General features: G+C 49.3%; 1 protein-coding gene across 1 annotated transcript; it reads right to left on the reverse strand.

The window, feature by feature from the left end:
• Positions 1-8107: 8107 nt before the first annotated feature.
• On the reverse strand, positions 8108-41502 carry SDHB (succinate dehydrogenase complex iron sulfur subunit B). Its single transcript, XM_063942102.1, has 8 exons — positions 41335-41502; positions 26127-26266; positions 25886-25971; positions 25669-25805; positions 25271-25387; positions 13204-13305; positions 9421-9543; positions 8108-8804 (listed from the first exon to the last, which is right to left on the reverse strand). The coding sequence occupies exons 1-8, from the start codon at positions 41398-41400 to the stop codon at positions 8727-8729; spliced, it is 849 nt and encodes a 282-aa protein (XP_063798172.1). The 5' UTR covers positions 41401-41502; the 3' UTR covers positions 8108-8726.
• Between the last annotated feature and the right edge of the window lie 30587 nt (positions 41503-72089).

Raw genomic sequence — 72089 nt, forward strand, 5'->3', positions numbered from 1 at the left:
CTCACTAACCGCACCGGGTCCATTCTCTGTACACACGTACATCGCAGTGTATCCTATTACACGTCACCCTGCCCTCACTAACCGCACCGGATCCATTCTCTGTACAGACATACATCGCAGTGTATCCTATTACACGTCACCCAGCCCTCACTAACCGCACCGGATCCATTCTCTGTACACACGTACATTGCAGTGTATCCTATTACATGTCACCCCGCCCTCACTAACCGCACCGGGTCCATTCTCTGTACACACGTACATTGCAGTGTATCCTATCACACGTCACCCCGCCCTCACTAACCGCACCAGATCTATTCTCTGTACACACGTATATCGCAGTGTATCCTATCACACGTCACCCCGCCCTCACTAACCGCACCGGGTCCATTCTCTGTACACACGTACATCGCAGTGTATCCTATTACACGTCACCCCGCCCTCACTAACCGCACCGGGTCCATTCTCCCTACACACCTACATTGCAGTGTATCCTATTACACGTCACCCTGACCTTACTAATATATATTTTCGTGTATTGGACAGATTATTCACTCTTGCAAGATCTAATGATCATTACTATTATATCTACTTACTATAAATGGAGGTTAGTGGATGTCTCAGCTCCAATGTCGGGATTACAGCTTATGCAGTCAGCCTGGTAATAAATTTTCATTGGTCTTAGATTGTAAGCTCTGGTGAGCAATGTCCATCACCCATTGGTTCCTACTGTGTATTTAATAATGTTGTCAACACTCGATTGATTTTCTCATAAAGGTGGATTTACATAAAAGATATTAAATTACGATTGTTAGCTGCCTTGAGCAGGGCCCTCTTCCCCCATCCCTCACTTACACCATCATCCTCTCCCCGCTACCTACCACAGTAGCTAGTCCTTGGGTAAGGCCACCCCGCTGCTTAACCGAGTACTATGACAGCTGATGTAGCAGTGTGTACATAAACCACGTTCTGTACGGGAAGTCACTTTTTCTTGTATTGTTCATACTGTTTTTGTACTTGAAGGCACTGCAGACACCTTGTGGCGCCATTTCAGTAAAGGATGATAATAATAAGAAGTGGTTCTCACTCTTCTAGACTATGAAACCGCAAATACTCCTGCTTGACCTCAGGTGAGTCAGTCCGATCTGCAACCATTGCTATTTGCTCATTGCAGGAACTGTGCGGGGAAAGTCACGATAGTGTGAAAAGATTTTACTTACCGGTAAATCTATTTCTCGTAGTCCGTAGAGGATGCAGGGACTCCGTAAGGACCATGGGGAATAGACAGGCTCCGCAGGAGATAGGGCACTTTAAGAAAGCTTTGGATTCTTGGTGTGCACTGGCTCCTCCCTCTATGCCCCTCCTCCAGACCTGTTAGGGAAACTGTGCCCGGAGGAGATGGACAGTACGAGGAAGGATTTTTGTAAATCTAAGGGCAAGATCCATACCAGCCACACCAATCACACCGTATAACTTGTGATAAACTACCCAGTCAACAGTATGAACAACAACATAACCTCGGTTCAACCGAAAAACTATAACATAACCCTTATGTAAGCAATAACTATATACAAGTCTTGCAGAAGAAGTCCGCACTTGGGACGGGCGCCCAGCATCCTCTACGGACTACGAGAAATAGATTTACCGGTAAGTAAAATCTTATTTTCTCTAATGTCCTTGAGGATTCTGGGACTCCGTAAGGACCATGGGGATTATACCAAAGCTCCCAAATGGGCAGGAGAGTGCGGATGACTCTGCAGCACCGATTGAGCAAACAGGAGGTCCTCCACAGCCAGGGTATCAAACTTATAGAACTTTGCAAAGGTGTTTGACCCCGACCAAGTAGCTGCTCGGCCCAACTGTAATGCCGAGACCCCTCGGGCAGCCGCCCAAGAAGAGCCCACCTTCCTAGTGGAATGGACCTTAACCGATTTAGGCAATGGTAATCCTGCCGTAGAATGCGCCTGCTTAATCGTATTACAGATCCAGCGAGCAATAGTCTGCTTTGAAGCAGGAGCGCCAACCTTGTTGGCCGCATACAGAACAAACAGAGCTTCAGTATTCCTGATACTAGCCTTTCTAGTTCTAGTCTGTACTTCAGGAAGAGAGGCCAATTCTCTTTGAAAGAAAACGGATAAGGCCGAAATTTTAACCTTTATGGACCCTAATTTTAGGCCCAAATTCACTCCTGTTTGAAGGAAGTGAAGTAGACGACCCAAATGGAACTCCTCCGTAGGACCAGCTCTGGCCTCACACCAAGAAACATATTTTCGCCATATATACGGTGATAATGTTTCAACGTCACATCTTTCCTAGCCTTGATCAGGGTAGGAATAACCTCCTCCGGAATCCCTTTTTCCGCTAGGATCCGGCGTTCAACCGCCATGCCGTCAAACGCAGCAGCAGTAAGTCTTGGAACAGACAAGGCCCCTGCTGCAGCAGGTCCTGCCTTAGAGGAAGAGGCCACGGATCTTCTGTGAGCAACTCTTGCAGCTCCGGATACCAAGTCCTCCGTGGCCAATCTGGAACAATGAGGATTGTTCTGACCCTGCTTATTCTTATTATTCTCAACACCTTGGGTATGAGGAAGAGGAGGAAACACATTGGGTGTTCAGAACACCTAAGGTGTCACCAGAGCGTCTACCGCTACCGCCTGAGGGTCCCTTGACCTGGCGCAATACCGCTTTAGCTTTTTGTTGAGACGGGACTCCATCATGTCTATTTGAGGCAGTCCCCACCGACCCGTGATCTGTGCGAAGACTTCTTGATGAAGTCCCCACTCTCCCGGATGCAGGTCGTGCCTGCTGAGGAAGTCCGCCTCCCAGTTGTCCACCCCCGGGATGAACACTGCTGATAGTGCGCTTACATGGCCCTCCGCCCAGCGTAGAATCCTGGTCACTTCTGCCGTGGCCACTCTGCTCCGCGTTCCGCCTTGGCGGTTTACATGAGCCACTGCCGTGACATTGTCTGACTGAATCAGAACCGGTTTGTCCCGAAGCAATTCCTCCGCTTGACGCAGGGCGTTGTATATGGCCCTCAACTCCAGGACGTTGATGTGGAGACAAGTCTCTAGATTTGACCAGAGACCTTGGAAATTTCTTCCCAGTGTGACTGCTCCCCAGCCTCGGAGGCTTGCGTCCGTGGTCACCAGGACCCAGTCCTGAATGCCGAACCTGCGACCCTCTAGTAGGTGAGCACTGTGCAGCCACCACAGGAGAGATACCCTGATCCTGGGAGACAGGGTTATCCTTTGATGCATTTGTAAATGGGACCCGGATCACTTGTCCAAGAGGTCCCATTATATAGGTCCTCGCATGGAACCTGCCGAAGGGGATGGCCTCGTATGAAGCCACCATCTTCCCCAGGACCCGCGTGCAGTAATGCACTGAAACCTGTTTTGGTTTTAATAGGTTCCTGACCAGGGCTATGAGCTCCTGAACCTTTTCGATCGGAAGAAAAACCTTTTTCTGGTCTGTGTCTAGAATCAGGCCCAAAAAGGTCAGACGCGTTGTAGGGACTAGCTGGGACTTCGGTATATTGAGAATCCAGCCGTGTAACTGCAACGTCTTCATGGACAGAGACACGCTGTCCAGCAACCTCTCCCGAGATCTCGCCTTTATGAGATCGTCCAAGTATGGGATAATTGTGACCCCTTGCCTGCGCAGGAGCACCATCATTTCCGCCATTACCTTGGTGAAAATTCTCGGGGCCGTGGAAAGCCCAAACGGCAACGTCTGAAATTGGTAGTGACAGTCCTGCACTGCAAATCTCAGGAACGCCTGATGAGGGGGGGAATACCGGAACATGAAGGTAAGCATCCTTTATGTCCAGGGACACCATCCAATCCCCCCCCTCCAGGCTGGCGATGACCGCCCTGAGTGATTCCATTTTGAACTTGAACCTCTTCAAGTACAGGTTCAGGGATTTTAGATTTAAAATGGGTCTGACCGAACCGTCTGGTTTCGGGACCACAACCAGGGTTGAGTAATATCCCTCTCCTTGCTGGAGATGAGGAACTGTGACAATCACCTGTTGAATATACAATTTTTGGATTGCTGCCAACACTAGCTCCCTCTCCGACGGGGAAGCCGGCAGAGCCGATTTGAAAAACCGGCGAGGAGGCAAGTCTTCGAATTCCAGTCTGTATCCCTGAGAAACGATCTCTAATGCCCAGGGATCCACCTGCGAGCGAACCCAGACATGGCTGAAAAACCGAAGACGAGCCCCCACTAGATCTGCCTCCCCCCGGTGGACTTTGCAGATGCAGGGAGGACTTCTGCTCCTGGGAACTAGCTGTGTGCAGCCTTTTTCTCTGGCAACAAAGGACGATCCCCGTACCTTCTTGCTCTTATTGGAACGAAAGGACTGCATTTGATAATGAGGTGCCTTTTTTGTATGCTGCGGGGGGTCATAAGGTAAGAAATTCGACTTACCCGCCGTAGCAGTAGAGACAAGGTCCGAGAGGCCGTCTCCAAACAACTCCTCCCCTTTGTAAGGCAAGGACTCCATATGCCGCTTTGAATCGGCGTCTCCCGTCCACTGTTGGGTCCACAAGAGCCGCCTAGCAGAAATAGACATAGCATTTATTCTGGAGCGTAATAAACAAATGTCTCTTTGAGCATCTCTCATATACAAGGCAGCATCTCTGATATGCTCTATGGTCATTAAAATGGCATCCCTATCTAAGGTGTCAATCTCCGTAGATAAGGAATCTGCCCATGCCACAACAGCACTACAAACCCAGGCCGACGCCATAGCCGGTCTAACAATAGTACCGGAATGAGTGCTTCATGGTAATTTCCTGCCTGCGATCAGCAGGATCCTTGAGAGAAGCCGTATCCTGAGAAGGCAGGGCCACCTTTTTGGATAAGCGTGTCAGCGCCTTGTCTACTTTAGGCAAAGATTCCCATCGTATCCTATCCGTTTGTGGAAAAGGATACGCCATAAGAATCCTTTTGGGAACCTGTGGTCTCCTATCTGGAGATTCCCAAGCCTTTTCGCACAATTCGCTCAGCTCAAATGAGGACGGAAAGGTGACCTCAGGCTTTTTCCCTTTATACATGTGTACCCTCGTGTCAGGGACAGGGGGTTCCTCAGTGATATGCAAAACCTCTTTAATGGCAATCATGTACCGAATACCCTTTGCCACCTTCGGTTGTAACTTTGCATCTTCATAGTTGACACTAGAGTCGGTATCTGTGTCATCGATCTGGGATATGGTGCGCTTCTGAGGCCCCGAAGGTCTTGGCGCCACAGGGACAGGCATGGTCTGGCTACATGACTGATCCCTAGCTTCAGCCTTGTCTAACCTTTTATGCAATAGATTGACATTTGCATTTGACATTCAGCATATCCATCCATTCCTGTGTCCGCGCTGCCGACGGCGATATGACATTCAAGCACTCCCCCTCCACATTAAGCGAGCCTTCCTCGTCAAATATGTCGACACACGCGTACCAACACACTTCACACACAGGGAAACTCTTTTCTGAAGACAGTATCCCTTTAAGGCCCTTTGGAGAGACAGAGAGAGAGTATGCCAGCACACACCCCAGCGCAATGACCCTGGAGACCAACAAATATGTTTGCACCTGGCGCTCGTCACTAAACCTGGTGAAAGCAGCTGGCCTCTGAGGGATGATCCAAAAACCCTCCAAGAAAAAACTATAACAACAAAGAATGAGACAGCGCTGTCCACTTAAGTTTGTGAGATTCAAATATATCTTTTTTTTTTTAAAAATACATATACACAAAATGATAAAAAATATATATAAATATAAAAATACATAAATACATACGACAAAGATACCGGCCAGTATCACATATTAATTAAATATAATCCAACAATATGCTAAATTTTATTAATTGAAAATCATACTAACAAATGGATAATATATATCTCTGAACTTAATATTGGTGAATGCTACAATGACAGTCCCGATAATTAGGCACAATGGTTTGTTCACTTCAATGAACAAGTATGACTTTCCTTCTCCAAATAGCCTTTCAGTCATCCGAATCAGGCAGGGTTAGTATTGTTATACAACTGCACACACTTCTGGAAGGAGCACACTTTTGAAATATTGTCCCGTAAAATCAAACAGCCGATTATCAGTGACGGAAGCAAGGTTAGTAGATTAGCTTAGCCCCCTCTTTTTTTATAAAACATTGATCCAGGATTAAAGCACATATAGCCAACGTGCTCAATTTAGATATTATCCTGTCCAGCTGCCAAAGCTAGCAGCATGAAAAGGGTCACCAACGCTTTAAAACACTCTTAACCCTGTGCACTGGGGTATGAGTGATACAAGTTCACCGGCCGGTATTTGTATGTGACAAGCTCTGCACCCGATAATTGCAGGGGGTGAGAAACTTGTTCTTTAACTCACAGTACTGTTATCTTTCTCCCTCCCTTGAGAGGGAGAAAGATAACAGTACTGTGAGTTAAAGAACAAGTTTCTCACCCCCTGCAAAGTTTCTCACCCCCTGCAATTATCGGGTGCAGAGCTTGTCACATACAAATACCGGCCGGTGAACTTGTATCACTCATACCCCAGTGCACAGGGTTAAGAGTGTTTTAAAGCATTGGTGACCCTTTTCATGCTGCTAGCTTTGGCAGCTGGACAGGATAATATCTAAATTGAGCACGTTGGCTATATGTGCTCTAATCCTGGATCAATGTTTTATAAAAAAAGAGGGGGCTAAGCTAATCTACTAACCTTGCTTCCGTCACTGATAATCGGCTGTTTGATTTTACGGGACAATATTTCAAAAGTGTGCTCCTTCCAGAAGTGTGTGCAGTTGTATAACAATACTAACCCTGCCTGATTCGGATGACTGAAAGGCTATTTGGAGAAGGAAAGTCATACTTGTTCATTGAAGTGAACAAACCATTGTGCCTAATTATCGGGACTGTCATTGTAGCATTCACCAATATTAAGTTCAGAGATATATATTATCCATTTGTTAGTATGATTTTCAATTAATAAAATTTAGCATATTGTTGGATTATATTTAATTAATATGTGATACTGGCCGGTATCTTTGTCGTATGTATTTATGTATTTTTATATTTATATATATTTTTTATCATTTTGTGTATATGTATTTTTTTAAAAAAAAAGATAAATTTGAATCTCACAAACTTAAGTGGACAGCGCTGTCTCATTCTTTGTTGTTATAGACCCTGGAGACCAACACAAAATGTTTTTCCCCCAGCCGCGCTGTATAATATGTTATCCGCCAATTATGTGCCCCCCCCCCCCCCTCTTTTTTAAACACCCCTTCACCGTGTGTAAGCAGGGGAGAGTCCGGGGAGCTTCCTCTCAGCGGTGCTGTGGAGAGAAAATGGCACTGGTGAGTGCTGAGGGAAGAAGCCCCGCCCCCTCGGCGGCGGGCTTCTGTCCCGCTCAAAGTTATTAAAAAATGGCGGGGGCTCTTTTATATACATGTACAGTGCCCACCTGTACATGTATATCGTCTTTTGCCATAAGAGAGGTGTTCTATCGCTGCCGAGGGCGCCCCCCCTGCGCCCTTACAGTGAACGGAGTATGTGAGGTGTATGGGAGCAATGACGCACAGCTGCGCGTTACCTCAGTGAAGCTCTGAAGGCTTCTGCCGCCTGAGACGTCTTCTGACTTCGTTTCTTCTGGCTCTGTGAGGAGAACGGCGGCGCGGCTCCGGGGGTGGACGCCCAGGAAGAACCTCTGTTCACCCCCTCTGGAGCTAATGGTGTCCAGTAGCCTAGGAAGCAGAGCCTATCTTAATGAAGAAGGTCTGCTCCTCTCTCCTCAGTCCCTCGATGCAGGGAGCCTGTTGCCAGTAGTGCTCCCTGTAAAAATGTAGAAAAAGTCCAAACAAAAATGCTTTCTAGGCAGAGAACTCAGGGGAGCTCCCTGCAGTGCACCCATCTTGCTCTGGGCACAGTGTAAAACTGAGGTCTGGAGGAGGGGCATAGAGGGAGGAGCCAGTGCACACCCAGAATCCAAAGCTTTCTTAAAATGCCATATCTCCTGCGGAGCCCGTCTATTCCCCATGGTCCTTACGGAGTCCCAGCATCCTCAAGGACGTTAGAGAAATGTATATTTATACTGAAGAACTCTCGCTAGGAAACATCTAAAAAGGCAGAATTTTATTATTCGAGTAACGAAAGCAGAATCAGATATTCAGGCCCCTCACGTTTTCATTACAGAGATGTTGGAAAGTGCAGCGCAGTACTCCCTGCTGTCCCCGCAAGCACTTTCCATGCCTCTTAGGTAACAGATAAGGGACAAGCATATTGTCAGGGACTCTCTGCTGCCATCCGGTCACTGGTGGGACTGCCATCTCCTCCTACATGTCAGTGACCCATCATACAACACAGGGCAGGAGGCACCGACCACAGTATTATTGAGATGGGATTCAAATAATTCTCTGTTTAATTGGCAAACCGTTTTAATAGTTATTCCAGATATATATATTAATTAGCGGAGAAACACAGGCATTAACATATTTCAGATCCGATACGGGCTTCAGCGAGGTATGGCAGTGTCCGTTGCGGTAACACTCAGCACAGAACGGAAGACTGACCATTTTAATTAAGCAAATATTAAAACGTGTACAATTCATCCAATTACTTCTTCACATCCTTAAAGCGCAGCATATTAAGAGGCTTCAGAAACGCCTTGCAGTGTCCATCAGCGCAATAGGCGGGGTTCAGGAAAGTCCAGCGCTACGCGAGATGGGATCAGTTATGCCGCGGCAGCTCTCTCCTTATAGGTTGCCATCATTTTCTTGATTTCAGCAATAGCTTTGCCAGGATTTAAGCCCTAGAAAAGAACAAAGATGGTGTCAGCTACAAGCCTCCAGTTACGTCAACCTAGCCGACACCTGGACACAACTCAGCACTTCCTGTACTGGGGGGCAATAGCATGTACTACCCACCGCCACTGCACCCGTATTCAGCAACTGTAGTCACCAGTACAGTAATGCGACGCTAAGTGGCGACTGCCTCTTACTGGTGCCCCATATATACTGCGGCGGAGGATACACCCCATAACGCTGTATATTTACAACAGGCACCAGAAAGGGGTTATACTACGTGGGCTCTTTTGGCTCGGTTATCTGAGGACGACAATCGGTGGTACTCTGCATTACATTATAGAAGTTCACCTTTCCTGCCAGGATCCCGGATGGAGAACTTAATGTGTTAGATATTATGTTACGCAACAGCTCTGGTAATCATTGGGTTCACTGGCTTAGTCAGAAAACAAGGTTACAACATGGCTGAAGGTCTCTAGAACCAATCACTGGGAGCTCGTGGTATCCGCAGCGTGGCAGGATGTGTAAGGTCGTAGGTGGGCTGCACGCGGACTAAAGTTACAGATACCGTAACCCTATTTATATGAGCCCGCCCCTTTCCATAGATTACACAGCGGATCTCACCTTGGGGCACGTCCTTGTGCAGTTCATGATGGTGTGGCAGCGGTACAAGGAGAAGGGGTCCTGCAGCTTGGCCAATCGCTCCTCTGTGTAGTCATCTCTAGAGTCAATCATCCAGCGATAAGCCTGAAACCCGCAGCAAGGAGGAGAATCAGTGACAACATACTCGCTCACCATACCCCGATACATGATTACAGACCCCCACCTCCCTTACACAGGTACAGGTCATCTGATTAAACTAGTATTGGGTAAAGCACATTATAATTGACAATTACAGCACAACAGGCTGAATTGTGTATAGCGAGCGTCTCTCACTGACCAGGCAGCAGGGGATGCCTCGTGTATAGCGAGCGTCTCTCACTGACCAGGCAGCAGGGGATGCCTCGTGTATAGCGAGCGTCTCTCACTGACCAGGCAGCAGGGGATGCCTCGTGTATAGCGAGCGTCTCTCACTGACCAGGCAGCAGGGGATGCCTCGTGTATAGCGAGCGTCTCACTGACCAGGCAGCAGGGATACCTCGTGTATAGCGAGCGTCTCTCACTGACCAGGCAGCAGGGATACCTCGTGTATAGCGAGCGTCTCTCACTGACCAGGCAGCAGGGGATGCCTCGTGTATAGCGAGCGTCTCACTGACCAGGCAGCAGGGGATGCCTCGTGTATAGCGAGCGTCTCACTGACCAGGCAGCAGGGGATGCCTCGTGTATAGCGAGCGTCTCACTGACCAGGCAGCAGGGGATACCTCGTGTATAGCGAGCGTCTCACTGACCAGGCAGCAGGGGATGCCTCGTGTATAGCGAGCGTCTCTCTGACCAGGCAGCAGGGATACCTCATGCATAGCGAGCGTCTCACTGACCAGGCAGCAAGGGATGCCTCGTGTATAGCGAGCGTCTCTCACTGACCAGGCAGCAGGGGATGCCTCGTGTATAGCGAGCGTCTCTCTGACCAGGCAGCAGGGGATGCCTCGTGTATAGCGAGCGTCTCTCTGACCAGGCAGCAGGTATGCCTCGTGTATAGCGAGCGTCTCACTGACCAGGCAGCAGGGATACCTCGTGTATAGCGAGCGTCTCTCACTGACCAGGCAGCAGGGGATGCCTCGTGTATAGCGAGCGTCTCACTGACCAGGCAGCAGGGGATGCCTCGTGTATAGCGAGCGTCTCACTGACCAGGCAGCAGGGGATGCCTCGTGTATAGCGAGCGTCTCACTGACCAGGCAGCAGGGGATGCCTCGTGTATAGCGAGCGTCTCACTGACCAGGCAGCAGGGGATGCCTCGTGTATAGCGAGCGTCTCTCTGACCAGGCAGCAGGGATACCTCATGCATAGCGAGCGTCTCACTGACCAGGCAGCAAGGGATGCCTCGTGTATAGCGAGCGTCTCTCACTGACCAGGCAGCAGGGGATGCCTCGTGTATAGCGAGCGTCTCTCTGACCAGGCAGCAGGAATGCCTCGTGTATAGCGAGCGTCTCTCTGACCAGGCAGCAGGGATACCTCGTGTATAGCGAGCGTCTCTCACTGACCAGGCAGCAGGGGATGCCTCGTGTATAGCGAGCGTCTCTCTGACCAGGCAGCAGGGGATACCTCGTGTATAGCGAGCGTCTCACTGACCAGGCAGCAGGGGATACCTCGTGTATAGCGAGCATCTCACTGACCAGGCAGCAGGGGATGCCTCGTGTATAGCGAGCGTCTCTCTGACCAGGCAGCAGGGGATACCTCGTGTATAGCGAGCGTCTCTCTGACCAGGCAGCAGGGATACCTCGTGTATAGCGAGCGTCTCACTGACCAGGCAGCAGGGATACCTCGTGTATAGCGAGCGTCTCTCACTGACCAGGCAGCAGGGATACCTCGTGTATAGCGAGCGTCTCTCTGACCAGGCAGCAGGGGATGCCTCATGTATAGCGAGCGGCTCTCACTGACCAGGCAGCAGGGGATGCCTCATGTATAGCGAGCGGCTCTCACTGACCAGGCAGCAGGGATGTCTCATGTATAGCGAGCGTCTCTCTGACCAGGCAGCAGGGATACCTCGTGTATAGCGAGCGTCTCACTGACCAGGCAGCAGGGGATACCTCGTGTATAGCGAGCGTCTCTCTGACCAGGCAGCAGGGGATACCTCGTGTATAGCGAGCGTCTCACTGACCAGGCAGCAGGGGATACCTTGTGTATAGCGAGCGTCTCTCACTGACCAGGCAGCAGGGATACCTCGTGTATAGCGAGCGTCTCTCTGACCAGGCAGCAGGTATACCTCGTGTATAGCGAGCGTCTCTCTGACCAGGCAGCAGGGGATACCTCGTGTATAGCGAGCGTCTCACTGACCAGGCAGCAGGGGATACCTCGTGTATAGCGAGCGTCTCACTGACCAGGCAGCAGGGATACCTCGTGTATAGCGAGCGTCTCTCTGACCAGGCAGCAGGTATACCTCGTGTATAGCGAGCGTCTCTCTGACCAGGCAGCAGGTATACCTCGTGTATAGCGAGCGTCTCTCTGACCAGGCAGCAGGGGATACCTCGTGTATAGCGAGCGTCTCACTGACCAGGCAGCAGGGGATGCCTCGTGTATAGCGAGCGTCTCACTGACCAGGCAGCAGGGACACCTCGTGTATAGCGAGCGTCTCACTGACCAGGCAGCAGGGATACCTCGTGTATAGTGAGCGTCTCTCCCTGACCAGGCAGCAGGGGATGCCTCGTGTATAGCGAGCGTCTCTCACTGACCAGGCAGCAGGGACGTCTCATGTATAGCGAGCGTCTCTCACTGACCAGGCAGCAGGGATACCTCGTGTATAGTGAGCGTCTCTCACTGACCAGGCAGCAAGGACACCTCATGTATAGCGAGCGTCTCTCACTGACCAGGCAGCACGGATACCTCATGTATAGCGAGCGTCTCTGACCAGGCAGCAAGGACGCCTCGTGTATAGCGAGCGTCTCTCTGACCAGGCAGCAAGGACGCCTCATGTATAGCAAGCGTCTCACTGACCAGGCAGCAGGGATGTCTAGTGTACAGCGAGCGTCTCTCATTGACCAGGCAGCAGGAATACCTCATGTATAGCGAGCATCTCTCACTGACCAGGCAGCAAGGACGCCTCATGTATAGCGAGCGTCTCACTGACCAGGCAGCAGGGATACCTCATGTATAGCGAGCGTCTCACTGACCAGGCAGCAGGGATACCTCGTGTATAGCGAGCGTCTCTCACTGACCAGGCAGCAGGGATGTCTAGTGTACAGCGAGCGTCTCTCATTGACCAGGCAGCAGGAATACCTCATGTATAGCGAGCATCTCTCACTGACCAGGCAGCAAGGACGCCTCATGTATAGCGAGCGTCTCACTGACCAGGCAGCAGGGATACCTCATGTATAGCGAGCGTCTCACTGACCAGGCAGCAGGGATACCTCGTGTATAGCGAGCGTCTCTCACTGACCAGGCAGCAAGGACGCCTCATGTATAGCGAGCGGCTCTCACTGACCAGGCAGCAAGGACGCCTCATGTATAGCGAGCGGCTCTCACTGACCAGGCAGCAGAGATATCTCGTGTATAGCGAGCGTCTCTCTCACTGACCAGGCAGCAGGGACGTCTCATGTATAGCGAGCGTCTCACTGACCAGGCAGCAGGGACACCTCATGTATAGCAAGCGTCTCACTGACCAGGCAGCAAGGACGCCTCATGTAGAGCAAGCGGCTCTCACTGACCAGGCAGCAGGGATATCTCATGTATAGCGAGCGTCTCTCTCACTGACCAGGCAGCAGGGACAGCTACAGGAGAGGTTACTGTGCTAGAATGTGACCACAAGCTCCTTACCTGCATGAGAACCGCAGGTCCGAGGTACTTGTCTGCATTCCACCAATAGCTGGGACAACTCGTGCTGCAGCAGGCACACAGGATGCACTCGTACAGCCCGTCCTGTACAGAGAGAGAACAGATCAGAGGATTGCTCAGGGACGAGAGGGGAAATCACATGCTTACAATAAAGCACAACATTATTTAGTATGTAAGCTCTCACAAGCAGGGCCCTTCTCCCCTCATGTGCTTTTCCTTACTAAGACTAGCTTCTACGCCTTACATCGGCACCTAGTCTTCAGTTTCTGCCACCCTGCCGCTTATGTCCGTGTCCTGTCCCCTGATGCAGCAATGTCTATATACCCTGTACTTGTCCTGCACTGTAAGTCGCTGTTTTCTCTTTTTGATAATTTGTTTGTGTTTTTTTAGGTGCTGCGGAAACCTTGTGGCGCTATATAAAGAATAGTAGTCACATGGAATATGATCTGCAAACAACTAAAGACGAATCGTCCCTCACATACTTAGTATAGGGAAAATAGGATTTTGGTACTTACCAGGTAAATCCTTTTCTTTGAATCCATAGGGGGCACTGGAGTACTCTTGGGATATGGACGGCTTAGCAGAAACAAAGGCACTGAATATTTAAATTTAGAACTCTCCACCCCTCCATATCCCCGAGTACCTCAGTGTTTTTTACTGAGCCGAACAGGAACTATAGAGAGGTTGACAATGGAGAATTCCTATAACATAACGGACAACAACAAAGTTGACACATAACGTTACTGACAACGAAACAGTTGACACCATAACCGATAGAACCTTATAATTTGAACCAGTCGGTGAAAATAAGAATTTACTTACCGATAATTCTATTTCTCGTAGTCCGTAGTGGATGCTGGGAACTCCGTAAGGACCATGGGGAATAGCGGCTCCGCAGGAGACTGGGCACAAAAAAGAAAGCTTTAGGACTACCTGGTGTGCACTGGCTCCTCCCCCTATGACCCTCCTCCAAGCCTCAGTTAGGATACTGTGCCCGGACGAGCGTACACAATAAGGAAGGATTTTGAATCCCGGGTAAGACTCATACCAGCCACACCAATCACACCGTACAACTTGTGATATGAAACCCAGTTAACAGCATGATAACAGAGGAGCCTCTAAATAGATGGCTCACAACAAGAACCCGATTAGTTAACAATAACTATGTACAAGTATTGCAGACAATCCGCACTTGGGATGGGCGCCCAGCATCCACTACGGACTACGAGAAATAGAATTATCGGTAAGTAAATTCTTATTTTCTCTGACGTCCTAGTGGATGCTGGGAACTCCGTAAGGACCATGGGGATTATACCAAAGCTCCCAAACGGGCGGGAGAGTGCGGATGACTCTGCAGCACCGAATGAGAGAACTCCAGGTCCTCCTCAGCCAGGGTATCAAATTCATAGAATTTTGCAAACGTGTTTGCCCCTGACCAAGTAGCTGCTCGGCAAAGTTGTAAAGCCGAGACCCCTCGGGCAGCCGCCCAAGATGAGCCCACCGTCCTTGTGGAATGGGCTTTTATTGATTTAGGCTGCGGTAATCCTACCGCAGAAAGCGCCAGCTGAATAGTGCTACAAATCCAGCGCGCAATAGACTGCTTAGAAGCAGGAGCACCCAGCTTGTTGGGTGCCATCAGGATAAACAGCGAGTCAGTTTTCCTGACTCTAGCCGTCCTGGAAAAATAAAATTTTCAGGGCCCTGACTACGTCCAGCAACTTGGAATCCTCCAAGTCCCCAGTAGCCGCAGGCACCACAATAGGTTGGTTCAAGTGAAAACCTGAGACCACCTTCGGGAGTAACTGAGGACGAGTCCTCAACTCTGCCCTATCCATATAGAAAATCAGATAAGGCCTTTTACATGACAAAGCCGCCAATTCTGACACACGCCTGGCCAAGGCCAACAGCATGACCACTTTCCACGGGAGATACTTTAGCTCCATGGTTTTAAGTGGCTCTACCCATGCGACTTTAGGAAATCCAACACCACGTTGAGATCCAAAAAGTGCCACAGGAGGCACAAAAAGGAGGCTGAATATGTAGTACTCCTTTAACCAGTCTGAACTTCAGGCAGTGAAGCCAGTTCTTTCTGGAAGAAATTCGACAGAGCCCAAATCTGGACCTTGATGGACCCCAATTTGAGGCCCAAACGTCACCCCTGCTTGCAGGAAGTGCAGGAATCGACATAGTTGAAATTCCTCCGTCGGGGCCTTCATGGCCTCCCACCAAGCAACAAATCTTCGCCAAACGCGGCGATAATGTCTTGCGGTGACATCCTTCCTGGCTATGATCAGGGTAGGGATGACTTCCTTCGGAATACCCGTTTCCTTTAGGATCCGGTGTTCTACCGCCATGCCGTCAAACGCAGCCGCGATAAGTCTTGGAACAGACAGGGTCCCTGCTGCAGCAGGTCTTGTCTGAGCGGCAGAGGCCAAGGGTCCTCTGCCAGCATCTCTTGAAGTTCCGGGTACCAAGCTCTTCATGGCCAATCCGGAACCCAGAGTATGGTTTTCACTCCTCGCCTTCTTATTATTCTCAGTACCTTGGGTATGAGAGGTAGAGGAGGAGACACATAAACCGACTGGTACACCCATGGTGTCACTAGAGCGTCCCCAGCGATCGCCTGAGGGTCCCTTGACCTGGCGCCATATCTTTTCAACTTCTTGTTGAGGCGGGACGCCATCATGTCCACCCGTGGTCATTACCAACGGTTTACCCGCATTTGGAAAACTTCTGGATGAAGTCCCCATTCTCCTGGGTGTAGGTCGCCCATCGGAGAATCCTTGTGGCTTCTGCCATCGCCATCCTGCTTCTTGTGCCGCCCTGTCTGTTTACATGGGCGACCGCCGTGATGTCGTCTGATTGGATCAGTACCGGCTGGTTCTGAAGCAGGGGCCTTGCTTGGCTTAGGGTATTGTAAATGGCCCTTAGCTGCAGAATATTTATGTGAAGCGAAATCTCCTTGGAAATTTCTTCCCTGTGTGACTGCACCCCAGCCCCGAAGGCTGGCCTCCGTGGTCACCAGGACCCAGTCCTGTATTCCGAATCTGCGGCCCTCTAGTAGATGAGCCCTCTGCAGCCACCACAGCAGCGACACCCTGTTTCTTGCTGACAGGGTTATCCGCTGTTGTATCTGTAGATGGGACCCGGACCATTAGTCCCACAGGTCCCACTGGAACGTCCTTGCGTGGAGTCTTCCGAATGGAATTATGCTTCGTACGAAGCTACCATTTTTCCCAGGACTCGTGTGCATTGATGTACCGACACCTGTCCTGGTTTTAGGATGTCTCTGACTAGAGATGACAATTCCTCGGCTTTTTCCACTGAAAGAAACACTCTTTTCTGGTCTGCGTTCAGAAACATTCCCAGGAACAGAAGACGTGTCGTCGGGACCAGCTGTGACTTTGGAATATTGAGAATCCAGTCGTGCTGTTGTAGCACTTCTGCTACCCCCACTACCAACTGTTCTTTGGACCTCGCCTTTATCAGGAGATCGTCCAAGTACGGGAAAATAAAAACTTTCTTCTTGCGAAGGAGTATCGTCACTTCGGCCATTACCTAGGTAAAGACCTTCGGTGCCGTGGACAACTCCAACGGCCGCGTCTGGAACTGATAGTGACAGTCCTGTACCACATATCTGAGGTACTCCTGGTGAGGGGGGTAAATGGGGACATGCAGGTACGCATCCTTGATGTCCAGGGAGACCCTGTAATCCCCCTCGTCCAGGCTCGTAATAACCGCCCTGAGCGATTCCATCTTGAACTTGAATCTTCTGATATAAAAGTTTAAGTATTTTAATTTCAAGATGGTTTTCACCGAACCGTTTCGGTACCACAACTACTGTGGAATAGTAACCCCTTCCTTGCTGAAGGAGGGGTACCTTGACAATCACTTGTTGTGATTATAGTGTTGAATATCCACCAACACCGTCTCCCTGGCAGAGGGAGGTGCCGGTAAGGCAGATTTTAGGAAACGGCGGGGGGAAGAACGTCTCGAACTCCAGCCTGTACCCCTGAGATACTGCTTGAAGGACCCAGGGATCCATGTGAGAGAGCCCACTGTCCGCTGAAATATCTGAGACGGGCCCCCACCGTACCCGGGTCCGCCTGAGCAGCCCCAGCACTATGCTGTGGACCTACCGGACGCAGGGAGGACTTCTGCTCTTGGGAACTAGCTGTGTGTTGCAGCTTTTTTCCTCTACCTTTGCCTCTCGGCAGAAAGGATGAGCCTCTAGCCCTCTTGCTTTTCTGGGGCCGAAAGGACTGTACTTGATGATACGGTGCTTTCCTTTGTTGTGGGGTAGCCTGTGGCAAAAAAATCGATTTCCCAGCAGTAGCTGTGGAAACGAGGTCTGAAAAACTATCCCCACACAGTTTTACCCCCTTATAGGGCAACTTCCATGTGCCGATTCGAGTCGGCATCGCCTGACCATTGTCAAGTCCATAACCCCCGTCTGGCGGCAATGGACCTAGCGCTTATTTTTGATGCCAGCCGGCAAATATCCCTCTGAGCATCACGCATGTATAAGACCACGTCTTTTATATGCTCTATTTTCAGCAAAATATTGTCCCTATCCATAGTTATTTTCCGACAGGGAATCTGACCACGCAGCGGGAGCACTGCACATCCATGCCGAAGCAACGGCTGGTCGCAATATAATGCCCTAGTGTGTGACCATATCTTATAGGGTAACCTCCTGCTTTCTATCAGCAGGTTCCTTCAGGGCGGCCGTATCCGGAGACGGTAGTGCCACCTTTTCTGATAAGCGTGTAAGCGCTGTATCTACCCTATGGGGTGTTTCCCCGCGTGACCTATCCTCTGGCGGGAAAGGGTACGCTGCCAATAACCGTTGTAGAAATTATCAATTTCTTACCGGGGGAAGACCACTCTTCCTCACACACCTCATTTAATTTCTCAGATGCAGGAAAAACTACTAATAGTTTTCTCTCACCAAACACAATACCCTTTTATGTGGTACCTGGGGTATAATCATAAATGTGTAATACATTTTTCATTGCCTCAATCCTGTAACGGGTGGACCTATTTGGAGGGTACACCAGTCTCATCGATGTCGACACTGGAGTCAGTATCCGTGTCGACATCTGTGTCTGTTATTTGAGGTAGCGGGCGATTTTAAAGCCCCCCATGACATTTGATACGCTGGAACAGGCACAAGCTGAGTAGCCGGCTGTTCCGTGTCGTCGACCTTTTATGTAAAGAGTTGACACTTTGACATAATCCTTCCATAAGTTCAACCACCCCGGTGTCGACCCCGCAGGGGGTGACAACATATTTACAGGCATTCGCTCCGCCTCCACCTCATTATCCTCCACATACCTGTCGATACAGCCGTACCGACACACAGCACACACACAGGGAATGCTCTGATAGAGGACAGGACCCCACAAAGCCCTTTGGGGAGACAGAGGGAGAGTATGCCAGCACACACCAGGGCGCCATATATCACAGGGATAGCACCTATAAAAAAGTGTTTTCCCTTATAGCTGCATATATTTGTATACTGCGCCTAAATTGTGCCTCCCCTCTCTTTTTAACCCTTTCTGTAGTGTATTAACTGCAGGGGAGAGCCAGGGAGCTTCCCTCCAACGGAGCTGTGAGGGAAAATGGCGCCAGTGTGCTGAGGAGATAGGCTCCGCCCCCTTCTCGGCGGACTTTTCTCCCGCTTTTTTCTGGAATCTGGCAGGGGTTAATATACATCCATATAGCCCTGGGGGTTATATGTGATGTATTTTTGCCAGCCAAGGTGTTTATATTGCTGCTCAGGGCGCCCCCCCCCAGCTCCCTGCACCCATCAGTGACCGGAGTGTGTGGTGTGCATGAGGAGCAATGGCGCACAGCTGCAGTGCTGTGCGCTACCTTAGTGAAGACTGATGTCTTCTGCCGCCGATTTTCCGGACCTCTTCTTGCTTCTGGCTCTGTAAGGGGGCCGGCGAAGCGGCTCTGGGACCGGACTCCGAGGCTGGGCCTGTGTTCGGTCCCTCTGGAGCTAATGGTGTCCAGTAGCCTAAGAAGCCCAAGCTGGCTGCAAGCAGGCAGGTTCGCTTCTTCTCCCCTTAGTCCCTCGATGCAGTGAGCCTGTTGCCAGCAGGTCTCACTGAAAATAAAAAACCTAAAACTAACTTTTTCTAAGAAGCTCAGGAGAGCCCCCTAGATTGCACCCAGCTCGGTCGGGCACAAAAATCTAACTGAGGCTTGGAGGAGGGTCATAGGGGGAGGAGCCAGTGCACACCAGGTAGTCCTAAAGCTTTCTTTTTTGTGCCCAGTCTCCTGCGGAGCCGCTATTCCCCATGGTCCTTACGGAGTTCCCAGCATCCACTAGGACGTCAGAGAAAATGTGTTACCATAAGATCCCCTGAACTTAATACAACCCAGGTAAAACTGCTCTGGGTGGGCGTCCAGTGCCCCCTATGGATTCAAAGAAAAGGATTTACCTGGTAAGTACCAAAATCCTATTTTCTTTTTCATCCACTAGGGGTCACTGGAGTACTCTTGGGACGTACCAAAGCTTCCCCCGTGGGCGGGAGAGCTGTTTGACAACTGTAACACGAGGCGGCCAAAGCTAGATGCTGATGCCGCAAACGTATCAAACTTGTAAAAGCGCACAAACGTGTGCACTGAAGACCATGTAGCCGCACGGTCAAGCTGCGTCGTAGAAGCTCCACGACCAGCTGACCATGACGTTCCCACAGAACCTGTGGGATGAGCTATTACTGATGTAGGCGACTGTAACCTAGCCTTAAGGTAAGCCTGACGTATAGTCAGTTTTATCCATCTGGATAAGGTCTGCTGAGAAGCTGGCCAACCCCACTTGGCAGCATCATAGAGAACAAACAACGTATCCGCATTACGAACCGTAGACGTTCGGGACATATAAACGCGTAATGCGCGTACCACATTCAAAATTCTAGAATGTGCTGTCAACACAGGAACCACTATTGGTTGATTGATGTGAAAAGATGACACTATCTTTGGTAAGAAATCGGGATTCGTCCGAAGTTCCGCTCTGTCATCAGGAAACACCAAATACGGTGGCTTGCATGACAAGGCACCCAAATTTGAAAAACGCCTTGCCAAAGCTAAGGCTAGAAGAAAAATCGTTTTCCAAGTGAGAAACTTAATATCCACTTGCTGTAAGGGTTCAAAATATGAAGACTGTAAGAAATCTGAACCCAGATTCAAGTCCTATGGCGCTGTAGGTGGAATAAATGGAGGCTGTACTCTGAGGACACCCTGCAGAAAAGTGTGTACCGACGGCAATAGAGCCAATCGTCTTTGAAAATAAATTGACAACACACATACCTGCACCTTCAGTGTAGATAAACGCAGTCCTCCATCCAACCCCGTCTGTAAAAATAACAGAATACGGAATAACTTGAAAGATGATGTCGGAAACTTCCGAGCTTCACACCAACCTATATACAGTAGGCACGCCAAATTCTGTAATAATGAGCTGCCGTAACCGGCTTCCTAGCTCGTAACATGGTTGGTATAACCGATACTGTAATGCCCTCTCTTCTTAAGAGGGCGGTCTCAACAACCACCCCGTCAAACGCAGGCGCGCTAAATAGGGGTAAAAGAACGGACCCTGTTGTAACAGGTCTGGACGTAGTATGAGCGGCCAAGGATCGTCTGCGAGTAGTCCGCGGAGATTCGAGAACCAAGCTCTCTGAGACCAATGAGGCATCACTAGTATGACTGTGACGGACTCTCTTGTGATCTGTTTTAGCAACTGAGAGAGCAGCGGAAAACGGTGGAAACAGATACACGAGGCTGTACGACCACGCAATTGTGAGAGCATCCACCGCCACTGCCCTTGGATCTGTCGTTCTGGACACATACTGGGGCGTTTGTAATTGTGGCGAGATGCCATCATGTCCACCTGAGGGTAACCCCACCTGTGGACCAACATGTGAAACACCTCTGGATTTAATGCCCAGTCTCCTGGATGAAAATCCCGACGGCTGAGATCATCCGTCTAGCAGTTGTCCACTCCCGGAATGAACCCAGTCGACAATATCACCTTGTGGTATTCTGGGCAATTGAGGATTCGAGCTACTTCCCGCATTGCCATGCGGCTTCTCGTTCCTCCCTGGTTGTTGTGTATGCGACTGCCGTTGCATTTTCTGACTGCACTTGGGACAGTCTGAGAGCGAAGCATGTAGTGCATTGTAAATTGCACGGAGTTCCAGGACATTATAGACAGCAATCTGTCGTGATCCGCCTGTCGCTGACCATTTTAAACTACAACTCCCCAACCTCTGAGACTCTCGCCCAGAGTAACGACACCCTCGCCCCCCTGTGGGGAATCTGCCTATGTGAGGGCGACCACTGCTGTTGAAATGGACGCGAGTGAAAACCTCCGAACTGAAGCACTTCGAAAGCCCATCATTGTTCCTAATAAGCGAATACACAAATGTACCGATAGTGTGCGTGGCTTGAGCACTAATTGTACCAGATGGCGTATAATCTGTACTTTCTGGTGTAGTAGGTAAATTTTGATTTACCGTATCTGGAATCATACCTAGGAATTGAAGTCGTTGAGACGGAATTAGATGCGATTGTTTTTAAAGTTGACACTGCAACCGTGGTGTATGTTAGCAGCGCAAGTCGGAGGAGCATCTGTTGAGACGGAGCTCTTATGAGCAGATAGTCTAAGTATGGAACGATTGTCACTGCCAGGGATCTGAGATGAGCTATCATCACAAACATCACTTTGGTGAATACCCGAGGCGCTGACAAGAGGCCAAACGGTAGAGCCTGAAACTGTTAATGGTTGTGGCGTATTGCAAAACGCAAGAACCTGTGATGAGGTGACCAAACCGGAATGTGCAAGTACGCATCCTGGAGATCAAGCGCAATTATTCAATTTTGTGGCTCCAAATATGCAAATACTGACCGCAGAAATTCCATCTTCAATCTGTAGTAAGTGACTTACTAATTGAGACTGCGACGGAGACCTCCGGCTTCGGTACCACAAACAGAGGGGAATAATAACCCTGACTTTGTTGGTGTACCAGGCCTGGAAATAAAAACTGCTGAATCCAGCAGAGACTGAATGGCAACCTGCCAAAACGCCTTCTTGTCGTCCGATAGAGGCAGTCCTGCCTTGAAAAATCGCAGTGGCGGGAGACAGCTTTCTTTTAACCCTAAATAGCGGATACATCCATGAGTGGATGTCTGGAAACCCGGCAAATGTAACGTGTAAAGGCGCGCTCCCACAATTGGAAATTCGAGATGGGCTGGGAGCCCGTCAAGCCACTGGCTTGTTGTGACTTTAGCGCCCTGGCGTTACAAGGCGTGACTGTTTTTGTACCACAGCCTTGAAAAGACTGAAGTCTAAAGGTTTTAAACGCCGGACCAGAGTATTTCCGACTTGATACCGGAGGAGGCAATGGCGTGAAATTAGACTTTCCCCCAAACAACTTCTGGCCTTGTCGTGCTGTAACTAGCGAAGATGAAAATCGAGAAGCGAGCTAACAGGCGGCAGCAGAAGCTGTACAGAGATACTCAGCAGCTTCTCAGATGTGATTAACGATAAATATAACGTGATCGTCATTGTTTCCATACATAGAGCGCCCTAGTGACTCAAATGTATCTTGGGTCTTTATAAGGTTTGACACAGACGAATTCACCAATGGCGGATTCTCCAATTTAGATGTCACTGTGTGGAAACGGGGAAATAGACTTAAATCTTAGTAAGATATCCTAAATAAGAAGCCCATTGAAGATCTGTCGTTTAGTAAATACGACGGATTAGATGTTAGAGGCTCCTTAGTCTCTGTAAATTTCAGAGACTGACTCACTGGTCATTAGCAATGTATGGTTGTCAAAACCCGCACTATCGGACTACTGGTGTAATGTGGCCTTCTCACTCGTATTTAGCGCTGTGAGGTTTGACATAGAATTGTCAGACTGCAACATAGCAGAAATGTTTAAATTATAAGACCAGTTAAATTAACACCCTGGTACCCAAAGTGAAGTTGGACCTTTGGAAAGGCTGAGACTCCTCCGTTAGAGCTGGCGGAGTAACTTCCGAGTCTTACCGCTCCTGTCGAGCGGAGTCAATTTGAATTGCCAATGCTTAACATAGGATCTGGGAATGAACCGGCTTCCGGAGTGGAAACCTACAAAACATACTGAACATGTGGTAGATTTATGTACAGACATTGTAGTAAAACTTATTTTTAGTCTGTGCTGGAGCCTTACTCCTTATACAGACAGACAACCCAATAGCCAAAGGACCGACACTTGCACGACTCAGTAAAATTATTACTTAAGGTGTGTAATATATATATTTATGGCCGAAATGCAGTTCACATGGCCAGCCTATGTGAAACCTGAACCAAAATTCCCACTAACACCCCTGCGCCTCCTGTGGAGTAGAGATGTAGGGCAGGAACGTTCTGGAATTACAAACTGGAAGAAACAGGAAGCATGGTTAAAATGGCCCCCATGCCATGCTGACACTGATAATCACAGGACAGGTTACAATACCTGCTGCAGTGTGAATATAGGCTCAATAGCCTATTATACAGTGATAATCAATACATGCCTCCAGTGTTAATATAGGCTCCTCAATAGCCTATTATACAGTGATAATCAATACATGCCTCCAGTGTTAATATAGGCTCAATAGCCTATTATACAGTGATAATCAATACATGCCTCCAGTGTTAATATAGGCTCCTCAATAGCCTATTATACAGTGATAATCAATACATGCCTCCAGTGTTAATATAGGCTCAATAGCCTATTATACAGTGATAATCAATACATGCCTCCAGTGTGAATATAGGCTCAATAGCCTATTATACAGTGATAATCAATACATGCCTCCAGTGTTAATATAGGCTCCTCAATAGCCTATTATACAGTGATAATCACAGGCATATAGGCTCTACCTGCTGACTGCAGTTTAATATAGGGATCTCTCTATTAATATAGATATGGTAGTTCCCTTTACATTCCCTTGCAGCCGCGCTGTAATCAGCCAGGTCCCCCCCCCCCCCCCTTCCCCCTGTACTCCCTGTAGCGCTGTGTCTCAGCGGGGAGCGCCGGGAAGCTCATTGCAGGGAGGCGAGAGACATGTCTTGCAGAGCAGCGGAGGTTGGCTGGCCGGAGCGGCGCGTAGCGGCTTCCGGCGTCGCTAGCCGAGCTGCGGCGGTTCTCCCCCTCTCAGCGCTGGCATGCAATACAGCGCTGACGGAGCGTCTGGGGCGGCCGGACGGAGCGGCTGGGGCGGCCGGCTGTATGAGCGGGCGGCATTACAAACACTGACCCCACACAGCGGGGCGGCAGCCTGCGCTGACCGCCCCGTTTCCCCAGCATACCTTGTTGCAGGGAGGCCAGCGACGGGCTTCTATCTGTAAGCTCCGAGCTCTTCAGTTTATGGCTGCAACGGGGCTTCTATCTGTAAGCTCCGTCCAGCTGTTGCAGGAGGCAGTGAGCTGCGTGTGGCTGTGAGGGTGCTCTTTGTGAGGACCGACACGCCATGCGCTGTCCGTGCAGCGGCACTATCCCGGACCCATGTTTTTACAGAAACTGGGAAGGGATGTGCTAAGTGAAAAAGTAAAAATGTAAAAGTAAAAATGAAAAATTAATAAAATCTTCAACAAAGTGTGGGAACTCCACACAAGCCTTGTTAGTGCTGTGAGCACAGAAAAAACACTGAGGTACTCGGCGATATGGAGGGGTGGAGAGTTCTAAATTTAAATATTCAGTGCCTTTGTTTCTGCTAAGCCGTCCATATCCCAAGAGTACTCCAGTGACCCCTAGTGGATGAAAAAGAAAGTAGAGGGACACTGGGAGCAGCGGCTGTTTCACAGCAGCCTCACGCTACAGGACAATATAGATAATTACTTTCACTCATGAGACAGGAGCCAGGTTGCTGCGTCACTTAGGAATGATCACTCAATAGGCAGCGGATATAACAGGTAGCTGGGAGTACAGTGTATGACCCTTACATGCCACCTAGTGCCCAGAGAGGGGTGCTGCTGGCATTGTAGTGTACATAAGTCTTCTCACTCACCAGCTTGTCACGGTCCTCGATGGATTGGTAGTATTGCTCCTTCCCCTCGTTGGTCTCATCCTTCTTCTTCAGATAGGGCTCAATGGATTTATACTGGGCGTAGAAGTTACTTAAATCCTTGGGGGAAGAAAAAGGACACACTGAAACAGCTTCAGAGGGAGAGAGCGCCCTCTATCAGAGCACTGCATGTACTGCACCTGAATTCTCAACGTACTGACCTCAAGGGAGGAGAGCGTTATAGAATGGCCACCAACTAACCAGACACCATCACCACTTAATTCTGCAAATATTCCCAATGTTGTGGTCCTTGCCATCACCCTTCCCCCCTTCCCTCCTGTCCCCACCCCCCCTCACCCCCGGTAAATAAAACAGACACTTCGTGAGGTTCCAGCACTTACAGGAACAAGGTCCTTCACCACATACATGTGAGGCAGGGGGTAGATTTTGGAAACTTTGCTCAGGTTTTCATCGATCTTCGTGGTGCAGGCCAGAGTGTTCCCCCCGTTGATATTCATGGCACAGGAGCCACAGATACCTGGGTGCAGGTAACAAGGGGGAAGGTGTCAGTGCCCAGATAGCAGGAGTCCCCAGCAGCCCCACCCGGGAGACACTCACCCTCTCGACATGACCTGCGGAAGGTTAGCGTAGGGTCCATCTCATTCTTAATCTTAATAAGAGCATCCAAGACCATGGTGCCACACCTGTGGGTAAAGGGGAGAATGGGGTACTAGTTATATAGTGCATGTCCCGGGCACACCTGGCAGTGCCGCTCACAGCAGCTTACAGTCTATACCCCGGTAAGTGTAACAGCAGCAGAGGTTACTCCAGCACCCACCGGGCATCTCACTCCACTCACATGTTCAGGTCGATATCATAGGTCTGCATGTGCGGCTTGTCTCCGGGCTTGTCTGGGTCCCATCTGTAGACGGCAAACTTCTTCACGCGGGCTGCGGCCTGGGAGGCTGGCGCTGCGGCTGTCTGAGCGCCACGACAGGCCTGAATAAAGAGAGAAAAGATCACCGGCTGCGCCTGGATATAATCATTATCTCACAAAGTGAATGAATATATGTGATAGTGAATACTACAGAGTGCAAACATTCCCCCACAATTACCGTTCAGTGGGGGTTATTCAGTTGTTCGCAAACCATTATGTCCTGCGGGTGAATTTGCCACATTTCAGAGCACCGTTTACCGATCACTGCTCCAAACCGCAGTTGTACACCGGAAACCTATCACCCTTAACCTGGATGGACGTTGGCTGCAGAGTAACAGGGATCTGTGGACACTATAGGGGCGCACTGGGGGAAACGCTGGCCAATAAATGTTCATAAATATAAAGGTGTGTACTCTGCACTTGGGCTAGATGCAGGCTTGTGGTTCGGAGCTGCTGGGATAGAGCTCTAGGGTCTCAGGCTGTACAGCTGGAATTAAGGCTACGTACGCTCTGGGTTTATCAGAGTGTATCGCTATGGCTATGCAGTATATGTTATCGGTAGCATGGATCGCATAGCAGTGGTGGGGTCATGTTCTGAGGGTTGGGATATCAGACACTGTAATAAGCCAGATGAGACCAAACAGGTGTAGGCAACCGTTACCGAGAATTAACAATGGTCCCAAAAAGATGCAAAAATACAAATTACAAAACAACCATAACAGCGCAGTACTATAGAGTATTGCTGTTACATATACCCAATAAATGTATCACTCTTATGCCTGATTCCGCAGCATATACTTCTGCCAGGTCGGTACCACAACCCGGGCAACGTGGCCTGGTTTATAATACCCAAGCCTTGCAGCAGACGTGCAATGGTGACGCTCCCAGACACACACCGCTATAAATTACTGATAAGCCTGAAACATCAATCCGATCTTTTACTAGTCAATCAGGAAGTAAAAAGCAGGGTCTGATAATAATGTAACCACGTGCAGAACTACAGATATACACCATATTACAAAAAGAATATCCTGGAACCAGAAAAGGTTCAGAGGCGAGCGACCAAACTGATTAAGGGGATGAAGACGCTGGAATATGAGGAAAGGCTAGCTAGGCTAGGCATGTTTACACTGGAAAAGAGGAGATTACAAGGGGACATGATTAACATTTACAAATATATAAGGGGACAATACACAAAGCTTGCGGAGTCTCTGTTTTTGTTAAGATCGACACAGAGGACACGTGGACATCCGCTCAGGTTGGAGATGAGATTTCGCACACAGAGGCGAAAAGGTTTCTTCACAGTAAGGACAATACGTGTTTGGAATTCCCTTCCTGACAGTGTAGTAATGGCGGACTCGTCATTACTTTTAAGAATGGGCTAGATAAATTCCTAATGTATAAGGATATACAGGGTTATGGGGGGTAGATCACGCACTATAGTTAAAAAAAGAGAAGGAGGAATAAATACAACGGCCGACATTCACAACAGATATTAGTCCTAAAAATTATACAGTGTAGGAGACCGCTAATAGGGTGAACTCAATGAACAAACTGTCTTTTTTCTACCTCGGAAACTACGTTACTATGGGGTCTATTTACTATTTGCATGCTGTATACTGTAGCGAGATCTCACACATTGTGCGTTTGTGTGAGCCGAGCGCCGCCATCCCGCTCTATACATACATTATAATTGCGCCATGAGAATGCGAAGGCTGCATCATCAGAACGGAGAGCTGCTGCAGATACTGTATATAAACCCGATACCTCTACAGAGGGGCACAGACATCACTGATAGGTATAGGTCTTACATAAAAGACGCCACCATGTATCCATTTGTATGTAAAGATGGTGACGAGCCACACGTGTCTGAAGGAGCATAAGAGCCACAGATCTTAAATCCATCCTAATCTCAGCCCCCCTCTGCCCTGCTGCCTAACTCACCCTGTCTTCATGCCCCTGCAGCCGCCCAGCTTGCATAATAGTGGGGCCCTCTACTATGGATCTGGTCCCATGCGTGTGGATCTCTGGCTGGGGAGGAACAACCCACCCACCCTGCCGAGAAGAACATCAATCAGGAATGGTTTGCATGTGACCACTAAGAACTCACATAGCCCTACAGTGGCCGCCCTCTTTCCCAACTGGCCTGCAATTTCTACACCAACTCCCTCAGCAGGTTGCCACCCACTATCCAGGTAACCCTAATGCCTGCCATCTGCTGGTGATGCTGTAATCCCAAAGCCTAATTCTCCCACCTTCTGGGATCTCAGGGAGGGCAACAGTATTCCAGCCTTGCCTGTGGCCTGCTGACTGGGATTGGTTATTGGTCTCTCAGAGCTCCATCCAACCATCACCTACATAAGACCCTCACCTACATAAGCCCTACTAGACTACTGGATCTCCTGCCACCACCTGTGATCCAGCTCCTGCTCCGACACCGCTTTCACCCTTACTGAACCTTTTCATCATCTATGACCCCTACACTGAGATTATGTCTCTGCTGTACCCCTACTCCGTTCAGGGCTGCAGACATAGTGACTTGGGTGGTCTTTTCGAGTTGTTCGCTAGCTGCATTCGTTCGCTGTGCAGCGATGAGGCAAAAAAAAAAGGGCACTTCTGCACATGCGGCGCAATGCGCACGCGCATTCTACTATTACAACGAACGATGTAGTTTCACACAGGGTCTAGCGAAGCTTTTCAGTCGCACTGCAGACCGCAGAGTGATTGACATGAAGTGGGCGTTTCTGGGTGTCAACTGACCGTTTTTAGGGAGTGATCGGAAAAACGCAGGCGTGCCAGGAAAAACGCAGGCATGGCTGGGCGAACGCAGGGCGTGTTTGTGACGTCAAAACAGGAACTGAACAGTCTGAAGTGATCGCAAGCGCTGAGTAGGTTTTGAGCTATTCTGAAACTGCACAAAAAAAACAAAAAAACAAAAACTTTGTAGCCGCTCTGCGATCCTTTCGTTCGCACTTCTGCTAAGCTAAAATACACTCCCAGTGGGAGGCGGCATAGCGTTTGCACAGCTGCTAAAAACAGCTAGCGAGCGATCAACTCGGAATGACCACCTTGGCCCTGACAATTTATAGGACTCTGCACCATCCTGGGCTCTTACATGAACCAGTCCTCCGCTTTAGTTTACCAAATAGACTCTTGGGCCGACTGTCCTGCATCCCCTGAGGTCTCTTACCTCACAGGCAGGTTCCTACACTAATTGTGTCTGTGGGTGTGGTATAAAAAGGTAGATAGTAACTAGGTCGACCACTATTGGTCAACAGTAACTAGGTCGGCAGGTCTCCAGGTCAACATGAGTTTTTTATGTTTTTTTGGCGTCGTTTTCTTCATACAGTGACTGGGAACCTCAATTAGTGCACCGTGTCCCCTCGCATGGCAAGCAAGCTTCAGGCAAGGTTACCGTTCCAATCGTAGTACACGTGGTCCATTAAGTATGAAAAGGTTCAAAAAAAGAAAAAATAAGATTTTAAACCTACCGGTAAATCTTTTTCTCCTAGTCTGTAGAGGATGCTGGGGACTCTGTAAGGACCATGGGGTATAGACTGGCTCCACAGGAGACATGGGCACTATAAAGAACTTTAGATGGGTGTGCACTGGCTCCTCCCTCTATGCCCCTCCTCCAGACCTCAGTTAGAGAACTGTGCCCAGAGGAGACGGACAGTACGAGGAAAGGATTTCTGTTAATCCAAGGGCAAGATACAAACCAGCCCACACCATCCACACCGTATAACCTGGAATATACGCAACCAGTCAACAGTATGAACAAAAACAGCATCAGCCAAAGACTGATCTCAACTGTAACATAACCCTTACGTAAGCAATAACTATATACAAGCCTTGCAGAAATACGCCCGCACTGGGACGGGCGCCCAGCATCCTCTATGGACTAGGACAAAAAGATTTACCGGTAGGTTTAAAATCTTATTTTCTCTTACGTCCTAGAGGATGCTGGGTACTCCGTAAGGACCATGGGGATTATACCAAAGCTCCAGACCGGGCGGGAGAGTGCGGATGACTCTGCAGCACCGATTGAGCAAACATGAGGTCCTCCTCAGCCAGGGTATCAAACTTGTAGAATTTTGCAAAAGTGTTTGAACCCGACCAAGTAGCTGCTCGGCAAAGCTGTAATGCCGAGACGCCTCGGGCAGCTGCCCAAGAAGAGCCCACCTTCCTAGTGGAATGGGCCTTTACCGAATTTGGAAACGGCAATCCAGCCGTAGAATGAGCCTGCTGAATCGTGTTACAGATCCAGCGAGCAATAGTCTGCTTAGAAGCAGGAGCGCCAACCTTGTTGGCTGCATACAGGATAAACAGTGCCTCTGTTTTCCCAACCCGAGCCGTCCTGGCTACAGACATTTTTAGGGCCCTGACTACATCAAGGGACTTGGAATCCTCCAAGTCATTCGTAGCCACAGGCACCACAATAGGTTGGTTCATATGAAACGATGAAACCACTTTAGGCAAAAATTGAGGACGAGTCCTTAATTTCGCTCTATCCACACGGAAAATCAGATAGGGGCTTTTGTGAGACAAAGCCGCCAATTCAAACACCCGCCTTGCAGATGCCAAGGCCAACAACATGACCACTTTCCAAGTGAGAAATTTTAATTCAACCGTTTGAAGAGGTTCAAACCAGTGAGATTTTAGGAACTGTAACACCACGTTAAGGTCCCAAGGTGCCACTGGAGGCACAAAAGGAGGCTGTATGTGCAGCACTCCCTTTACAAAAGTCTGGACTTCTGGGAGAGAAGCCAATTCCTTCTGAAAGAATATAGATAGGGCCGAAATCTGTACCTTAATGGAGCCTAATTTTAGGCCCATATCCACTCCTGTCTGTAGAAAGTGAAGAAAACGGCCCAGATGGAATTCCTCAGTAGGAGCATTTTTGGCTTCACACCAAGATACATACTTTCTCCAGATACGGTGATAATGTTTCGCCGTCACCTCCTTCCTAGCCTTTATCAGAGTAGGGATGACTTCTTCCGGAATGCCTTTCCCAGCTAGGATTCGGTGTTCAACCGCCATGCCGTCAAGCGTAACCGCGGTAAGTCCTGGAACACGCAGGGCCCCTGTTGCAACAGGTCCTCTCTGAGAGGAAGAGGCCACGGATCTTCTGTGAGCATTTCCTGAAGATCTGAATACCAGGCCCTTCGAGGCCAATCTGGAACAATGAGTATTGTCCGCACGCTTGTTCGTCTTATGATTCTCAATATCTTTGAGATGAGTGGAAGAGGAGGGAACACATAGACCGACTGAAACACCCACGGTGTCACCAGGGCATCTACTGCTACTGCCTGAGGGTCCCTTGACCTGGCACAATACCTCCGAAGCTTCTTGTTGAGGCGTGACGCCATCATGTCTATTTGAGGAAGTCCCCAATGACTTGTTATCTCTGCAAAAACTTCTTGATGAAGTCCCCACTCTCCTGGATGGAGATCGTGTCTGCTGAGGAAGTCTGCTTCCCAGTTGTCCACTCCCGGAATGAAGACCGTTGACAGAGCGCTTACGTGATTTTCCGCCCAGCGAAGAATCCTGGTGGCTTCCGCCATTGCCACTCTTCTCCTTGTCCCGCCTTGTCGGTTTACATGAGCCACGGCTGTGACGTTGTCTGATTGAATCAGAACCGGTAGGTCGCGAAGAAGATTCTCCGCTTGACGTAGGCCGTTGTATATGGCCCTCAATTCCAGTACGTTGATGTGTAGACAAGCCTCCTGGCTTGACCATATTCCCTGAAAATGTTTTCCTTGCGCGACTGCTCCCCATCCTCGGAGGCTCGCGTCCGTGGTCACCAGAACCCAGTCCTGAATGCCGAACCTGCGACCCTCTAGAAGGTGAGCACTCCGTAGCCACCATAGGAGAGACACCCTGGCCCTGGGGGACAGGCTTATTTTCTGATGAATTTGAAGATGGGATCCCGACCACTTGTCCAGATGGTCCCACTGAAACGTCCTCGCATGAAACCTGCCGAAGGGGATGGCCTCGTAGGTCGCCACCATTTTCCCCAGTACTCGAGTGCATTGATGGACTGACACTCTTTTCGGTTTTAACAGGTCTCTGACCATGTTCTGGAGTTCCTGGGCTTTTTCCATTGGGAGAAAAACCCTCTTTTGTTCCGTGTCCAGAATCATGCCTAAAGGCCCGTACACACTGGTCGATATATCGACCGTTCTCTTGAACGGCCGATATATCGCGGGACCGTCGGTCAGTGTGTACGGCCGATACGTCTGTGAACTCCATCGTTCACAGACGTATCGCGTCGGCCGCGCAGCACAGCCGACAGCCAATATATCTACCGATATACTGGCGCGTCGCTGTGTGTGTGTGTACGGGGCGGTCAGCCGACCGCCCGTACACATGCTGCGGCGGCCGGCGGTGATTGACAGCTGAACTGGGCGGGCATGTGTACACGCCCGCCCAGTTCATGACGTCAGTCCCCGACGGATCGGGCAGTGTGTATGCTCAACACACTGCCCGATCCGTCCATAGATATATCTGCAGATCAATTGATCTGCAGATATATCTATTAGTGTGTATCCACCTTAAGAAAGATAGCCGAGTTGTTGGAACCAACTGTGACTTTGGTAGATTCAGAATCCAGCCATGTTGCTGCAGCACTCTCAGGTAGAGCGCCACGCTTTCCAGCATCTGATCTCTCGATCTCGCTTTTATCAGGAGATCGTCCAAGTACGGGATGATTGTGACTCCCAGCCGGCGCAGGAGCACCATCATTTCCGCCATTACCTTGGTGAAAATCCTCGGGGCCGTGGAAAGCTCAAACGGCAACATCAAACTGGTAAGGACAGTCCTGTAGAGCGAATCTCAGGTACGCCCGATGAGGGGGGATATATGGGGACATGAAGGTATGCGTCCTTTATGTCCAATGACACCATAAAATCCCCCCCTCCAGGCTGGAGATAACTGCCCGGAGCGATTCCATCTTGAACTTGAACTTTTTCAAGTACAGGTTTAGGGATTTTAAATTTAGAATGGGTCTGACCGAGCCATCCGGTTTCGGGACCACAAATAGGGTTGAGTAGTACCCTTTCCCCTGTTGAACCAGGGGAACCTCGACAACCACTTGTTGTTGACACAGTTTTTGAATTGCAGCTAAAACTATCTCCCTTTCTGGGGAAGAAGCCGGTAAAGCCGATTTGAAAAACCGGCGAGGAGGCACGTCTTCGAATTCCAGCTTGTAACCTTGGGATACAATTTCCATTGCCCAAGGATCCACATCTGACTGAACCCAGACCTGGCTGAAGAGTCGAAGACGTGCCCCCACCGGCGCGGACTCCCTCAGTGGAGCCCCAGCGTCATGCGGTGGATTTAGTAAAAGCCGGGGAGGACTTCTGCTCCTGGGAACTAGCCGGAACAGGCAGTCTTTTCCCTCTACCCTTACCTCTGGCGAGGAAGGAAGAGCCCCGACCTCTTCTGGACTTATGCGACCGAAAGGACTGCATCTGATATTGCGGCGTTTTCTTTTGCTGTGGGGAAACATAAGGTAAAAAAGTAGATTTACCCACGGTAGCTGTGGAAACCAGGTCTGCGAGACCTTCCCAATATAAATCCTCACCTTTGTAAGGCAAAACTTCCATATGCCTTTTTGAGTCGGCATCACCCGTCCATTGACGGGTCCACAGGGCTCGCCTAGCAGAAATCGCCATGGCATTGGCTCTCGAACCTAGCAGACCAACGTCTCTCTGAGCGTCTCTCATATATAAGACTGCGTCTTTAATGTGACCTAAGGTCAATAAAATGGTATCCCTATCCAGGGTATCAATGTCAGCTGACAAATTATCCGTCCAAGCCGCAACAGCGCTACAAACCCAAGCCGACACTATTGCCGGTCTGAGCAAGGCACCCGTATTTGTGTATAAATTGATTTTAAGGTAGTTTCCGGTCTGCGATCAGCAGGATCCTTGAGGGCTGCCGTGTCTGGAGACGGTAGTGCCACCTTTTTGGACAAGCGCGTTAATGCTTTGTCCACCCTGGGCGAGGATTCCCACCGTATCCTGTCCTGTGCAGGGAAAGGATACGCCATAATAATTCTCTTGGGAATCTGCAGTTTCTTGTCTGGAGTTTCCCAAGACTTTTCAAATAACGCGTTCAGCTCATGAGATGGGGGAAAGGTTACCTCAGGTTTCTTTTCCTTAAACATGTGTGCCCACTTGTCAGGGACAGAGGGGTCATCTGTGATATATAAAACATCCTTTATTGCAATAATCATATAATGAATACTTTTGGCCACCCTTGGGTGTAACCTCGCATCATCGTAGTCGACACTGGAGTCAGAATCCGTGTCGGTATCTCAGCAGGGGAGAGTCCGGGGAGCCAGCTTCTCTGCAGTGTGCTGTGGAGAAAATGGCGCTGGTTAGTGCTGGAGTATCAAGCTCCGCCCCCTCAGCGGCAGGCTTCGGTCCCGCTCAAATTTCCAATACTGGCGGGGGATTATTTAATATACTGCCTCCGCAGCATATATATATATGTTAGCCAGTCCCCAGAGGTTTATTATTGCTGCCCAGGGCGCCCCCCCTGCGCCCTTCAGTGCCCGCTGTGTGTGTTGTGTGTGGGAGCAATGGCGCGCAGCGTTACCGCTGCACGTTACCTCAGAGAAGATCTGAAGTCTTCTGCCGCCTTTGAAGTCTTCTTTCTTCTTATACTCACCCGGCTTCTATCTTCCCGCTCTGTGAGTAGGACGGTGGCGCGGCTCCGGGACGAACGGCGAGGGTGAGACCTGCGTTCCGACCCTCTGGAGCTAATGGTGTCCAGTAGCCTAAGAAGCAGAGGCTGTCATTTAAGTAGGTCTGCTTCTCTCCCCTCAGTCCCACGAGCCTGTTGCCAGCAGAGCTCCCTGAAAATAAAAAAACATAACAAAAGTCTTTTTCAGAGAAACTCAAGAGAGCTCCCTGTAATGCACCCAGTCTCCACTGGGCACAGGATCTAACTGAGGTCTGGAGGAGGGGCATAGAGGGAGGAGCCAGTGCACACCCATCTAAAGTTCTTTATAGTGCCCATGTCTGCTGCGGAGCCCGTCTATACCCCATGGTCCTTACGGAGTCCCCAGCATCCTCTAGGACGTAAGAGAAAAATCGTGAAAAACTCATGTTGACCTTTTGACCTAGAACATGTCGACCTAGTTACTGTCGACCAATAGTGGTCGACCTAGAGGGGGACATGGGGGTGATACATAAAGCGGTGCAGAGTATACACAGCCCGGGGTACAGAGAGGGACATGGGGGTGACACAGAGCGGTGCTGAGTATACACAGCCCGGGGTACAGAGAGGGACATGGGGGTGATACATAGAGCGGTGCTGAGTATACACAGCCCGGGGTACAGAGAGGGACATGGGGGTGATACATAGAGCGGTGCTGAGTATACACAGCCCGGGGTACAGAGAGGGACATGGGGGTGATACATAGAGCGGTGCTGAGTATACACAGCCCGGGGTACAGAGGGGGACATGGAGGTGATACATAGAGCGGTGCTGAGTATACACAGCCTGGGGTACAGAGAGGGACATGGGGGTGATACATAGAGCGGTGCTGAGTATACACAGCCCGGGGTACAGAGAGGGACATGGGGGTGATACATAGAGCAGTGCTGAGTATACACAGCCCGGGGTACAGAGAGGGACATGGGGGTGATACATAGAGCGGTGCTGAGTATACACAGGCCGGGGTACAGAGAGGGACATGGGGGTGATACATAGAGCGGTGCCGAGTATACACAGCCTGGGGTACAGAGAGGGACATGGGGGTGACACAGAGCGGTGCTGAGTATACACAGCCTGGGGTACAGAGAGGGACATGGGGGTGATACATAGAGCGGTGCTGAGTATACACAGCCCGGGGCACAGAGAGGGACATGGGGGTGATTCATAGAGCGGTGCTGAGTATACACAGCCCGGGGTACAGAGAGGGACATGGGGGTGATACATAGAGCGGTGCCGAGTATACACACCCCGGGGTATAGAGAGGGACATGGGGGTGATACATAGAGCGGTGCTGAGTATACACTGCCCGGGGTACAGAGAGGGACATGGGGGTGATACATAGAGCGGTGCTGAGTATACACAGCCCGGGGTACAGAGAGGGACATGGGGGTGATACATAGAGCGGTGCTGAGTATACACTGCCCGGGGTACAGAGAGGGACATGGGGGTGATACATAGAGCGGTGCTGAGTATACACAGCCCGGGGTACAGAGAGGGACATGGGGGTGATACATAGAGCGGTGCTGAGTATACACAGCCCGGGGTACAGAGAGGGACATAGGGGTGATACATAGAGCGGTGCTGAGTATACACAGCCCGGGGTACAGAGAGGGACATAGGGGTGATACATAGAGCGGTGCTGAGTATACACAGCCCGGGGTACAGAGAGGGACATAGGGGTGATACATAGAGCGGTGCTGAGTATACACAGCCCGGGGTATAGAGAGGGACATGGGGGTGATACATAGAGCGGTGCTGAGTATACACAGCCCGGGGTACAGAGAGGGACATGGGGGTGATACATAGAGCGGTGCTGAGTATACACAGCCTGGGGTATAGAGAGGGACATGGGGGTGATACATAGAGCGGTGCTGAGTATACACAGCCCGGGGTACAGAGAGGGACATGGGGGTGATACATAGAGCGGTGCTGAGTATACACAGCCCGGGGTACAGAGGAGGACATGGGGGTGATACATAGAGCGGTGCTGAGTATACACAGCCCGGGGTACAGAGAGGGACATGGGGGTGATACATAGAGCGGTGCTGAGTATACACAGCCTGGGGTACAGAGAGGGACATGGGGGTGATACATAGAGCGGTGCTGAGTATACACAGCCCGGGGTACAGAGAGGGACATGGGGGAGATACATAGAGCGGTGCTGAGTATACACAGCCTGGGGTACAGAGGGGGACATGGGGGTGACACATAGAGCGGTGCTGAGTATACACAGCCTGGGGTACAGAGAGGGACATGGGGGTGATACATAGAGCGGTGCTGAGTATACACAGCCCGGGGTACAGAGAGGGACATGGGGGTGATACATAGAGCAGTGCTGAGTATACACAGCCCGGGGTACAGAGAGGGACAAGGGGGTGATACATAGAGCGGTGCTGAGTATACACAGCCCGGGGTACAGAGGAGGACATGGGGGTGATACATAGAGCGGTGCTGAGTATACACAGCCTGGGGTACAGAGAGGGACATGGGGGTGATACATAGAGCGGTGCTGAGTATACACAGCCCAGGGTACAGAGAGGGACATGGGGGTGATACATAGAGCGGTGCTGAGTATACACAGCCCGGGATACAGAGAGGGACACGGGGGTGATACATAGAGCGGTGCTGAGTATACACAGCCCGGGGTACAGAGAGGAACATGGAGGTGATACATAGAGCGGTGCTGAGTATACACAGCCCGGGGTACAGAGAGGGACATGGGGGTGATACATAGAGCGGTGCTGAGTATACACAGCCCGGGATACAGAGAGGGACAAGGGGGTGATACATAGAGCGGTGCTGAGTATACACAGCCCGGGGTACAGAGGGGGACATAGGGGTGACACATAGAGCGGTGCTGAGTATACACAGCCCGGGGTACAGAGGGGACATGGGGGTGATACATAGAGCGGTGCTGAGTATACACAGCCCGGGGTATAGAGAGGGACATGGGGGTGACACATAGAGCGGTGCTGAGTATACACAGCCTGGGGCACAGAGGGGGACATGGGGGTGATACATAGAGCGGTGCTGAGTATACACAGCCCGGGGTACAGAGAGGGACATGGGGGTGATACATAGAGCGGTGCTGAGTATACACAGCCTGGGGCACAGAGGGGGACATGGGGGTGATACATAGAGCGGTGCTGAGTATACACAGCCCGGGGTACAGAGAGGGACATGGGGGTGATACATAGAGCGGTGCTGAGCATACACAGCCTGGGGTACAGAGAGGGACATGGGGGTGATACATAGAGCGGTGCTGAGTATACACAGCCCGGGGTACAGAGAGGGACATGGGGGTGATACATAGAGCGGTGCTGAGCATACACAGCCTGGGGTACAGAGAGGGACATGGGGGTGATACATAGAGCGGTGCTGAGTATACACAGCCCGGGGTACAGAGAGGGACATGGGGGTGATACATAGAGCAGTGCTGAGTATACACAGCCCGGGGTACAGAGAGGGACAAGGGGGTGATACATAGAGCGGTGCTGAGTATACACAGCCCGGGGTACAGAGGAGGACATGGGGGTGATACATAGAGCGGTGCTGAGTATACACAGCCCGGGGTACAGAGAGGGACAAGGGGGTGATACATAGAGCGGTGCTGAGTATACACAGCCCAGGGTACAGAGAGGGACACGGGGGTGATACATAGAGCGGTGCTGAGTATACACAGCCCGGGATACAGAGAGGGACACGGGGGTGATACATAGAGCGGTGCTGAGTATACACAGCCCGGGGTACAGAGAGGAACATGGAGGTGATACATAGAGCGGTGCTGAGTATACACAGCCCGGGGTACAGAGAGGGACATGGGGGTGATACATAGAGCGGTGCTGAGTATACACAGCCCGGGATACAGAGAGGGACAAGGGGGTGATACATAGAGCGGTGCTGAGTATACACAGCCCGGGGTACAGAGGGGGACATAGGGGTGACACATAGAGCGGTGCTGAGTATACACAGCCCGGGGTACAGAGGGGACATGGGGGTGATACATAGAGCGGTGCTGAGTATACACAGCCCGGGGTATAGAGAGGGACATGGGGGTGACACATAGAGCGGTGCTGAGTATACACAGCCTGGGGCACAGAGGGGGACATGGGGGTGATACATAGAGCGGTGCTGAGTATACACAGCCCGGGGTACAGAGAGGGACATGGGGGTGATACATAGAGCGGTGCTGAGCATACACAGCCCGGGGTACAGAGAGGGACATGGGGGTGATACATAGAGCGGTGCTGAGTATACACAGCCCGGGGTACAGAGAGGGACATGGAGGTGATACATAGAGCGGTGCTGAGTATACACAGCCCGGGGTACAGAGAGGGACATGGGGGTGACACATAGAGCGGTGCTGAGTATACACAGCCCGGGGTACAGAGGGGGACATGGGGGTGATACATAGAGCGGTGCTGAGTATACACAGCCCGGGGTACAGAGAGGGACATGGGGGTGATACATAGAGCGGTGCCGAGTATACACTGCGGGGTACAGAGAGGGACATGGGGGTGACACACAGAGCGGTGCGGAGTATACACTGTGGGGTACAGAGAGGGACATGGGGGTGATACATAGAGTGGTGCTGAGTATACACAGCCCGGGGTACAGAGAGGGACATGGGGGTGATACATAGAGCGGTGCTGAGTATACACAGCCCGGGGTACAGAGAGGGACATGGAGGTGATACATAGAGCGGTGCTGAGTATACACAGCCCAGGGTACAGAGAGGGACATGGGGGTGATACATAGAGCGGTGCTGAGTATACACAGCCCGGGGTACAGAGAGGGACATGGGGGTGATACATAGAGCGGTGCTGAGTATACACAGCCTGGGGTACAGAGAGGGACATGGGGGTGATACATAGAGCGGTGCTGAGTATACACAGCCCGGGGTACAGAGAGGGACATGGGGGTGATACATAGAGCAGTGCTGAGTATACACAGCCCGGGGTACAGAGAGGGACATGGGGGTGATACATAGAGCGGTGCTGAGTATACACAGCCCGGGGTACAGAGGGGACATGGGGGTGATACATAGAGCGGTGCTGAGTATACACTGCGGGGTACAGAGAGGGACATGGGGGTGATACATAGAGCGGTGCTGAGTATACACAGCCCGGGGTACAGAGAGGGACATGGGGGTGATACATAGAGCGGTGCTGAGTATACACAGCCTGGGGTACAGAGGGGGACATGGGGGTGATACATAGAGCGGTGCTGAGTATACACAGCCCGGGGTACAGAGAGGGACATGGGGGTGATACATAGAGCGGTGCTGAGTATACACAGCCCGGGGTACAGAGAGGGACATGGGGGTGATACATAGAGCGGTGCTGAGTATACACAGCCCGGGGTACAGAGGGGGACATGGGGGTGATACATAGAGCGGTGCTGAGTATACACAGCCTGGGGTACAGAGAGGGACATGGGGGTGATACATAGAGCGGTGCTGAGTATACACAGCCTGGGGTACAGAGGGGGACATGGGGGTGATACATAGAGCGGTGCTGAGTATACACTGCGGGGTACAGAGAGGGACATGGGGGTGATACATAGAGCGGTGCTGAGTATACACAGCCCGGGGTACAGAGAGGTACATGGGGGTGATACATAGAGCGATGCTGAGTATACACAGCCCGGGGTACAGAGAGGGACATGGGGGTGATACATAGAGCGGTGCTGAGTATACACAGCCCGGGGTACAGAGAGAGACATGGTGGTGATACATAGAGCGGTGCTGAGTATACACTGCGGGGTACAGAGAGGGACATGGGGGTGACACATAGAGCGGTGCTGAGTATACACAGCCTGGGGTATAGAGAGGGACATGGGGGTGATACATAGAGCGGTGCTGAGTATACACAGCCCGGGGTACAGAGGGGGACATGGGGGTGATACATAGAGCGGTGCTGAGTATACACTGCGGGGTACAGAGAGGGACATGGGGGTGATACATAGAGCGGTGCTGAGTATACACAGCCCGGGGTACAGAGAGGTACATGGGGGTGATACATAGAGCGATGCTGAGTATACACAGCCCGGGGTACAGAGAGGGACATGGGGGTGATACATAGAGCGGTGCTGAGTATACACAGCCCGGGGTACAGAGAGAGACATGGTGGTGATACATAGAGCGGTGCTGAGTATACACTGCGGGGTACAGAGAGGGACATGGGGGTGACACATAGAGCGGTGCTGAGTATACACAGCCTGGGGTATAGAGAGGGACATGGGGGTGATACATAGAGCGGTGCTGAGTATACACAGCCCGGGGAACAGAGAGGGACATGGGGGTGATACATAGAGCGGTGCTGAGTATACACAGCCCGGGGTATACATAGGGACAGCAGAGCACAGGGATACAGGGCGGTATGACAGGCCCCCTAGATCTCACCTGTATCGCCCCCGCAGCCCTCAGCAAGGATCCGCTACGTCTCAAGGAGACCACGACCGCCGCCATCTTCCCCCTGACACTTGTATAACTCCCAGCTCCCGGCAGGCACCGCGGCCGTGACTTCTACACCACAGAGATAGAGTCAGCTGTCAGAGCGGCCGCCGTGGCTAGAGCGTCCCTCTCGTCTCTCCCCCGCGCTCTATGGTGACGTGAAGCCGCTCTGTCTTTCACCCGGGACTCGATGGTGTATTGTGTAGCCGGCGCTGAGGTTGCCGTGGTGACAGGCGGCCTGTAAGTCAGCTGAGTGACACCGTGTCTGTGGTGACCCTGAGTCCTGGAGCTGCTGTCACCCTGTCCCTGTGCACACACCCGGCATGGGGCAGACGCTGGCTCTGTATCCTGTGGGCAATAACCACGTGCTACCCCCCTCCCCCAACATGCCCCTTTGCTGCAGGAGGGTGACGGTCTTCCCCAGGAGCGGAGCGTTTTGTGACAGTAGTGCCATCTAATATTGTTGTATGTATTATACACTAGTCGCCTTGGCCCGGTATAAATCTTCCACTTATTAATACCCCTTTCACACTGCACAAATAAACCGGTATATTGCCGGGCTGACATGGGTCGTAGGGGCTGACATGGGTCGTAGGGTTACCACTTCATCCCTTTGAAGAGCATAGGTGCTGCAGAAGATGGCGCCGGAGCGGCTTGAGGGGAGGGTCGCTAGGTGGCCCGCAGCCCGGCAACATGGTGAAGGGGGGGGGGGGGGCAGGTATACCCATCCCCCCTTTCACGCCCAGGCCAGCAGCCAGCCATTGAAGGGCAGTGGGGGCTGGGCAGCTGGTGGGACCATAAAGGGAAGGAGCGAGGGGGGAAGCCGCCTTTGTCTAGGAAATGCAGCGCTATATTCTTCTGAAGATATGGTCTCCAGAACTGGACACAGTATTCCAGATGAGGCCGCACCAATGACCTATACAGTGGAAGTATTACTTCTCTTTTCCTGCTACTGATTCCTCTCCCTATGCAACCAAGCATCTGACTTGCCTTTCTCATTGCTTTCTTGCCTTCAAGTCACTTGAAATAGTGGGGCAGATGTATTAACCTGGAGGAGGCATAAGGAAGTGATACACCAGTGATATGTTCAAGGTGATAAAGGCACCAGCCAATCAGAGCCTAACTGTTAATTTACATATTGGAGCTGATTGACTGGTGCCTTTATCACCTTGAACATATCACTGGTGTATCACTTCCTTATGCCTTTTCCAGGTTAATACATCTGCCCCAATGACTCCTAAATCCCTTTCCTCCTCAGTAGTTTCCATTATAGTACCCGTGATACTATATTTAGCCTTTGGGTTTTTGGGACCCAAGTGCATGATTTTGCATTTTTTAGCATTAAACTGTAGTTACCACGTTCTTGACCATTTCTCAAGCCTACCTAGGTCATCAATCATTTGTTTTACCCCTCCCGGTGTGTCTACCCTGTTGCATATCTTTGTATCATCTGCAAAAAGACAAACTTTCCCTTCAATACTATTTGCAATGTCACCAACAAAGATATTAAAGAGAACTGGACCAAGTACAGATCCCTGGAGTACTCCACTGGTAACATTTTCCTCCATAGATTGCACCCCATTTACTACAACTGTCTGTTTCCTATCCTGCAACCAGGTTCTTATCCATTTAACTGTTTATAATACACCCCCATGCTTTTAAGTTTATTTAGCAGTCTGCAATGTGGGACTGTCAAATGCCTTACTAAAGTCTATATATGCTACATCTACAGCTCCCCCTTGATCTATTATTCTCATCACAGAGTCAAAAAAGTCAATAAGATTTGTTTGGCATGATCTCCCACCAGTAAATCCATGCTGTTTTGGATCCTGTAAGTTGTTTGATTTAAGATATTCCACAACTCTTTCTTTTAATAGTTTTTCCATTACTTTCCCCACTACTGATGTAAGGCTTATTGGTCTGTAGTTACTTGCTTCTTACTTGCTTCCACTTTTGTATAGTGGAACTACATTCGCTCTTTTCCAGTCCTCCGGAATGGCACCTGTATTTAGTGACTGGTTAAATAATTCTGTTAATGTTGCCCCCACACATCTTTTAGTATCCTTGGGTGTATCCTATCTTGCCCCATTTATTTATCCACTTTTTGTTTTGAAAGTTCTGTTAGGACCTTCTCCTCTGTAAATGTACTTTCATCTACTTTATTTTTATAAATGTCCTTGCAACTTAACTGTGGCCACAACCCTTCTCCTTCTGTAGTAAATACTGAGCAAAAATAATTATTTAGGTGATCTCATATTGCCTTGTCTCCCTACACCAAATGCTCACTCTCTGTGTCTTAAGTCTTATTATTCCTCCATTTGATTAATTACGCAGGTTCTGTGGCTGATTAAACCCAGGTGAAATGGAGTCTTGAAGTCAGCCAGCCACAGAACCTGTGTAATTAATATGTGTCAAGAATGAAAGGGATGAGGTGGTAGCCCTAACGGGTCGATGTGCAGTGTAAAAGGAGTAAGTCCCGAAATCCCAGGTCGCCTGACCAGGTTTTTCAACCCAGAAATAAAGGAGGAAGAGGAGGCGGCGTGGAGATGATCTCATCTCCAAGAGCCGCCTGCGCACCTGCCCCTGATGATGCCGGCTCCAACCTCACTCCCGATGGCATCCCCTTATTGCTAGGTCATGTTGGCAATCTGAAAGGGGTCTCATGCGAGTCGCATCCTGGAATGACCCATGTACAATTCCTGGGTGTGACCCTCGCTTGCGATGTGAAAGCGGTATACGTTCTCAATGAGTTGGATGTAAGTGTCAGCATTTTATAAATAATTAGCAGCTCTTCCAACACACCCATGAGGTGGCTTTTACCAGTGTCGTTTGTTTTTGGGGTGTCACTTAACCCACCTTTCTGTTCGGTTTTATAATGACTTTTCCATTGCGAGATGGGTTTAAAGTTTTCCTCCAGTTATCAGTGTTGCTCTGCCAAGGCTTTTGGGTACACAATATTTTTTATCTTCCCACCTCCATTTCCGTCAGTTATTTCAGATAATTGATTTATGGTTATTTCAGTCAGTTATTGCAGTTCATTTAAGTTTTCATCCATATCCATCCAGTGGAAGGCCCAGAACAGGCTCCCTGGGTCAAAGTTCAGCCCAGCGTACACCAACGGGAGGTCCAACCAGGACCTCAACCCTTTAGTATGTCCTGGGACCCAATGTTATCACTCTTTGAAGTTTTTATCCAAAGCCATCGAATGGAAGGCTCAGAACAGGCGCCCTGGGTGAAAGTTCTGCCCGGTGAGGTCCGACCAGGTCCCCCAACCACTTAATTCGGCTTTCAAAACCAATTGCCACCTGTCTGTGAAGTTTTCGTCTAAATCCATACAGTTAAAGGCCCAAAACAGGCTCCTAGGGTCAAAGTTCTGCCCATTGCATTCCGCAATGAGGTCCGACCGGGAACCCAATTTTCCATAAGGCATTCCAAACCAATTGCCACGTGTCTGTGAAATTTTCAGACAAATCCATCCACTGGAAGGCCCAGAAGTGGTTCCCCGAGTCAAAGTTCTGTCTGGCAAATTCCACCGTGAGGTTCAACCAGGACCCCAACCTCCCTAAAATCTGGTCAGGATCCAACTGGACCACCTCGCATTGGTTTCATCCCAATCGGTGCAAGGGTGACCGAATACATAACCGGACAGTCAAACAGACCAATGTACACATTGATCGCAAAATGTATTTGTAAACAATATTTGCAGTTTTTCCTTCAGGGATTAACACAAAAAGATGCTTGGGGCTACTAACTGGTGAGCAAGCTACGTAAAGCTGCTCATGGAAGAAGCAGCTGGTCCTGATATCTACGCCTGCAGCCCTGAGCGTTTGCCCCTGCGACTTGTTGATTGTCATAGAGAAGCAGTCACTTACAGGAAAATGCAGGAGCTTGACTTGAAAAGGAAAATTGTTGGGGATAAGCGGTACACGTGATATAAACACAGTCTCACCTGCACCACATCCCGTTAACTCTCTGCCTCAAATAGGTTCCTCCGCAGAGCAGTCACTTCCAGTCGGGTTCCGCTGCATAACTTGGGCGGAAACAAGTTCCACAGAAGAATGATCGGAACACCACCTTTCAGTGCGCCAAGCGATAAGCTTCTGATTTTACCTTTATTGCTCTTCTCCCTGATGTCACATGGAGATCGTGTATACCTCAGCTTCTGTCTAGGTCAGTAAGCTATACAACAGTGAAAACGCCATCCACATTCATCCAGTAGTTTTTGTGTGATGCCGGAACAGACAGAAATTCTGTTTTCTCTTACGTCCTAGAGGATGCTGGGGTTCCATTTCGTACCATGGGATATAGATGGGTCCCTTGTGAGCCACTGGCACTTTAAGAGTTTAATAGTGTGGGCTGGCTCCTCCCTCTATGCCCCTCCTACCAGACTCAGTTTAGAAAATGTGCCCGGAGGAGCCGGTCACAGCTAGGGGAGCTCCTAGGAGTTTTTCTAGTTTTCTAAGAGTTGTTAGGTTACAGGAAGGCTGCTGGCAACAGCCTCCCTGCTTCGTGGGACTTAGGGTGTGGGGGAGGAGTAGGAACTGTCAAAGTCAGAAAAATATCACGCTGCACGTTGCCATATATGCACCTCATGCGCGTGCCTGCTGCACGTGCACATTCTCTCCCGTGCGCGTGGATATACGCAGCCGCGTGATGGCGCCTCGGCCATGCGCTCGAGCGCGTGGTATGTGCATTTACGGTAGACTTTGTGTGCGTCTAGCGGGCGACTCAATCGTTTAATAATAGAACCAAATAGCTCGTTTTATAGATAATGTTCCCCTTAATGATAACTGTAAGTTTGGTTAATGTGACTTGTTCACGGACTTGGGAATCCCTCTTTACGTGGTACAAAGGGTCTGATTAAGGTTGAACAGCTGTGTCTGGTACCTAACCGAAGAGTATTTTAATAGCAATAATCCGGTGTTGGTTAGGTAAAGATTAATCGCTCCTGCGTGTAGTTATGACCATTAGTAGTTTCTGGACATATTCTATATTTGCAGTTCATTATCCATGCGGCGGGAATCCGGAGATTCCCACCCACCTGAGCTGTTTGAAATAGTCACAGCCCACCTGTTCAAACTAACCTATGACCTTTTGATATAGTGCAGAGAGACATTCCTGTGTCCAATGAACAATAAGGTTGTAGGGCCCTTTGAAGTACACTGTATGTTGTGTATATAAGGGTCACTGTCCCCAGACCGGCCAGTGCTCTCTCTTCAACAGTTATCGCTGATAATTGGAGGACTGGATTCCGGTTGCGCCTGCAAGTGTTCCCCGTATGGTATGTTTCTCTGTTGCCACTTTGTTACCCGTGTAATGTTAGCCATTCACTCTTAGTCTATGTATTTGTATTTGCGATTGTTTACTATTGTGTATATTTCTGTCTAGATATCCTGTTAGAATTATATGTTAGCCTGTAGTGTATGACTTGTTAACTGTTTCTCTTTTCGATATAACTAAAAGCTTGTTAGTAAAGGTGTTGGATCCTTAGCACGGTATTGTGTGTTCATTACATTGCAGAGAGTAATAGGAGCGTCTCGATCGCTCAAACAGCTTTAGTGTTAACAAGGTTAAGCAGCGTTATATCGCTACAGTGTTTCAGTACAAGGTTTACAGTATAAGAATATCCTTTCTGTGTGTTACATTCAAGGTTTACTGATTGTCATCTTGTGAGCGTCAGTGCCGCTCGTGATCTCCTCGTGGTCTCGAGCGTCCGCTACGCTGATAGCGTAGCATTACGGTTGTCGCTCGCCTATAGCGTGCTCGACACCATGCATTAAGCTGTGAGCGAGCGTGCCGCATGTGCGTCTCGATCACGGCCTAGCGTATGCTACGCTAAATACGTACCCTTACGGTACCCCATACGCCAATTACGTACTGTGTCTCTTACCCATTATTGTGAAGGTAATCATAATCAGCATTATCAATTGAGGGCTCGTCCGTCCTCCACATATCCTCACTACTGTAATCAGACTTTATCTGTCAGCAAAGGGCGGGAACGCAGTATCCCTTCGTATCCGTATTAGTGGTGAGTGATACAGTGGTGCTGACTAGATAAGCATCTGTTACGCTACGCTGTAGGAGTGCTGGGGTGGAATCCGGAACTGGAGGTAAGAACAATACGTTAGTATCTTTTAAAACTGTTTATTTCTGTTTTTGCATACGCACACACGCACGCACACATCTACATTGTTGCAGCTCACTTTCTAGTTTCCATTAGAATTGATTATTAGACACATGCTGAAGAAACCTGGTGCTATTTAGTTGAGATTAAATAGGATAATTGTTAAGGGAATAATTGTAAAGGACACGCACACAGCATAGCAAATACTGTGTGGTGTACGGTAAGCGATTATAGTTGAATATCGTTTACATTGATAAAAGCGTGTTGATTGTGTCGCTGTGGGCATATCTGCACTTTGTGCATACGTGTCTCGGACAACGTGCGAGATCACGTACGTGACGCAAAGGCATACGCACGCGGCGTGTTTTACGCAACGGAGCGTACGGATACGCCCACTGAGACTCAAATCACACAATAACCTTGTTTAGGGTGGGCGGTATAGTACAGCCACCTGATAATAGCACACGGTTGTTCAGTTTTTCCAAAAAGTATTAGTTAAAAGAGAACCTTTTTCTATTGCAAAACCCAGGGATTGGACTCCTGCCTGTATGAAAGGAATTTCTGTACAGAAAGATCAGTATGCATATGAGTGAGTAGGAGTGAGTGTGGAACTTAAGGTATTATTTTTGTGAACCCACAAATCGGGATCCCGTCGGAGACCACATCAGGTGAGTGGACACTTGGTGGCGTGGACTGGCTTGCCCGCGTTAACATTGTAGAAGGTAAAAGGAGCAAGTAGTTTCCGCAGACAAAAGGACTGCGAGGTATATAAGCGCAGCCCGAGGGGTTTGGCGTAGCACCCATATAGTCAAGTTAAAAGCTCCGGCTGAAGGTTTCGCAGCCTAAACAACCGATTCCATTGGTCGTAAAGCGTATAAATATTTAGTTATTTATGCGCTGTGCGACTGGACCGCACGTAATTGTGTGCATTAGTTTGTTACCTTGATACCCATTAAAAATTTATTGTGGGATCATAAACGCTATTTGTACATTCTAACGTGATTTGTGTAGGTTTTTGTTATTTTAAGGGAGTTTCGCTGTTCACTAAGGAAATCTCCAACAACCAATACTTACTGGGGAGGGATCGCATACTCCCACGCGCCCCAGTAAATAGAGGTTACAAAAGATCCCACGGATTGGATAGGCCAATTGGGGCGCAGAGTGAGTGAAGGCACTAGTTGAACTTTCACCGTCGCCTTACCGAGGGCAAGTTGGTCTGTTTGTAAGAATTAGCTAAGACAGCAATATCTGCAAACGATGGGGGCCAGTTGTTCAAAGAAGGGACGTCCAACAAGGGTTCACGTTGGTAGTTGCTGGCCCAAAGGGTCTGCACGGTATATAATGTGTGAAAAATACGGATCACACACACAGGTATTATGCAAAGAATGGGAACGTATGACAGAGGATGATGGGGAACAGTTTCCCCGGGTAGGCAGTCTGAACCCTGATGTATTGCAGAATCTAAGAAAAAGGATAGGTCTAATAAAATCTGCAAAGCAGAGGATTAGACATTATGATTGTTTACAGATATGGCAACAGGAAAGTGAAATACAACAGGAATTAGCTCAGAAAGCAATTCCAAATCCTGGTAGAAATCTAATAGCAACGGCACCACCACCATATATAGTAGGGGACAAAGTGGCTACAGAGAATGACATGCGGGTGTACGATAAGAGTGCACTTAATCAATGTAGTAGTGATAAGGTTAAGATAAAAGTTAATGCAAATGTTGATACTAACGCTAACCCATGCAAGTTGTATCCTATGTTAAACTTCCCCCAGGAATACGACCAGGAAGATGAGCCCACTACGATTTCAGCTCTCTCTCTAGCGTCCACCATAAGCGATACTTCAGTGGGCATCGCCCAACCAGTAAGATTGGCATCTAAAGCCCATAGCTCAGGAACAGGTGAGGTTGTGTCTACAGGTAAGTACGGCACTGTACAATATGCTGAAACTATTGCACCATACACTGAAGAATCAAACCAGAGTGAAGTAATTAATATTAACCCTGTTAGAGTAATAGCGGTTCCCAATGGTAAGACTGACACAAATGGAGCCACACCCATTAGGAATATTGCTATGCACTGTCCCTGGTCCCGAGCAGAATTAAGAACAATTTTGTCTGAATTTCCTGATCCCAGAAAAGATTTAGCCGCATGTCAGAGGTTCATTAAGGACCTAAGTAACTCCACTGAACCTAACAACAAAGATTGGCGGACACTACTGCAGGCATGTCTGCCCTCTAGTATTGACCCCATAAAGTTTATAGCCGACTGTAAATTAGATGAGGAGGTACCCCTTACGAACGAATATAATCAAGACAATGTAACCAGAATCAATCTGCAGTTGGGAATATACTTCCCAGCTGTAGTAAAATGGAACAAAATATTCTCTATTAAACAAATGGAAGGGGAAACTGCCCCTGACTATTTCCACAGGGCATTAGAGGAAATGGCTAAATATACTGGGATCGTGGACATTGAGGCAAATATACACCATAGAGAGGTAGCGGTGTCCGTCTTGATGGACGGTTTAAAGGAGGTATTAAGGAGTAGAGTACAAACTACTCAACCTAACTGGAGAGGTATGTCGGTGGCCGCCTTAAGAGAGACTGCTGTTGGGCACGACAGGAACATCACAAGACGCAGGGAGTCACAGAGTGATAGACTGATGGCAATAAGTATCCAGGCCCTTACAACAAGGCCGCCTCAGTCCCGATCACAGACCCCTGGTGGTAAGCCGCATGTGGTAAAATGTTACAATTGTAACAGGGAAGGACATTTTGCACGTAACTGTACAAATAACTCACATAATGCACATAAAAACCCTAGACAACGACATGACATACGAAATTGGGATCAAGGACCGCAGAGACGGAGTTATGAGCCACACGCAGGGGAAACAAGAAGGTATCCCCCAAAAAGAGACTGGCAAGTCTCTGATAATACCCATTTACCCCCTTCACAGGTAATAGCTGCCACTGCAATGCAGGGAGGTCACCACGCACCATAGGGGTGTGGTCACACCTGTAATCTGCAGCCAGTGAAATTGATTGCGAGCCTTGGAAGTGAACCCGAGGTTACAATTGATGTAGCTGGTAAATCTCTAAATTTCCTTGTAGATACGGGGGCGGCCAAGTCAGTGATAAATTCGACCGTGGGCATGAGAACCACTGGTAAAACAATTCCAGCCATGGGAGTAACAGGAGTAGTACAGCACTACCCTTTAAGCAAACCCGCAGAGATTACGATAGGGCCTTTGCATACCAAGCATTCTTTTCTGCTGGCTGCATCGGCTCCGACTAATCTCTTAGGGAGAGATTTACTGTGCAAAATGGGATGCGTCATATATTGTACTCCTGAAGGTGTGTTCTTGGACATACCCGAAAACCACGCTCAGGAAGCACAAGATATGTTAGACTCCCCAACAAGATTAATGTCACACACTGTTGTTGTAAACAGGTGTCCGTCCAGGGTAGAAGAAATGATTTCCCAGATACCGGAATCACTTTGGACCAAGGACGGACAAGACACTGGATTGATGGCAAATGTAGCCCCAGTAGTTGTGCAAGTAAAAGATGGTAGGATAGCTCCAAAAATCCCACAGTACCCTCTGAAGCCAGAGGTGGAGTTAGGAGTTTTCCCTGTAATAGAGCGCTTGCTACAACAGGGCATTCTGGTAAGGACGTCCAGCACTGCAAATAGTCCCATCTTCCCTGTTAAAAAGAGTGGGGGGAGGGGTTACAGATTAGTGCAGGATCTAAGAGGGATCAACAAAATAGTTGAGAGTCAATTCCCCGTAGTGCCAAATCCAGCTGTCATTCTTATGCAAATCCCTCCCACTGCCAAATTTTTCACTGTAATTGACCTCTGCTCCGCTTTCTTCTCGGTACCTCTGCACACTGACAGTCAATACTTATTTGCATTCACATACAGGGGAGTTCAGTATACCTGGACTCGCTTACCACAAGGGTTCATAGACAGTCCAAGTATTTTCTCACAAGCCCTGCATGATTGTTTACAGTCTTTCCAACCAGTGAGTGGATCAGTATTGATACAGTACGTGGACGATTTACTACTGTGTTCAGATTCATTGGAAGCGTCCCTGAGAGATACGAAACAGCTCCTGTCTCATCTTTCAGACACAGGACACAAGGTTTCCAAAGACAAGTTACAATTATGCCAGACCCGTGTGAAGTATTTGGGACACTGTCTAACACAAGGACTGAGACACCTTACCGCTGATAGAATTCAAGCAATTCGTGACATGACCCTGCCACAAACCCAGCAACAGATTAGAACGTTTTTAGGAATGTGTGGGTATTGCCGTAACTGGATCCCAGGTTTTTCCATACTAGCCCTACCTTTACAGGAGATGGTCTCATCAAGTAAACCTGATCGGATCTCGCACACAGACGAATCCAAGATGGCATTTGAGAGACTTAAACAGTGCCTAACGCAGGCACCGGCATTAGGTATGCCTGACTATGGGAAACCCTTTGAGCTGTACGGAACAGAGAGTGCTGGTTGCGCAGCAGGTGTCCTAACCCAGAAGCATGGTGATGCCAGCAGGCCGGTAGCTTACTACAGCGCTCAGCTTGACACGGTAGCGCGATCCCTCCCCACATGCTTGCGAAGTGTTGCAGCGATAGCATTGCTTGTTACAAAAAGCGAAGATGTAGTGCTAGGACACAACCTCACAATCCATACACCGCATGCAGTGTCAGCCTTACTAAATTCTGCCCAAACCAGACACGTCTCATCAGCGCGGTTTACAAGATGGGAATTGGCACTGATGGCCCCCGTAAACATCACCATAAGGAGATGCAGCGCATTAAATCCTGCTACGTATCTCCCAGGTGTGCCTGGACAGGCACAAAGGGTGGAGGATGAGAGTGGTGGTGAAGGAGGATTTAATACAGAGGATGACACACATGATTGTATGGAATATTTGACCCAAAATTTCACGGCAAGGCCTGACATCAGTGACAACCCACTGGAAGATGTAGATTTTACTTTCTACACTGACGGTAGTTGTCACAGACAGACGGACTCGGGAGACTTGTGTACTGGATACGCAGTCGTAGATGACCAAGGTACCATAGAAGCGGAACCCCTAGGCCCACCTCACTCAGCACAAGTTGCTGAACTGGTCGCCCTAACCAGAGCATGTGAATTGGCTAAGGGCAAGTCAGCCAATATTTACACAGATTCTAGGTACGCATTCGGAGTAGTCCATGATTTCGGAGCCCTATGGCGCCTCAGAAATTTCATGACGGCAGCTGGCACACCCGTAGCGCATGCAGCCCACATCAAAAGACTTCTAACAGCGATACAGGAACACGACAGAGTGGCTGTTATCAAGTGTAAAGCTCACACATATAGCCAAGACCTGGTATCACTTGGTAACAGCCGAGCAGACGAAGCTGCTAAATTAGCAGCTGGTACCCCCAGACAGACAGACATCACACAACTGATGGTATTTAATACTGTAAACACACAGAAATTGTGTGAAATGCAAAATTTGTGTCCTCCACAGGAAAAGGCAGTTTGGAAGTCAAAAGGATATGGCCAGGAGTCCTCAGGACTTTGGACAGATGGACATGGTAAACCAGTGGCACCAAGAGCATACCTTCCAAGTCTAGCGGAAGCAGCACATAGGCTGACTCATCTAGGCAAAGAAGGGATGTGCAAGCTAGTAAGAGCTTATTGGTGACTGCCAAAGGGTGGACTGTCAAAGTCAGAAAAATATCACGCTGCACGTTGCCATATATGCACCTCATGCGCGTGCCTGCTGCACGTGCACATTCTCTCCCGTGCGTGTGGATATACGCAGCCGCGTGATGGCGCCTCGGCCATGCGCTCGAGCGCGTGGTATGTGCATTTACGGAAGACTTTGTGTGCGTCTAGCGGGCGACTCAATCGTTTAATAATAGAACCAAATAGCTCGTTTTATAGATAATGTTCCCCTTAATGATAACTGTAAGTTTGGTTAATGTGACTTGTTCACGGACTTGGGAATCCCTCTTTACGTGGTACAAAGGGTCTGATTAAGGTTGAACAGCTGTGTCTGGTACCTAACCGAAGAGTATTTTAATAGCAATAATCCGGTGTTGGTTAGGTAAAGATTAATCGCTCCTGCGTGTAGTTATGACCATTAGTAGTTTCTGGACATATTCTATATTTGCAGTTCATTATCCATGCGGCGGGAATCCGGAGATTCCCACCCACCTGAGCTGTTTGAAATAGTCACAGCCCACCTGTTCAAACTAACCTATGACCTTTTGATATAGTGCAGAGAGACATTCCTGTGTCCAATGAACAATAAGGTTGTAGGGCCCTTTGAAGTACACTGTATGTTGTGTATATAAGGGTCACTGTCCCCAGACCGGCCAGTACTCTCTCTTCAACAGTTATCGCTGATAATTGGAGGACTGGATTCCGGTTGCGCCTGCAAGTGTTCCCCGTATGGTATGTTTCTCTGTTGCCACTTTGTTACCCGTGTAATGTTAGCCATTCACTCTTAGTCTATGTATTTGTATTTGCGATTGTTTACTATTGTGTATATTTCTGTCTAGATATCCTGTTAGAATTATATGTTAGCCTGTAGTGTATGACTTGTTAACTGTTTCTCTTTTTGATATAACTAAAAGCTTGTTAGTAAAGGTGTTGGATCCTTAGCACGGTATTGTGTGTTCATTACATTGCAGAGAGTAATAGGAGCGTCTCGATCGCTCAAACAGCTTTAGTGTTAACAAGGTTAAGCAGCGTTATATCGCTACAGTGTTTCAGTACAAGGTTTACAGTATAAGAATATCCTTTCTGTGTGTTACATTCAAGGTTTACTGATTGTCATCTTGTGAGCGTCAGCGCCGCTCGTGATCTCCTTGTGGTCTCGAGCGTCCGCTACGCTGATAGCGTAGCATTACGGTTGTCGCTCGCCTATAGCGTGCTCGACACCACGCATTAAGCTGTGAGCGAGCGTGCCGCATGTGCGTCTCGATCACGGCCTAGCGTATGCTACGCTAAATACGTACCCTTACGGTACCCCATACGCCAATTGCGTACTGTGTCTCTTACCCATTATTGTGAAGGTTATAAGGTAATCATAATCAGCATTATCAGAACCAACTCTAGAATTTAATGGTTCTCTATCTCCGCTGACAGGACACTGAGCTCCTGAGGGTGCTGATCGCAAGCCCATGAGGCAACCGCTCACTCCCGCAGCATGCCGCCACCCCCGAACAGAGCCAGAAGAAAGAAGAGTGGTGAGTATGGCGCCGGCGGCCCACTGTTAGCATCAAAAGACCTCAGACCAGTATAAACTCATTGGGGTAAATTTACTAACATTTGTAATTTTCCGTTTGAGGTCAAAGTTCAAGCACGAATGACATCGAAAGTGTAAATATGCAACTTTTTGAATTGATTACGACTAATTTACTAAGCTGCCGTATTCTGCATTTTCGGTTTTTCCGATGTCGATGTCATTCGTTTTTTTAGGCAGTGTTTTACGTGAGTGACTTGTAAAACACTGCCGACTTTAATACAATGAATCTCGGCCGGATCTCAGAGATCCGTGCTGGGCTTCATTGTGCACCTTGTAAAAAAAAAAAAAAAAAATGTTTAAACTTTTAAAAAAAATTGCGTGGGGTCCCCCCTCCTAAGCCAAACCAGCCTCGGGCTCTTTGAGCCGGCTCTGGTTGCAAAAATATGGGGAAAAAATTAACAGGGGTTCCCCCATATTTAAGCAACCAGCACCGGGCTCTGCGCCTGGTCCTGGTTCCAAAAATACGGGGGACAAAAAGCGTAGGGGTCCCCCGTATTTTTGAAACCAGCACCGGGCTCCACTAGCTGGACAGATAATGCCACAGCCGGGGGTCACTTTTATACAGCGCCCTGCGGCCGTGGCATTAAATACCCAACTAGTCACCCCTGGCCGGGGTACCCTGGAGGAGTGGGAACCCCTTCAATCAAGGGGTCCCCCCCCTCCAGCCACCCAAGGGCCAGGGGTGAAGCCCGAGGCTGTCCCCCCCATCCAATGGGCTGCGGATGGGGGGCTGATAGCCTTTGTTGTAAGTTATGAATATTGGCCCTCATTCCGAGTTGATCGGTCGCAAGGCGAATTTAGCAGAGTTACACACGCTAAGCCGCCGCCTACTGGGAGTGTATCTTAGCATCTTAAAATTGCGACCGATGTATTCGCAATATTGCGAGCACAAACTACTTAGCAGTTTTAGAGTAGCTCCAGACTTACTCTGCCTGTGCGATCAGTTCAGTGCTTGTCGTTCCTGGTTTGACGTCACAAACACACCCAGCGTTCGCCCAACCACTCCCCCGTTTCTCCGGCCACTCCTGCGTTTTTTCCGGAAACGGTAGCGTTTTCAGCAACACGCCCATAAAACGCCGTGTTTCCGCCCAGTAACACCCATTTCCTGTCAATCACATTACGTTCGCCGGAGCGATGAGAAAGCCGTGAGTAAAAATACTTTCTTCATAGCAAAGATACTTGGCGCAGTCGCAGTGCGAATATTGCGCATGCGCACTAAGCGGAATTTCACTGCGATGCGATGAAAAATACCGAGCGAACGACTCGGAATGAGGGCCATTGTTTTTAGTAGCAGTACTACAAGTCCCAGCAAGCCTCCCCCGCAAGCTGGTACTTGGAGAACCACAAGTACCAGCATGCGGCGGAAAACCGGGCCCGCTGGTACCTGTAGTACTACTACTAAAAAAATACCCCAATAAAGACATAACACACACACCTTGAAAGTATAACTTTAATGCATACATACACACCACCATATACACATACTTACCTTATGTTCACACGAGGGTCGGTCCTCTTCTCCATGTAGAATCCATGGTGTACCTGTTGAAAAAATTCTACTCACCAAATCCAGTGTAGAGGGCTCCTCGGATAATCCATTTGTAATCCACGTACTTGTAAAAATAAAAAAACGGACACCCGACCACGAACTGAAAGGGGCCCCATGTTTTCACATGGGACCCCTTTCCCCGAATGCCAGAAACCCCCTCTGACTTATGTCTAAGAGGGTTCCATCAGCCAATCAGGGAGCGCCACGTTGTGGCACCCTCCTGATTGGCTGTGTGCTCCTGTACTGTCTGACAGGCGGCACACGGCAGTGTTACAATGTAGCGCCTATGCGCTCCATTGTAACCAATGGTGGGAACTTTGTGGTCAGCGGGTGACCGAAAGTAACCTCACCGCTGACCACAAAGTTCCCACCATTGGTTACAATGGAGCGCATAGGCGCTACATTGTAACACTGCCGTGTGCTGCCTGTCATACAGTACAGGAGCACACAGCCGATCAGGAGGGTGCCACAACGTGGCGCTCCCTGATTGGCTGATGGAACCCTCTTAGACTTAAGTCAGAGGGGGTTTCTGGCATTCGGGGAAAGGGGTCCCATGTGAAAACATGGGGCCCCTTTCAGTTCGTGGTCGGGTGTCCGTTTTTTTATTTTTACAAGTACGTGGATTACAAATGGATTACCCGAGGAGCCCTCTACACTGGATTTGGTGAGTAGAATTTTTTCAACAGGTACACCATGGATTCTACATGGAGAAGAGGACCGATCCTCGTGTGAACATAAGGTAAGTATGTGTATATGGTGGTGTGTATGTATGCATTAAAGTTATACTTTCAAGGTGTGTGTGTTATGTCTTTATTGGGGTATTTTTTTAGTAGTAGTACTACAGGTACCAGCGGGCCCGGTTTTCCGCCGCATGCTGGTACTTGTGGTTCTCCAAGTACCAGCTTGCGGGGGAGGCTTGCTGGGACTTGTAGTACTGCTACTAAAAACAATATTCATAACTTACAACAAAGGCTATCAGCCCCCCATCCGCAGCCCATTGGATGGGGGGGACAGCCTCGGGCTTCACCCCTGGCCCTTGGGTGGCTGGAGGGGGGGGGACCCCTTGATTGAAGGGGTTCCCACTCCTCCAGGGTACCCCGGCCAGGGGTGACTAGTTGGGTATTTAATGCCACGGCCGCAGGGCGCTGTATAAAAGTGACCCCCGGCTGTGGCATTATCTGTCCAGCTAGTGGAGCCCGGTGCTGGTTTCAAAAATACGGGGGACCCCTACGCTTTTTGTCCCCCGTATTTTTGGAACCAGGACCAGGCGCAGAGCCCGGTGCTGGTTGCTTAAATATGGGGGAACCCCTGTCAATTTCCCCCCCATATTTTTGCAACCAGGGCCAGCTCAAAGAGCCCGAGGCTGGTTTGGCTTAGGAGGGGGGACCCCACGCAATTTTTTTTCAAAAAATTAACACTTTCCCATCCCCTTCCCACTGATAAACATGCACGGATCTCATGGATCCCTGCATGCCTATCCAAACACGGGATAAAAAAGCAGGTCTGTTTTTTTTTAGCACTTTTTTACGATTTGTATTTCTGCACAGCAGTGTTTGGCTATTGTCGGCAGTGTTTGTGATTTGCACTTTTTAGTAAATTCCCGATTTCTACCAAATTGCAGGCGTATTTGACCGATGGTGTATTGATTCGTGATTTTTTCCTAGGACTTCCAAAATATTACGAATGCCCTCATCACTGCCGTGATTTTTGCTTAGTAAATTACCGAGATGACACTTTGAAGAAAAAACGGCATCTCGGTCAAAATCGGGACCTTAGTAAATATACCCCATTGTGCGGGAAGCCGCGCGCCATTACAGGGGCGGGGCTTCTCCTCAGAGCTACTCCAGCACTCAACAGCTCCATTTTCTCCATGTAGAACGCTGAAACAGGACGCTTACAGGATGCGCTGAACCCCACATAACTCCAAGTTACAGCGGTACCAGGGTGTTATAGACAGGAGGGGGGGGGGAGAAGTGTGGTAACATTACTAACTACCCTGTTAAGGTTAGATAACCGGCGCTGGGCTTTTATCATAATAACTGCTCACTGGGGTGCTGTGTGGCTGGCTCCTTATACACTGTGACTCTCTGAAGGTACTCTGGGGGAAACTGTGTCTGACATTTTCCTGTATGTGTGTGTAAGTGTGTATATCCACATTGCCATGTCTAAGGACTCTGTGTCCTGTGCTGCAGAGTGTGTATCTTCTCCTGAAGAGTCTATTCCATGTACTCAGGACGGCAATGTGCTTTCCCAGCCTGCTGAATCCGAACCCCCATGGGTGGATTCTTTAAGGGAAATGATATCCCAGATTTCATCAAGGATGTCTGTCACACGCCAGAGGAGGCGTTCGCCGCGCTTACCCCTGCGCGCTTGCTGGTCTGTGTTGTGGCCTCCGCCTTCGGTGGTCCACGGGCTCCGGCGTCTGGCTGGGGCGGTTCTCCGGGGCAGGGGCGCCGCCATGACACCCGGCATTACGTGGGCGGGGAGCAGGTGACGTCATCAGACTGTTCCGCCAATCCAGCGGAGGCGGGAGATTCAAAGTCAGACGCCGGGCAGAGCCTCGGTGCCTGAGTATCGTCTCTTTTCTGAAGTGGATGCCAGAGCTCCCGTACGCAGTGTGTCTCCCAGCAGCTATACTCCTTTGCACCTAGCATTCAGGGTGCCTTCCTGCAGCACAGTCTCCAGTAATCCGAGCAACTAGTGTGTTCCTCTGCAGTGCAGTTGCCAGCGCTCCCTGGATTCAGCAAGGCCTGCGGGCCGAACCAACCTTAGTGCTTCCAGCGTTCAGTGTCCTTAAACACCGCTCACCAATTCTTCTGTGTTCTTTACCATCGCTCACAAGTTCTTCATTCATCAGTGTCCTTAAACACCGCTCACCAATTCTTCAGTGTTATTTACCATCGCTCACAAGTACTTCATTCATCAGTGTCCTTAAACACCGCTCACCAATTCTTCAGTGTTATTTACCATCGCTCACAAGTTCTTCATTCATCAGTGTCCTTAAACACCGCTCACCAATTCTTCAGTGTTATTTACCATCGCTCACAAGTTCTTCATTCATCAGTGTCCTTAAACACCGCTCACCAATTCTTCAGTGTTATTTACCATCGCTCACAAGTTCTTCATTCATCAGTGTCTTTAAATACCGCTCACCAATTCTTCAATGTCATTCACCATCGCTCACAAGTTCTTCATTCATCAGTGTCCTTAAACACCGCTCACCAATTCTTCAATGTCATTCACCATCGCTCACAAGTTCTTCATTCATCAGTGTCTTTAAATACCGCTCACCAATTCTTCAATGTCATTCACCATCGCTCACAAGTTCTTCATTCATCAGTGTCCTTAAACACCGCTCACCAATTCTTCAGTGTTATTTACCATCGCTCACAAGTTCTTCATTCATCAGTGTCCTTAAACACCGCTCACCAATTCTTCAGTGTCATTTACCATCGCTCACAAGTTCTTCATTCATCAGTGTCCTTAAACACCGCTCACCAATTCTTCAGTGTTATTTACCATCGCTCACAAGTTCTTTATTCATCAGTGTCCTTAAACACCGCTCACCAATTCTTCAGTGTTATTTACCATCGCTCACAAGTTCTTCATTCATCAGTTTCCTTAAACACCGCTCACCAATTCTTCAGTGTTATTTACCATCGCTCACAAGTTCTTCATTCATCAGTGTCCTTAAACACCGCTCACCAATTCTTCAGTGTCATTTACCATCGCTCACAAGTTCTTCATTCATCAGTGTCCTTAAACACCGCTCACCAATTCTTCAGTGTTATTTACCATCGCTCACAAGTTCTTTATTCATCAGTGTCCTTAAACACCGCTCACCAATTCTTCAGTGTTATTTACCATCGCTCACAAGTTCTTCATTCATCAGTGTCCTTAAACACCGCTCACCAATTCTTCAGTGTTATTTACCATCGCTCACAAGTTCTTCATTCATCAGTGTCCTTAAACACCGCTCACCAATTCTTCAGTGTCATTTACCATCGCTCACAAATTCTTCATTCATCAGTGTCTTTAAATACCGCTCACCAATTCTTCAATGTCATTCACCATCGCTCACAAGTTCTTCATTCATCAGTGTCTTTAAAACATCGTTCACCAATTCTTTAGTGTCATTTACCATCGCTCACAAGTTCTTCATTCATCAGTGTCTTTAAACATCGCTCACAAATTCTTCAGTGTCCTTCATCATTGCTCATGAATTCTTCAGTAACTTTTTGACATTGGCCCTCATTCCGAGTTGATCGGTCGCAAGGCGAATTTAGCAGAGTTACACACGCTAAGCCGCCGCCTACTGGGAGTGAATCTTAGCTTCTTAAAATTGCGACCGATGTATTCGCAATATTGCGATTACTAACTACTTAGCAGTTTCAGAGTAGCTCCAGACTTACTCTGCCTGTGCGATCAGTTCAGTGCTTGTCGTTCCTGGTTGACGTCACAAACACACCCAGCGTTCGCCCAGGCACTCCCACCGTTTCCCCGGCCACTCCTGCGTTTTTTCCGGAAACGGTAGCGTTTTCAGCCACACGCCCCTGAAACACCGTGTTTCCGCCCAGTAACACCCATTTCCTGTCAATCACATTACGATCGCCGGAGCGAAGAAAAAGCCGTGAGTAAAAATACTTTCTTCATAGTAAAGTTACTTGGCGCAGTCGCAGTGCGAACATTGCGCATGCGTACTAAGCGGATTTTCACTGCGATGCGATGAAAAAGAACGAGCGAACAACTCGGAATGAGGGCCATTGCCCACAAGTTCACGTTCTTTCATGTGCCGCTGTATTGCTCCCTTTCTTTAATAAAGTTCCTCAGCATTCTTTTACCAAACCTAACTAATAGAGTCTTGTATGAGGAAATCCTATATCCGACCATCCCTGCACCGACCCACCTGTGGTTCCCATTCCCGACCATCGGAAGAACCCCAGAGTCCACAACATCCCCAACCCAGGTCAGTGACAGTATACTCAGGCCCCATGGACCCGGGGGGATCGGAACCCAGGGGCAAGCGCCATTCAGGATCTGGTTTCCCGAGTTCAAAGTCAGGAGACGGCACAAAGCCAAGTGATGCAGTATCTCCAGGAGTTATCTGGTCGGCTGGATCAAATTCAGGCTTCTCTGGCTTCAGTGGTCCCGGCTCCAGCTCCAGTACCCGCTCCTGTGGTTGTCCCTGGTAATGTTCAATCCTTGCCCGGAACCAGGTCACGCCTTCAGCTCCCCACTCCCTCTCGCTATAACGGGAATCCAAAGAATTGCCGTGGTTTTCTCAACCAATGCGAGGTACATTTTGAACTTCTCTCACACAACTTCCCCACAGATCGGTCCAACGTGGCATACATTATTTCCTTGCTTGAAGGTTCAGCGTTGGATTGGGTGTCTCCGTTATGGGAGCGTTCTGACCCGTTGGTGTCCAGTTACACCAACTTTATCACGTCATTCCGTAGGATCTTCGATGAGCCCGGCAGAACGACCGCTGCTTCTTCGGATTTGCTCCGAGTCCGGCAAGGCTCCCGTTCAGTAGGACAGTATGTGATTAATTTCCAAACCATAGCTTCGGAACTGCGCTGGAATAATGATGCTCTCCGGGCCGCTTTCTGGAATGGGCTCTTTGACCGTCTAAAAGACGAACTGATCACTAGGGACCAGATTCCTTAGAAGAGTTGATCTCACTCTGTGTAAAGGTGGATCTTCGTATGCAGGAACGAGGTGGTGAACGTAGTTGGACTGAACGATCCAGAGTCCGGTCTCTCCCGACTAAGCAAACGATCACTCCAAGTCCAGACGAACCTATGCAAATTAATCGATCTCGGCTGTCCCCGGAAGAACGACAGCGCCGTCGTGAGGGTAGACTCTGTCTCTACTGTGGAGCTGCGGATCACTTTCTCAAGTTTTGTAAGTCCCGTCCGGGAAACGGGCAGTCCTAGCTTGTTCCGGAGGAGTCGAGTTAGGGGTTACATCTAAACCTTCTCCGACAGTGGACTGTTTACTCTCCGTGTCCTTGTTTTCTGGGTCTTTAGCCAAACCTGTTAAGGCCCTGCTGGACTCCGGGGCTGCAGGGAATTTTATTTCTCTTTCTTGCTTTCAAAAACTGGGTTTACAGTTACAACCCGTCGAGCGACCTATTACGTTGACTGCCATCAATGGTACCCAAATTTCTAATGGTCTTATTTCAAGTCGCACAGTGCCAATCAAACTGCAGGTTGGAGTTCTACATCAAGAACATCTGGAGTTCCTAGTGATTCGGGAGATGCCACACGATCTGGTTCTTGGTCTTCATTGGCTTAAAGTACACAACCCTCACGTCGACTGGAAGTCGTCACAAATAGTATCTTGGAGTTCATTCTGTCATTCTAATTGTCTCACTCCTGTTTATCCACTCCGTGTATCTTCCAAGTTGGATGAGGAACTCATTCCGGAGGCCTATCGGGAGTTCGCAGACGTGTTTTCGGAACAGGCGGCCGATCAGTTACCACCCCATAGACCCTGGGACTGTCCCATTGAGCTCATCCCAGGGAAGATGCCACCCCGGGGGCGCATTTATCCTTTGTCATTGCCCGAGACCCAAGCCATGTCGGACTATATCAAGTCTAATCTGCAGAAAGGATTCATTCGCCCCTCTACTTCCCCGGCGGGAGCAGGCTTCTTCTTTGTGAAGAAGGACGGAGGGTTGAGGCCATGCATTGACTACCGCGGCTTAAATGAGATCACCATTAAGAACAAATATCCTTTGCCGCTCATCACGGAACTATTTGATAGGGTTCGCGGAGCCCATGTCTTCACGAAGCTCGACTTAAGGGGAGCTTATAATTTGATTCGTATTCGACAAGGAGACGAATGGAAGACTGCCTTCAATACCAGGGACGGGCATTACGAATATCTGGTAATGCCGTTTGGGCTCAGTAATGCCCCTGCCGTCTTCCAAGGTTTTGTGAATGAAATCTTCCGAGATATGTTATACCTAAGTGTAGTGGTATACTTGGATGACATTCTGATATTTTCTAAGAATCTCACGGAGCATAGAGTTCAGGTCAAGGAGGTACTTCTTCGTCTACGAAGGAATCATCTCTACGGTAAGATCTCCAAATGTACCTTTGAGGTTCCTTCAATTCTATTTCTTGGTTACGTCATCTCAGGTACGGAGCTTCGCATGGATCCGGAAAAACTCAATGCTATTCGGGACTGGACTCAGCCTCTTTCTTTGAAAGCGGTACAAAGGTTTCTGGGTTTTGCGAATTACTACCGGAAATTCATAAAGGGATTCTCTACCATTGTGGCACCTATTACTGCTCTAACCAAAAAGGGGTCTGACCCAAGTCACTGGTCTTCTGAAGCTGTAGCAGCGTTCGCTCAGTTGAAAGCAGCCTTTATGTCCGCTCCGGTACTCCAGCAACCAAATTTTTCAAAACCATTCTTCTTGGAGGTCGATGCTTCCTCGGTCGGCATCGGTGCCGTGCTCTCACAGTACTCCTCTGACGGGAAGTTGCATCCATGTGGTTTCCATTCTCGCAAGTTCTCTCCTGCTGAACGAAACTACACCATCGGAGATCAGGAACTCTTGGCAATAAAATCTGCCCTGGAAGAATGGAGATATCTATTGGAAGGTGCTAAACACCTGATTACGATTTATACCGATCACAAGAACTTGCTGTATCTCAAGACAGCCCAGTGCTTGAATCCCCGTCAAGCTAGATGGGCGCTCTTCTTCACTCGATTCTCATTTGTCATTAAGTACCGGTCCGGGATGCTTAACACCAAAGCTGATGCTTTATCTCGCTCCTTGACGGCTTCAGATGAAGAGAACCCCGTTGGAAAGGCTTTGATTCTCAGTCCAGTTTCTATTTCAGCAGCTCCCACCGCTCTGGGTCCTCCTCCTGGGAGAATGTCTGTGCCAGCTAAATTCCGACCAAGGTTGTTGCAGTGGGCTCATGTTTCCAAGTTTTCCGGTCATCCTGGAGTTCAAAAGATGTGGGAGTTTCTACCAAGATCTTACTGGTGGGACACTATGAAGAAGGATATTCAAAGTTATGTGAACTCATGTCCTCATTGTGCTCAGTACAAAATTCTTCATCTGCCTCCTGCGGGGTTGTTGCATCCACTGTCCATTCCTAAGAGGCCTTGGACCCATATCTCTATGGACTTTGTCACTGAATTGCCCCTCTCCAAGGGTCACAATAGCGTCTGGGTAATTATTGACCGTTTCTCTAAGATGGCGCATTTTGTACCTTTGACCGGGTTACCATCAGCTCCCAAGTTGGCTTTGTTATTTATCCGGGAACATTTCCGCCTGCACGGGTTACCTCAGGAAATCGTCTCTGATCGGGGGGTACAGTTCACTGCAAGATTCTGGAGAGCCCTCTGTATAGTCTTACAAATAAAACTCAAGTTTTCATCCGCTTACCATCCACAAACCAATGGGCAAACTGAACGCGTCAATCAAGATTTCGAGACTTTTCTCTGTGTTTACCTCTCCCTCGCAAGATGATTGGGTGGAACTGTTGCCATGGGCCGAGTTTGCCCATAATCATCTGTACCACTCTTCGACCGGTGAGTCCCCATTTTTCATTAATGATGGTTTTCATCCCCAAGTTCCAGAATTACCCATTTGTCCTCCGGAGGATGTTCCTGCTGCAGCCTCTACTCTCCGGCACTTCATTCAAATTTGGAGTCGAGTCCATGCTAATCTCAAGAGAGTCTCCAGCCGTTATAAGTTCTTTGTGGATAGGAAGCGACGAGCATTTACCCAATATAAGGTTGGTGACAGGGTATGGCTCTCTACCCGCAATCTTCGGTTAAGGGTGCCCACTATGAAGTTCGCTCCGAGGTTCATTGGTCCTTATCCCGTGTTACAAGTCCTGAACCCGGTTGTCTGCAAATTGGGATTGCCTTCCCACCTCCGGATACCAAATTCCTTCCATGTGTCTCTCCTTCGCCCCCTTATTTTAAACCGGTTCCATTCAAAATCCCCGAGGCCAACCTCTGCAGAGACTGAAGCTTGAACGGACTTTGAAATCAAAGCTATTCTTGATTCTCGTTATCTTCACAAGAATCTACAGTATTTGGTGGAGTGGAAAGGTTTTGGCCCCGAGGAGAGGAGCTGGGTCAAGGCTACGGAGGTAATGGCTCCCCGACTGGTGCGGATCTTCCATTCCAGACATCCAACAAAACCTGGGAAGTGTCCGGGGGCCACTCCTGGAGGAGGTGGTACTGTCACACGCCAGAGGCGGCGTTCGCCGCGCTTACCCCTGCGTGCTTGCTGGTCTGTGTTGTGGCCTCCGCCTTCGGTGGTCCACGGGCTCCGGCGTCTGGCTGGCGCGGCTCCCGGCGGTTCTCCGGGGTAGGGGCGCCGCCATGACACCCGGCATCACGTGGGCGGGGAGCAGGTGACGTCATCAGACTATTCCGCCAATCCAGCGGAGGCGGGAGATTCAAAGTCAGACGCCGTGCAGAGCCTCGGTGCCTGAGTATCGTCTCTTTTCTGAAGTGGATGCCAGAGCTCCCGTACGCAGTGTGTCTCCCAGCAGCTATACTCCTTTGCACCTAGCATTCAGGGTGCCTTCCTGCAGCACAGTCTCCAGTAATCCGAGCAACTAGTGTGTTCCTCTGCAGTGCAGTTGCCAGCGCTCCCTGGATTCAGCAAGGCCTGCGGGCCGAACCAACCTTAGTGCTTCCAGCGTTCAGTGTCCTTAAACACCGCTCACCAATTCTTCTGTGTTATTTACCATCGCTCACAAGTTCTTCATTCATCAGTGTCCTTAAACACCGCTCACCAATTCTTCAGTGTTATTTACCATCGCTCACAAGTTCTTCATTCATCAGTGTCCTTAAACACCGCTCACCAATTCTTCAGTGTTATTTACCATCGCTCACAAGTTCTTCATTCATCAGTGTCTTTAAATACCGCTCACCAATTCTTCAATGTCATTCACCATCGCTCACAAGTTCTTCATTCATCAGTGTCTTTAAAACATCGTTCACCAATTCTTTAGTGTCATTTACCATCGCTCACAAGTTCTTCATTCATCAGTGTCTTTAAACATCGCTCACAAATTCTTCAGTGTCCTTCATCATTGCTCATGAATTCTTCAGTAACTTTTTGACATTGCCTACAAGTTCACGTTCTTTCATGTGCCGCTGTATTGCTCCCTTTCTTTAATAAAGTTCCTCAGCATTCTTTTACCAAACCTAACTAATAGAGTCTTGTATGAGGAAATCCTATATCCGACCATCCCTGCTCCGACCCACCTGTGGTTCCCATTCCCGACCATCGGAAGAACCCCCGAGTCCACAACATCCCCAACCCAGGTCAGTGACAATGTCACATAATGAGAAAGAGACGCAGTTTTTGAAAAAAATCTGTAGAGGGGTTGCAGCATTCAGCTCCCACTACTTCCTCTAATATCCCACCTACATACCCCAAAAAACATACACTTGCCCAGATAATGCAAGTTGATACTGATACCAACTGTGATACAGGGGACAGCGGTGGGGATATGCAGGGGGGAGATGCATCCCTTGCTAAAGGGGTGCAGCTAATGATTGAAGCCATTAGAGATGTTTTACACATTTCTGAGAAGGTTCCTGAACAAGTAGAGGAATCTTATTTTATAGAAAATAAGAAATCCTTGCTTACCTTCCCTGCTTCTAAAGCGTTAAACTCTTTATTTGAAAAATCCTGGGAAAACCCAGAGAAAAAAATTCCAGATCCCTAAAATAATTCTCATAACTTTCCCTTTCCCTGAAGAGAATAGAAAGAAGTGGGAAAACCAACCTATAGTAGACGCTTCTGTATCTAGGTTGTCTAAAAAGGTGGTTTTACCTGTCCCTGGTTCAACTGCTTTAAAAAAGCTGGCTGACCGCAAGATTGAGACTACACTCAAATCACTATACACAGCTACAGGCGTAGCTTTAAGGCCCACCATTGCTTGTGCATGGATTTCTAAAGCCATAGTAAAGTGGTCAGGCACATTACTAGAGGATTTAGAGACTATGGATAGGAGTGACATTGATTTTTTTTTTTGCGTCACATACAGGATTCTGCAGGTTTCATGGTGGAGGCCATGAAGGATCTTGGCATGCTGAACGCAAGGGCTACTTCTATGGCGGTATCGGCACGCAGAGGTCTCTGGCTACACCAATGGACGGCGGATGCAGAACCCAAGAAAAGTGTGGAGAACCTACCTTCACAGGTCAGGCTCTGTTTGGGGACGCATTGGATGCATGGATCTCCACGGCAACTGCGGGTAAGTCAACCTTTCTTCCCTCAGCGACACCACCGACTAGGAAATCTTATCCTACGTCTACACTGCAGTCCTTTCGGACCGCAAAAGTTAAGAAGTCCACACCCCCTTCCACTTTCTTTAGAGGTGGTCGGGGAAAATCCAGAAAACCTGCACCAACAGGTTCTTAGGAACAGAAACCAGGTTCTGCTTCCTCAAAATCTTCAGCATGATGGTGGATCTCCCAGCCTGGAGATCGGGCAGGTGGGAGTGAGACTAAAAAATTTCAGTCACATCTGGGAGTCATCATGCCCGGACCCCTGGGTAAGAGATGTTGTTGCCTAGGGATACAAACTGGAATTTCAAGAACTCCCACCTAACAGATTCTCCAAATCAGGCTTACCAGCTTCGCTGACAGAAAGTGCTATCCTACAGGAAGCCATTCAAAAATTGGTTCAAACAAATGTTATTGTTCCAGTTCCACCTCACGTAAGACACAAGGGTTATTACTCAAACCTGTTTATGGTATCGAAACTGGACGGTTCGGTAAGGCCGATATTAAACCTGACGTCATTGAACCCATACTTGAGGGAATTCAAATTCAAGATGGAGTCTCTGAGAGCGGAGATCTCAGGTCTGGAGGAGAGGGAATTCCTGGTGTCCCTGGATATCAAGGATGTGTACCTTCACATTCCGATCTGGCCGCCTCACCAGGCTTATCTCAGATTTGCGCTGCTGGACTGTCACTATCAGTTCCAGGCACTGCCATTTGGCCTCTTCACAGCACCGAGGGTGTTCACCAAGGTCATGGCAGAGATGATGCTTCTCCTCCGCAGGCAGGAAGTGAACATTGGGGGTAATTCCAAGTTGATCACAGCAGGAAATTTTTTAGCAGTTGGGCAAAACCATGTGCACTGCAGGGGGTCAGATATAACATTTGCAGAGAGAGTTAGATTTGGGTGGGTTATTTTGTTTCTGTGCAGGGTAAATACTGGCTGCTTTACTTTTACACTGCAATTTAGATTGCAGATTTAACTCACCACACCCAAATCTATCTCTCTCTGCACATGTTATATCTGTCTCCCCTGCAGTGCACATGGTTTTGCCCAACTGCTAAAAAATTTCCTGCTGCGATCAACTTGGAATTACCCCCATAATACCATATCTGGACGATTGCTGATAAAAGCATCTTCCAGAGAGAGGTTGTTGCAGTGTATTACTCTCTCCACTCGACTACTCCAGGATCATGGGTGTATCCTGAACCTTCCAAAGTCACATTTGGAGCCGACAAGGAGACTGCCCTTCCTGGCATTCGCCTTCTGGGTAAGATGGTAGCCTCCTACGAGGCTCTACAATACGGAAGATTCCATGTGAGGTCCTTCCAACTAGATCTCCTAGACAAATGGTCGGGATCACATCTTCACATGCACCAGCGGATACGCTTGTCGCCGAAAGACAGAATTTCACTCCTCTGGTGGCTGCAAACTTCTCACCTACTCAAGGGCCGCAGGTTCGGTATTCAGAATTGGATCCTTCTAACCACGGATGCAAGTCTCAGAGCAGTCACCCAAGGGGAAAACTTCCAAGGAAAGTGGTCAAGTCTGGAATCCATCCTTCCAATAAACATTCTAAAACTAAGGGCCATATACAACGGCCTTCTACAAGTGGCACATCTTCTGCAAGATCGGGCCATTCAGGTTCAGTCGGACAATGTAACGGCAGTGTCCTACATAAACCGACAGGGTGGAACGAAGAGCAGAGTGACAATGTCAAAGGTAACGAGGATCCTCCTCTGGGGAGAAAAGCACGCAGTGGCGCTATCAGCAGTTTTCATTCCGGGAGTGGACAACTGGGAAGCGGACTTCCTCAGCAGACACTATCTCCATCCAGGAGAATGGGGCCTCCACCCGGAGGTGTTCGTAGAGGTGACAAGCCGATGGGGTGTACCTCAGGTAGACATGATGGCCTCTCGCCTCAACAAGAAGCTTTGGAGGTACTGTTCCGGGTCGAGAGACCCACAGACAGTGGCGGTGGACGCACTGGTAACTCCGTGGATGTTCCAGTCGGTGTATGTGTTCCCTCCACTTCCACTCATCCCAAGGGTTCTCAAACTATTAAAAGAACAAGAGTTCAGGTGATCCTCATTGCTCCGGACTGGCCAAGAAGGGCTTGGTACGCAGATCTTCTGGAATTACTGCTGGAGGATCTGAGGCCTCTTCCTCTTCGCGAGGACCTTCTACAACAGGGGCCGTTCGCCTATCAAGACTTACCGTGGCTACGTTTGACGGCATGGAGGTTGAATGCCAGATATTAGCTCGGAAGGGCATTCCAAAAAAGGTCATTCCTACCCTGATCCAGGCTAGGAAGGGAGTAACGTATAAACATTACCATCGGATTTGGAAAAAGTATGTGTCTTGGTGTGAATCCAAGAAATTTCCTACGGTGAAGTTTGAACTGGGATAGTTTCTTCTCTTTCTGCAAGCAGGTGTGGATCTGGGCCTACGCTTGGGCTCCATAAAGGTCCAGATTTCGGCCTTGTCCAGTTTCTTCCAGAAACAATTGACTACCCTCCCTGAGGTTCAGACTTTCTTGAAAGGGGTTCTGCACATCCAACCACCATTTGTGCCTCCTACGGCACCTTGGGATCTTAATGAGGTGCTGCAGTTCCTGCAATCGGATTGGTTCGAGCCTTTACAGGAGGTGGACGTCAAGTTTCTTACTTGGAAGGCGGTCACACTGTTGGCATTGGTATCTGCTAGCCGTGTGGCAGAATTGTGGGCGTTGTCATGCAAGAGCCCCTACTTGATTTTCCATGAAGATAGAGCTGAGCTCAGAAAGCGTCAGCAATTTCTTCCAAAGGTTGTGTCAGCTTTTCATATCAACCAACCTATTGTGGTGCCAGTGGCTACTGACACATACATTACCTCAAAGTCCTTGGATGTTGTGAGGGCTTTGAAAATTTATCTGAAGAGAACTTCTCGTCACAAGAAGTCGGACGCTCTGTTTGTCCTTAATGATTCCAACAAGGTTGGGTGTCCTGCTTCTAAGCAGACAATTTCTCGCTGGATCAGGTTTACTATCCAGCATACTTATTCCACGGCAGTCTTGCCGTGTCCAAAATCTGTTAAGGCCCACTCTATTCGTAAGGTGGGTTCTTCCTGGGCGGCTGCCCGGGGTGACTCGGCTTTACAGCTTTGCCGAGCAGCTACTTGGTCAGGGTCGAACATGTTTGCTAAGTTCTACAAGTTCGATACTTTGGCCTCTGAGGACCTAAAGTTTGGTCAATCTGTTCTGCAGGAACCTCAGCACTCTCCCTCCCGTACTGGGAGCTTTGGTACATCCCCATGGTACTAAATGGAACCCCAGCATCCTCTAGGACGTAAGAGAAAATAGGTGTCAGGAATCGACTTACCGCTGTTATGTCTGTCCGCCGGAGCGGACTCCGTCCGGGGTCACTGCATGTTGCTGTCACCTGTCACCCTGCTCGTGGATACCATCTCAGGTCTGGGAGCGCCCCTGGAGTCAACGGGCGTGTGGGCGCGCCGCGTCCCAGCCGGGCCGCGTCATGGGCGCCGCCATGACAGTTTTCCCCAGTGTAAGTGCGGCAGCCAATCCGGAGCTTGGCCGCACCTCCTCGTCTCACTCCAGCCAATACCTGCCGGTCAGGGGGTATATCAGGAGCTGCAGGGTGAGTCAGAGGTTGTCCTGAACTTTGTGTCACTCCTGCGACCCGTGTGTCTGGACCTGTTCTCCTGTTCCTCCGTGTTCCTGGATATTCTCCTGATCCTCCGTGTTCCTGGATATTCTTCTGTACCTGTTACTCCCGTGGAACTACAAGTACAAGTACCAGCACCAGCAATACCTTTCTGGCTTCACACCTTCTACACCTGCAGTGTGCTCCAGCCTACAGCAGTAGAGACTCCCTCTCCAGGTGCATTCCGTCATCTCACCTGTGATTCAGCCTGCATGCTGATTGTGCACTTCCAACAGCACAGTGAACATTACCATCCAGTCTCCTGCATTGCTACCAGGTTTGCTACCATTATTCCACCTCTGCTGGCTCCACGTTTTAATTACTCTGGTTCCATTTCTGCATTACAAACTCTGCCATAGACTTTCAGTTTCAAACCATATTATATCATTGCCATTACCATTGCCGTTACCATTGTCATTTCCATTGCATTCGTTTGTTTTACTTTCTGCTGCATTATTATCTGGACTTTCTGTTATTAATAAATCTACATTGTGCACATGCGCAGAAACCCAATACTGCCTCCTCACTTCATTCCACCTACCTCCACTGACCCACTAGCGCCCCCTCCGGGGACACAAACTAAACCGACTCTGACAGTAAGTTCAGGACCGATGGACTCGGACGGTGGTCAGAGTGTGGGGTCAGGGGCCTTACAAAACCTGGTCTCCCGTTTGGATGGACAAGAGGCTGTGCAGCAGCAGATCTTCCAGTTTCTGC

The sequence above is a fragment of the Pseudophryne corroboree genome, chromosome 10 (assembly GCF_028390025.1).
Source record: "Pseudophryne corroboree isolate aPseCor3 chromosome 10, aPseCor3.hap2, whole genome shotgun sequence".
NCBI classification, from domain to species: domain Eukaryota; kingdom Metazoa; phylum Chordata; class Amphibia; order Anura; family Myobatrachidae; genus Pseudophryne; species Pseudophryne corroboree.

What these genes read in the sequence shown, in the direction of transcription:
- SDHB (XM_063942102.1), bottom strand. Translation starts at nt 41,400, where the DNA reads ATGGCGGCGGTCGTGGTCTCCTTGAGACGTAGCGGATCCTTGCTGAGG. An exon ending in TATGATATCGACCTGAACAT is followed by an intron (nt 25,972 to 26,126) that starts GTGAGTGGAGTG and finishes CTTTACCCACAG; the next exon opens with GTGTGGCACCATGGTCTTGG. An exon ending in TCGAGGACCGTGACAAGCTG is followed by an intron (nt 13,306 to 25,270) that starts GTGAGTGAGAAG and finishes CTCTCTGTACAG; the next exon opens with GACGGGCTGTACGAGTGCAT.